This window comes from Sinohyriopsis cumingii, chromosome 11 (assembly GCF_028554795.1).
Source record: "Sinohyriopsis cumingii isolate HCF-2022 chromosome 11, ASM2855479v2, whole genome shotgun sequence".
NCBI classification, from domain to species: Eukaryota; Metazoa; Mollusca; class Bivalvia; order Unionida; family Unionidae; genus Sinohyriopsis; species Sinohyriopsis cumingii.
The window spans coordinates 88,057,246-88,129,334 of NC_142971.1; the positions used below are offsets into that span (position 1 = coordinate 88,057,246).

A 72,089-nucleotide genomic window follows, 5' to 3' on the forward strand; every position below is an offset into this window, starting at 1 on the left:
CCCGGTTATCTTGTTACACATATAAATTATCATATTATTAGCAGATGGAGCAAATTACTCTTTAAATGTGCCATTTAATTTCATTCTTAACAATGCATGGCACAGTTAACTGTGTAGATGTATCTGTATACTTGTATATAAGATATATATGTTCTTTTGTTTACAATGTTTTTACTTTATATCTATATTTTAAATTTAGATGCATAGACTATGTAGTCTGAAATAAAGAATTCTTATCTTATCTTACTGTCTTTCAATAAATCTATTTCCTCGTCAAAATCATCCTGAAAAGCATCTGTCTATTAATAGTTAGTATTTTGACAAGATTAAAATAAAGAATAATAACAAAGAGAACTCGCCATGTTAAATATATTGCATCCAGGTGGTGCTCTATTTTGATGGATGTTGTACATTCCAGAATGACTTATGTTGATATGTTGTTTTGCAGTATGTGTAAAGAATTAAAAGCACACACACCCTCTACCTGCCTCTGTGCTTCACAAAGTAAAACTCTGTCATCCAGTTCTAAAATTTATTTTTGCATGGTTTGGCTTATTTTGCTGATAGCTTGTTGCTTCCTGAATCACCTTAAAGAATGAATCACACTTGAAAACTATTCCAACAACTGAAATAATCATGCTTTGCATTTTACATAAGGAGTAAAATTATTACTTCAAAGAACACTGATGCTATTCACAAACTTGCTAATGAAAATAAACAAGTAAGATCATGTGGGCCCAGAACAAGTATTATGTTCACCATCATTTGTTGTGACAGTGTTCATTTTTTGAAACAATAAACATTATATTATAATGCTTTAATAAACTGCTTGAATTTGAAATGCATTTTGTGGCATGATGATGGAAACCTAATGGGTGCAGACCAACCAGACATAGATGTACCTATATGTAATACACAGAGTACATGTGCCAAATATACAGAATGACCCATAAACATTCAGAAGGGAACAACAATATAATTTTTTAGATGGGGAGTGGTGCCTGGAATTTGTTCTAAAAACTATCCAGCCCACAAAAAAAGCCTGAAAAATATACTTGAAATCAGAGTAAAATAACTACATCTAGCCATACATAATATTAGTTTTTAATGAAAAACTGAGGTAAAGAAAATAAATATTCTAGTTCAAATGAAAGTTTCTGCCTCCCCTGCCCCCAATTAACTGTTCAGTACCAAAATACAAATCCAATCAGATATTTTGAACTGTAACAAACTGGAAATACAATCTTCACTTAACTAGTAAGATGCAGCTTGTACAAATTAAAAATTGTAAATACCATAACAAAGAGGATCTAGCTGTAACTTATTTCTTCAGTTTGTGACAATGAATTTATTTTAAGCTGTTTAATTTAAAGAAATTAAATTAGGATAACTCATAACATGTTTTTGTTTGAGCAGTCTGAAAATTTTTCCAAATTTTTTTTCATTGGAACTGGTATGGGAATTTATTTTTGGAAAGGACATGACCAATGAATGAATGGGGAGAGGCTTGCATTAGTGTGATTGTGTTGTGACAGGTATGACCATATACATATTACATAATGTACAGGTAAGCACAGTCAATAGTGGCATACTGTACTTCACTCTAACATAAATTTATCACAGTCAGTTTTTTGGTGCTAACTGACTATCAAACATCTTGTACACTTTACATGTACTCACATTTCTGACATTGGTCTTAGTGCTCGGTATCTAACCAAGTTAACTGCATTACAACAAAGTTGTATAGTCATGATTACTTTTTCTATCACATATTGAATCAGCCTTATAGCTGTGTCATCTCACTTGCCCTTCTTCGTTGTCTTTGGTAGTGTTGATTTCTTTTGCTGCTGAAGCTTATGAATATTGTACTCAAAATTTTTCAAGTACATCAGCTGCACTCCAATTTTGGCCCAGGTCTCACTTCCTAGGAGTTTAATAAGACTCTCCTGCAATACAGAAGGAAGAAACAAATATTTACTTATTCTTACCTATAATCACTGCTTAAATAGGCAGTGTTGTTCCTTACGTGAGCTAGCAGGGGAATATTTTATGTATCTGTCCCCCTATAATGATCAAGATATGTGGAATTGTTCAGCTTTGGGGGTCACTGGCAGTCTGAAGTGGGGCATTCTCACCTGGGCTCATTTAAAGTGCATCATTGGATAATATATTGTAAAACAAAAATAGTGTTACACTTTTTTCCTGCTAATCCTTTCAGCCTGGGCCTGACAATTTCTTTTCTGACTCACTGGTCCAGGGCCTGTAGGACCCTACACAGTCCAGATCTTCATATGGCAAGCAACATAACAGATTAGGGTCTATGTTGTTTGTTCTATCGATTACTCCTAAGAAATTGCATAGATCCAGGTCTGCCAGTATATTATGCAACAGTAGAGCTGTGTTGGTGCAGTGTGCTTGGGCTCAATTTATAAGTGGTGGTCACATTTTATTCCCAAAATTAGAATATCACAAGCCGAAATAATCCCAAGATTAGAATATCACAGGCTAAATTAATCACAAAATTAGAATATCACAGGATGAATTAAGCCCAAGATTAGAATACCAAAGGCTGAAATAAGCCCAAGATTAGAATATCATAGGCTAAATTAATCACAAAATTAGAATATCACAGGATCAATTAAGCCCAAGATTAGAATATCACAGGCTGAATTAATCACAAGATTAGAATATCACAGGCTGAATTTATGACAAGATTAGAATATCACAGGCTGAATTAATCACAAGATTAGAATATCATAGGCTGAAATAATCCACAATCAATAATTTCATTCTCATATTTTCAGTGGTAAAATTCTAATCAAGATGGTGTTCTTTTTTCATGTGCTGCATCTCTGTCTACCCTGTCATACCATGTGCAGCATCTCTCTATATTTAGGCAGTATACCCTATCCTATCATAACTAAATGTTGAATTTTGTGTCGACAGGAAGGAAATTAAAATCATACAAGGTGTTGATTACAGCCAACTCCAATGCACATCCTTGTGTTAATACTGATTAGACTAAACAAAGCTTTGCATTATACTGAGGGTTTACATGCAATCAAATTAAATTCTAATATATATACATGCATGTAGAGGGTTTTATGGTACCTCAGTACAGTCCTGGCTATTCTGTCCTCATTAAAAACTAAGACCTTAAACTGGAAGGTAAGAAACTACTAAAACATTAGGATGACAAACTCTTTCAAATATATTCCTAAAAGGTAAAAGATTTATGGTAATATGGCAGCATGACAATTGCAGATATTGAATTTGGTGCTATATTTAGGATCATATATCGCCTGTACTTACTTTTAAGTCAAATCAAACTGCATCAACACAGACCCTCATCTGCCATTGCATAATGTGCCAGCAGATCAGGATCAATGTTGTTTTACTTATTACCCTTAACAAACTTTGCAGAGCCAGATCTGCCAGTGCATCATGTGATGGTAGATCTGGGTCTGTGCATTTTGAAGTTGTAGATGAAAGTAATATAAGACTTTAATATAAACTGATGATAGGTGACATTAATATTATATCAAGGTTAGGTACACTACAGTATGAAGTATTTTTCTTAGATTCATCAATGAAGCCACTATGACCAAAAAAAGTCTTGATAAGAGTTCAATTCAAAAATGCATGAGATGGGACAAGAAAAATTTTGGATTGCATTATGGTGACTAATACTTAGTCAGATTTCAATTAAAATGTCCCTCCTTATAATTCCCTTCATTATAATGCTGTCTCTTAAAATTCAGTATTGTCGTGGATCCTATTAAACTGTTTGAATTTGTTGCATTATTAAGCTGAACTTATTTCCACTTGATTTAAGTTCCTGTCCATTGTGAATAAAATATAATACAGGTTTACACCATTACATAACCTATTTTTATGGTTAATTTTGTACTGTAATGACAAGGTCTTTTGGCAACATACCTTAGCATAAGTTATCCCACTTGAAATCTAGGTCGCATTTATGACTCCCACAAACAGCACTGTAGTATGAGAGCACTGTAATTCTATAAGTTTTCATTATATTGCAGTTTCATTTGATTTTGATGAAGTATTCAATAAAAAAACTCTAATCCACAATTTAAAATAAACAAAAACAGAAGAAAGAAACTTGTACTCTCATTGTTAAGCATTATTATTATCCTAAACTTGTACTGACTGTTATGTGTCAGTGGAATGGGCTGGGTATCCAGAGTTCATTACCTCTAGTTTGGAGTCCTGTCTCTCTGTACCAAGAATATCGTATGCTTTCTGGAATTTAGCCTGGTCATTATCCAGTACCTTCACACAGTAACTGAAAAGGAATTGTAATACAGGATTATTTCATAAGATCATCATCAGTGTATAATGGTTCTCTATTCTTATATCGCTATTTATTTTTCTTCTATAATAAGGAGCACGCCAGCACATGAAAGACTATTTCATGCCAAGGCATGAGTAAAATGCCACAAGTATTTGGCGACATAAAGTGTCATGTGACACAGGCTGATATGGACAGCTTTCACATTTATAGCCCAGTGAGTCTGGCGTGCTAATCATTTGCCACCATAGTTCCTATGGAGGTCTAATAAGAATTAGTCTATTTAAAAGAGATTACTTTCGTAATGCTACATACCCATGGTAGTACCTACCATATGTACTGGCTTATAAGTCAATTCCAACTGCAGACTCACAGACCCATATCTGCCATTGAATAAAGACCCAGCAAATATGGATCTCTGCGTTTTGTTAAGAGTATTAAGTAGAACCAACATCACATACCCTGATCTGTCAGTGCATTATGCAATAGCAGAACAGGATCTGTGTTGTCTATAGTTAGACTGGACATATAAATGATTATATATGGTATGCCTTCATTTAAAGCTATATGGAGGAATTATATGTGAAAAATACAGTGGCCCCTTTGTATAAGCCCATCAGTATACCACTGTCCCTCTTATAATTCAGGTATGGTCATTTATCTTATAATTCAGGTATGGTCATGGATCAGGTATGGACATGGATCTTATAATTCAGGTATGGTCACAGATCTTATAATTCAGGTATGGTCATTTATCTTATAATTTAGGTATGGTCATTTATCTTATAATTCAGGCATGGTCATTTATCTTATAATTCAGGCATGGTCATTTATCTTATAATTCAGGTATGGTCATGGATCAGGTATGGACATGGATCTTATAATTCAGGTATGGTCACAGATCTTATAATTCAGGTATGGTCATTTATCTTATAATTTAGGTATGGCCATTTATCTTATAATTCAGGCATGGTCATTTATCTTATAATTCAGGTATGGTCATGGATCAGGTATGGACATGGATCTTATAATTTAAGTATGGTCACAGATCTTATAATTCAGGTATGGTCATAGATCTTATAATTCAGGTATGGTCACAGATCTTGTAATTCAGGTGTGGTCACAGATCTTATAGTTTAAGTATGGTCATAGATCTTATAATTCCGGTATGGTCATAGATTTTATAATTCAGGTATGGTCACAGATCTTATAATTCAGGTGTGGTCATAGATCTTATAATGCAGGTATGGTCACAGATCTTATAATTCAGGTGTGATCATAGATCTTATAATTCAGGTATGGTCACAGATCTTGTAATTCAGGTGTGGTCATAGATCTTATAATTCAGGTATGGTCATAGATCTTATAATTCAGGTGTGGTCATAGATCTTATAATTCAGGTATGGTCATAGATCTTATAATTCAGGTGTGGTCATAGATCTTATAATTCAGGTATGGTCACAGATCTTATAATTCAGGTATGGACATGGATTTTATAATTCAGGTATGGACATGGATTTTATAATTCAGGTATGGACATGGATCTTATAATTCAGGTATGGTCATAGATCTTATGATTCACATATGCTCACAGATCTTATAATTCAGGTGTGGTCACAGATCTTATAATTCAGGTATGGACATGGATTTTATAATTCAGGTATGGACATGGATTTTATAATTCAGGTATGGTCACAGATCTTATAATTCAGGTATTGTCACAGATCTTATAATTCAGGTATGGACATGGATTTTATAATTCAGGTATAGTCATGGATTTTATAATTCAGGTATAGTCATGGATTTTATAATTCAGTTATAGTCATGGATTTTATAATTCAGGTATAGTCATGGATTTTATAATTCAGTTATAGTCATGGATTTTATAATTCAGTTATAGTCATGGATTTTATAATTCAGGTATGGACATGGATTCTATAATTCAGGTATGGTCATAGATCTTATAATTCAGGTATGGTCACAGATCTTATAATTCGGGTGTGGTCAAAGATCTTATAATTCAGGTATGGACATGGATTCTATAATTCAGGTATGGTCACAGATCTTATAATTCAGGCATGGTCACAGATCTTATAATTCGGGTGTGGTCAAAGATCTTATAATTCAGGTATGGTCACAGATCTTATAATTCAGGTATGGTCACAGATCTTGTAATTCAGGTGTGGTCATAGATCTTATAATTCAGGTGTGGTCACAGATCTTATAATTCAGGTATGGTCACAGATCTTATAATTCAGGTATGGTCACAGATCTTATAATTCAGGTGTGGTCATAGATCTTCTAATTCAGGTATGGTCATAGATCTTATAATTCAGGTATGGTCACAGATTTTGTAATTCAGGTATGGTCATGGATTTTATAATTCAGGTATGGTCACAGATCTTATAATTCAGGTATGGTCACTGATCTTATAATTCAGGTATGGTCACTGATCTTATAATTCAGGTATGGACAGGGATTTTATAATTCAGGTATGGACATGGATCTTATAATTCAGGTATGGTCACAGAGCTTATAATTCAGGTATGGTTATAGATCTTATAATTCAGGCATGGTCACAGATCTTGTAATTCAGGTATGGTCACAGATCTTATAATTCGGGTGTGGTCATAGATCTTATAATTCAGGCATGGTCACAGATCTTGTAATTCAGGTATGGTCACAGATCTTGTAATTCAGATGTGGTCATAGATCTTGTAATTCAGGTGTGGTCATAGATCTTGTAATTCAGGTGTGGTCATAGATCTTACAATTCAGGTGTGGTCACAGATCTTATAATTCAGGTGTGGTCACAGATCTTATAATTCAGGTGTGGTCATAGATCTTGTAATTCAGGTGTGGTCATAGATCTTACAATTCAGGTGTGGTCACAGATCTTATAATTCAGGTGTGGTCACAGATCTTATAATTCAGGTATGGTCACAGATCTTGTAATTCAGGTATGGTCATAGATCTTATAATTCAGGTGTGGTCACAGATCTTATAATTCAGGTGTGGTCACAGATCTCTTAATTCAGGTATGGACATGGATTTTATAATTCAGGTATGGACATGGATTTTATAATTCAGGTATGGTCACAGATCTTATAATTCAGGTATTGTCACAGATCTTATAATTCAGGTATGGACATGGATTTTATAATTCAGGTATAGTCATGGATTTTATAATTCAGGTATAGTCATGGATTTTATAATTCAGTTATAGTCATGGATTTTATAATTCAGGTATAGTCATGGATTTTATAATTCAGTTATAGTCATGGATTTTATAATTCAGTTATAGTCATGGATTTTATAATTCAGGTATGGACATGGATTCTATAATTCAGGTATGGTCATAGATCTTATAATTCAGGTATGGTCACAGATCTTATAATTCGGGTGTGGTCAAAGATCTTATAATTCAGGTATGGACATGGATTCTATAATTCAGGTATGGTCACAGATCTTATAATTCAGGCATGGTCACAGAGCTTATAATTCGGGTGTGGTCAAAGATCTTATAATTCAGGTATGGTCACAGATCTTATAATTCAGGTATGGTCACAGATCTTGTAATTCAGGTGTGGTCATAGATCTTATAATTCAGGTGTGGTCACAGATCTTATAATTCAGGTATGGTCACAGATCTTATAATTCAGGTGTGGTCATAGATCTTCTAATTCAGGTATGGTCATAGATCTTATAATTCAGGTATGGTCACAGATTTTGTAATTCAGGTATGGTCATGGATTTTATAATTCAGGTATGGTCACAGATCTTATAATTCAGGTATGGTCACAGATCTTATAATTCAGGTATGGTCACTGATCTTATAATTCAGGTATGGACAGGGATTTTATAATTCAGGTATGGACATGGATCTTATAATTCAGGTATGGTCACAGAGCTTATAATTCAGGTATGGTTATAGATCTTATAATTCAGGCATGGTCACAGATCTTGTAATTCAGGTATGGTCACAGATCTTATAATTCGGGTGTGGTCATAGATCTTATAATTCAGGCATGGTCACAGATCTTGTAATTCAGGTATGGTCACAGATCTTGTAATTCAGATGTGGTCATAGATCTTGTAATTCAGGTGTGGTCATAGATCTTGTAATTCAGGTGTGGTCATAGATCTTACAATTCAGGTGTGGTCACAGATCTTATAATTCAGGTGTGGTCACAGATCTTATAATTCAGGTATGGTCACAGATCTTGTAATTCAGGTATGGTCATAGATCTTATAATTCAGGTGTGGTCACAGATCTTATAATTCAGGTGTGGTCACAGATCTTTTAATTCAGGTATGGACATGGATTTTATAATTCAGGTATGGACATGGATCTTAAAATTCTGGTATGGTCACAGATCTTATAATTCAGGTATGGTTGATGATGATAATTCAGGTATGGTCATTGATCTTATAATTTAGGTATGGTCATGATCTTGTTATATAGGTATGGTCCTGGATCAGGAACAGTCATGGATCTTCTCATTCAGGTATGATCACTGACCTTATTCAGCGGTCAAATATTGTTTTATTTTGACTGTTACTTAATTGATTTAACTTTACTTGTGCATCAGGCTCATGAGAACTAATTATAATGGTCATGGATCAAAATGAATTGGTCAAGGATTGTTTATCATGACTGCTAATTATTTTATTTAACTTTATTTCAGTAGCTGGCTCATGAGAATTAATTATAATGTAATTTCACCTCATCAAATACTCTACATTCTTGGCTTAGTGCATTTTATAATCAGGATGCAACCTTTTTGATGACTCCCTTAATTATAATGCAGATTACCTTTATGTGTGGTTTTATTAACAGACTCATAAAATGGAGCATTATCTAAATGGATACATGCTGATCACTTTGATCTTAATACAGTATAGAGCTATAACTCATTCTAGACATGTCCTAATAAAAGCTAAAACATTCTTCTTATGATATTATTGATGTAGGACATTGCATTGTATTTTAATTTCTCATGACTACCTGTGTTTCTTATTTGTCATAGCCTGCCAATAAATCTAACCAATTTGCTGATGCAACACTGTTCCTCCTAAAATGACATTTTTAACTAGGGAAAGAACACTGTAACTTCTTGGCCATAAACAGTTACCTTATCCATCTATGTCTTTCCATCAGACGTTGACTCTGTTTTGTATTTAGGTCCTTTAATTTACTGTGGTGGGGTTTCTATGTTCCATAAACACATTTCTATTTTTTAAGAACATTTCATCAATGTTGTTCACTATACAGTAGCTAATTTGTCCAACTTTTAAACTGACCTGCTTGAAATTTGCCAAAGTTCCATATTTATAACTTACTCCTGCTGATATTTTCTAATTCTGATGTATTCCATTTGGTTCAGAGTTTCAAATTCCTGCTTTAATTCTTCTGAAGGTCAATATTCGTGCCAGGACTAAAAAGTTTCACAAGAAATATTGGATTCTGCTCACTCTGGCAGAATTTTAGCCAAGCAGAAAACTTTTTTCCAGGCAGGAGTTTCAAAGATTTCCCATGTATGCCTACATTCCTGCAGGAAAATGAAATGTCAAGCAGATTCTGACTACTTTCCTGCCAGTGTCTCTGTCGATTCCTGCTAGAATTTTTGTATGTCTTTGAGGCATTGTATACATCCAGGACCACAGAAAGCGATCATGGGCCCTGGGGTATAAAACACACAGGCCTCTTCTAGTTCTTGTTCAAACAGATTTTCTTGTTATATAAAATTAAAACGTTGTTTGGCCCAGGTCCTGGGGATATATCTACAATTGCCCCTCCCTCTTCTGACAGCCCTTTATACATCTCAAGACTTTGCTTTCCTTAATAGCTTTAGTAATGAATATCACTACAAGTCTGCCATGTATTTTTAAAATTGATTTAAAAAAGAAAGATGAAACATACAGTTTAGATATAGTTTACAAATTGATGGGGAGATATGATATCTCAAAACTAACAACATTAGTTCTGGTTTTATGCATTGGGTGATTTTGATTGGCAAATTTGGATTTATATTTCATTAATTGACCTATTCTTACCTGTATTAAAGAAATAAAAGCAAGACCACATACATTTCTTTGCCTTAATGTGGAATTTGGTACAAAGGGTTAAATTGATGGTTCTTGGTTTTTAATCATACTTCCAACACATTACCTAAGTAACCACAAAGGCAGATGACACTTGCAGGTACTCAACCCATATCCTGTGAAGTCTGATGCTCTACCTGATGAGTTCCCATTGCTAAATTAGGGTTGATTTAAATGTTGTTCTAAACTATATTTTTTAATTTAATTTTATGAGTCTATAAAATGTCTTATTTGTATGCATTCAGGATTTAAAAAAAAACGTATGGTTACATCACTAAAATATGAATCAAACTGCAGTATTTTAAACAAATTAAATCTTTGAGTTAAAATTTCATGTATTTGTTTATCTACCTTTTGAGCTAAAACTCAGTTCAATACTCACTACTGGAGCTGTTCAATGTTTCTTAGCAACATGGCCTCCTTTTCCTGTGGACCTGTAAAAAATTAATGGCAGAAAATTTAGCCTACCCAGCCATAAATATATCTTTCACACATTCAAATAAAATTTAAGAAAAAAAGTTGTTTTTAGTCTTTCTGCAGTACACTATGTCTTCTCTGTACAAGGTTTAAAGATAAATTTTAAAAAGAGATCCAAAATCTGTAACAAGCTTTACCACTTGTAAAGGAAAATGGATGAACATTTTGGAAAAAAAATAGAAATTCTGATGCAAAAGTCTGATTGAAATTATCTGCTTACTATTGCAAGATTTCCAAGTAAAGGTCAATTAAAGTTACCTCCCTTCCATGTTTTAAAGTTACCTCCCTTCCATGTTTTAGTGCTTGTCCTGAAAAGTAATGCATGTACAAGCTGAATGAAAACTATCTTAATTCCATAGATGCTGTATCAGATTATTGCTTTGTTCATAAAGGTACCAGGTTTAATGAGGTCTGAATCATGGGAAGGTTAATACATTTACCATCTCATTATGTAAAATGAAGCATTTTCTTTCAAGATGGGTAGATTCTTAGGCCAACAGCATAACATAATCAGACATTGTCTCTGTATTGCATGTGAACACTAGAGGCAATTTCCTTATTAAATCTGAAATTTCAAAATGGAAGCAAGCAATGAGAAGCTAGGGTTCTGGCTCTAAATAATTCTTCTGTGTAACAGTATTAAAGGTAAAGAGCGGCACAAGCAATATCCATAAACTTCAGGACCTTAATATTTGCACAAGTTTTAGGACACATGTTGTTGATGTGACTGCACTATACTGATACTACAGCATGGTATGACCATACTAAATCACTGTCTTCATAAAATCATCAAGAGCTACCCTTAATGTGTTTTTATGTGCATCAAATTTCATGGTCGGCAGAAAATGGTATTTTCATTGATACTTAAGTTTATGGATATAAATCAGATAGGGCAGTAGGCATTTACATATGGTTATTAACTGGATAGGAGTGAAGAGTCTTTACCAGTGGATATAAACTGAATACAAAAAGAGGGGCCTTTACATATGAATATAAATCAGATAAAAAGTGAGGTGTCTTTACATTTGAATACATGTCAAATCTTTAAGGTCATAGTTTGTAGCATCTGTGAAATCTAAATACATGTACTGGTACCCCATGGACAACAGCATACTATTTGAAATGCATGAAACTTAGAGTAGACAACAAACAAACTAGAGTCCCTCAAACCAACTGAAGCTTTACAGGCCCAAAAGATTTTCCAGTAATCAAAGATTTGTTCTTTTTACCTGCTGAGAGTTGCAACTTGGATGTAAGATTGGCACCATTTTCATTCATTACATAATTAATTTTTTGGTGAAACCCCAGATCATCCATTCAGGAGATCTCAAGTAGCAGAAAGAAGATTTTCAAGATTGCCATCTTAGCACTATTACCAATTATGACCTACTCAATTATCGTATGAGGTCTAGTAATGAAAACCCCATATCAGTTATGACCAGTCCCATTGAGGAAGAGTAGTGATAGCAAGATTTTCAAGATCAATACCACAGTCACCATATTGAATTTCAAATGGGCATTATTTTCATTTAGCACTAGCTAGAAACCATAAGAAATATTTCACTGAAACCCTTTGATGTTATGACTTTCCATTTTGAAGAAGTAGAGCACAATTTTCAATATAACTGGCTGTATTGGATGTCAGAATGGTACCATTTTCATTTAGGACCAACTAGACATCATAAGGAGGCTTTTGTGAAAATCCCATATCAATATGACCATCTGTTTAGGAGTAATAATGGTACTAAGACTTCCAAAATGGCTGCCAGGGTGGCCTTATTTCATGTGTGTGGAGGTTGGACAATTGACAACAGATGAATGGCCATCAAATAAGTTCTGGTCTATGAACTGAAGAGTTAAAAATGGAAGCTGAACACTATAAATTATGACATCTGAACTCATTTTCTGCTAGTTTTTTGTGTTTATCAAATTACATGAGACCTGTTTATCCACAATACTTATATTTTATAAGATAAATCAAACAGTTGGTTGACTGGTTTTGTTGTTGGATTTAACGCCATTTTTCAACACAAGATAGGCTATACATGGCGGCCAGTATAAATGGTGGAGAAGGAACATGGGGAAAACCCCGGAAAGAACAACTGACCCATGAGAAGCTACTGGCAAGCTTTCTCACATACGCACATTGGTCGAACCCGAGACTCAAACCAATGTAGACAGTTGAGACGGCAGTGATCCATAACAGTGGTTTTGTAATGACACTTTTAATGCACACTGTATCATGCTGAAGAAATGGAACCAAGCACCCTTCCCAAAAACAAGCAAGCAGCCAATCTGAGCTGGCCTGGGTCAGGATTGATCCCATGATCATTGAATTAGGAGTCAAATGCTTTAGCAACAGAGATGTATGAATGTCATTTTGAAATAAAAATAAGTGTCATTACCTTTAAATACAATTCTCACTGCAATACATGAAAAACTAAATTTTTAAATAATTACATTTAACCAATATTTGTGTTGATGATATATTTTAATCCCTCTGGTCTTTTGGGTTGCTATATGGATTCTGAAGGTTAAGAAACTATGTGGCAAGACACCCCAGTGGCTCTAAGATTGCAGTCCTGGCTTTTATCCCTTCAAACAATATCAAGGTCATGTAAAAAAAAACATTAAAAAAATCTTTGTTTAAAGTTATGTTTAATGTTTTTCACTATCATCAATAGTTCAAGACATAGGAAGGGTCCCTGAGTGGCCGAGTGGTCTAAAGTGCTCTCCATAACGGATCACTGCCATCTCATTTCTCTCTGCGTGGGTTCGAGTCTCAGATTCAGCCAATGGGGGTATGTGAGAAAGCTTGCCAGTAGCTTCTCATGGGTCGGTGGTTCTTTCCGGGGTTTTCCTAGGTTCTTCCTCCACCATTAATACTGGCCACCATGTATAGCCTATCGTATGCTGAAAAATGGCGTTAAACCCTAAAACAACAAATCAAAACATAGGGAAGGATAGCTGCCATATTTGGTCTGTAGAATTAGGAAAATCAAACCTTTCTTACCCCCTTATCCGTACTCTTTCTCTGACCATCAGACGAGATCAAGGTCATATGAAAATTTGGTTACCCTTTTGGTACAAGGTTTTTTTGTATGGTTCTCAGTGTCAAACCCTGGAAGGTATAGTTATTACACTCAGAATCTAAAATCAGTCTGTCCTTCATATCCATGCAGCCCTACCCGTTTTCTGCGAAATTTATTTGAATAAGTTCCACCATTTCCTCTGATAAATTCTCACTATTTTCAGTATCACTTTGCATCATTTGTGATAAGAAAGCTTTGATGTCAAAATTAAAGCATTTATGTTTTTATAGAAAAAAGTCATTTCAAGTTTTGCCACTCTCAATTATATTTTGACTGTAAGTATTTGTACAAACATTGAGGATGCTAATAGTCAAATCTCATGAAAACTGGCCCAAAAAATCTTTTTAAATTAAAAGGTTCAGCTTTTGTTAGCAACACTAGCATTATTAAATTGATTGGTATCCCTGTACAAATTGGAAAGATTGGATGCCAGAATGCTACAACATACCGTATTTCATCTAATTATATCCATTCTCTAATGTCAATTTTCTTTGGTCTGGTTGAATTTCCTATTCTAAGAGATACCTCTCTTTTAGCAACTTTCAATTCTCCTAGGGCTTTTACTAGAATGAATATGGTAAATCAAAAAAAAGGTCAACAATTATGAATCAGAAAAAAATATATTTTTTAATAGATGAAGGAAAGGTTATGAATGACACAAGCATTACCATACCTTTTGCTCACATGGTCATTTGGTGAGTCAAGTTCAGAGTTTATAAAAATTGAGACTATATGAGGGGAAAGGTAGGGGGAGGAAATTACTGTAATTACTCACTGCTGTGAAGGTAATTTCCAAAATATGCAGCTAGGATTCATCCGAAAGAAAAGATTGGCATAGTTATAATTCACATACATCTCTTTACAATCTTAGACAATCTTTACCAAAATTGTCAAATGTTGACTTTTTACATTATGATAAATAATAATTTTGGAAGAAATAGTAACTGTATGCCCCTAATGAATCTCAAATGTATCTAACATCATTTCATCTGCACTGCTTCAAAAAGAAAAATCATTATTTAAAATAATTATTTGGGTAATGATTTTAATAACATTACATGTGTACAGGAAATGTTTTCTAATTTCAGACTTGCGAAAGTGACAGTTGTCATATAGCACTAAGGGAACCAGTTGTTGAAAATGCAGAGTTGAACTTAATTTAAAAAATGTGCTTAAATGATATGAATTAAATTTCAAAATTCAAATGGTACAAGTTTAAACTTTATTATTTTCTGTACAGCAAACTCAATTATTGCATATTAACTCTCTTGTCAGCACAATTTAGTCTTTTGTCCTGAAGGAAACCAGAGAAACTGAAGAAATAATCAACACTGGATGGACAACCTACTTTACCCCAGCATATGACAGAGCTAGGAATTAAATCAAGGACTGCAGAAATATAAAATATAATTGTTTTGCCACTTGACCATACCAGTTCCATGTGATGTAGTGTCCAGTATATCACCACTTTAACCCATGGCAAAAGTATTGTCCACATTTTATACAGGTATATATAATTCCGATTTTTATAAATTGACTGTGTTTTCTACGCTTTGATTGGATGGAAATGGTCACGTGATAATGATCTGGAATTTTTTACACATCGATAAATTCTGCGGACTACTTTTTGTTCCCTGTTACCAGATCATTTGATGTGAAGTTTTATCTATATCAACGCCTTACACCCTAATAATAATAACAACAAGCTCCCACCCACCCACTCCTGTGATTTCCAATCAAAAATGACAAGCCGCAGCTTAAAATCAATCATTAGAAGTAAAAACAATGTAATTGCACAGACCTTCCTGCATTCCAACACTGACCCCTTTTGCTGAAGAAGGCAAATGGCAGGTTTTAGAAGCCAATCTTCGGAAATTATTGCATTTTACCTCGACAATATGTTACAGCAGGGGTTATTAAAGGTCAGGGTCACATGTCAACCAAGGGGTGTCACTAAAATTGGACATGATTTTGCTTCTGAAAGATTGAAATGCGTAGAAGTAACAATGATGTTGCTATAACAACACGTGCCATACGCAAGCGTAATTTTCAAACAAGAATGGAATATTCCTAGTTTAACCGCAAGTACCTTTTTTTATATATTAAAATAATGATCATAACAGTATATCACTGGTATTTACCCACTATGACATTCTAACCAGTATCACTGTATAAAGAATCGATGAATCTTGGCTAGCAAAGATGGGGCTATGTATTCTATCGCAGTTAAGAGTCTAATGAAAGAAAACTTTGATGTACATAAAAGTGAATGTTTTGTTGGTTAAATCTGCTGATCTGATGTTAGAAAGGAAGTAAATTGGAATTATAAGGATTAAATGATCATGGTTGGGTATTTATTGATATGTAAATTTCACCTAATCACTCACAAAATTTACATAAAGTCCTTTGGACTTTATTTACTTTATGAGTGATTAGGTAAATTTTACACAATGATAAATACCCAACCATGATTATTTAATCCTATAGTAATAATCACAATACTTACGAGATGCATCCATGGGTTGACTACCTGGGTATCTCTACAATGACAAAAATGAAAATCGTCTGTAGGGTTTCATACAGATTTTACTGACAACTTTTTTCATGTATAAAAAAATATAATTAAAGTTCAAAACAAGTAATTATCACATTCTAAGATACCTAAAATTCGCACATTTTTGCAAGGTTTAACAATTTCTTTGTACCAAAATTTGGATCATAATAGAATAATCATAAATTTGTTATGGACTGAATGACAGGTGAGATGGCAGTGATCCGTAACAGTGAATATATAAAAATTACAGGTAGTACAGGGGCCCCAAGTGGCCAAGTGGTCTAAAGCGCTCTCCATTACGGATCACTGCCATCTCACCTCTGTCTGCGAGGGTTCGAGTCTTGGATTTGGCCAATGTGGGTATGTGAGAAAGCTTGCCAGTAGCTCTCGTGGGTCGGTGGTTCTTTCTGAGGTTTTCACGGGTTCTTCCTCCACCATTAATACTGACCGCCATGTATAGCCTATCATGTGCTGAAAAATGGCGTTAAACCCTAAAACAAAACAACAGGTAATACAGTAGTCCTACACTGTACATAATATTTTTCATGCATAATACAAAACCTTACTAATGAAAATCCCAACATTTTGGAAGCCACGTGTGATGAAAGATCAGAGCCTTTTGTGCACAAATTGGCCGTCTATCTATGATGGCTTCTCATAAGAGACCATCCATTTTGAAAGAACTATTTGTTGGTAGAAGTGACCTCTTTAGACAGGTTTCACCATACATTTCCTCATGATTTCAAATTTGTATTTCAGTATAAATTCTGATCTTAATTTAAAGCAGGGTAAGACATTTATTTCAGTACTGTAAATGATACGAAAATGTAAAATTTCCAAAATTTCAGCATATCTGGAAGTTTATATTTTTGTAGTTTCCCTTTCAATATGAGTACTATTAGTATATAACTAAAGCTGCTTCAACATCAATACAAATTTTGGCAAATTTGTATATTTTACTAAATGTATAAAATGTTCATGTTTATGAAATCTGTATGGACTACATAGTTCAATGGTGAACCTAATTTCTTAGACTTGCATGGTAATCCATTAATGAGGAAAGCAGTTTCTGGACAAATTGTTGTAATGCTCCTGCAATTTTTCTAAGAGTTACTGCCTTTTTTGACAGGCAGCTGATGATAGTGTGTATGACAGAATCTTGTGTTTGATTGATTCTTGAGAAACTCCATTTTTTATAATTTTTTACTGAAGCTTAGCATATCAACAAATTGTTTTGCAACCACAAGTTTTGTTCTTGCTTTTTTTGACTTAAAGTTTTGACAGATATTGTGAATGCAGCTAGTGGAAGTTTTCATGGATAAGATGTGTACACTGACAGTTCAATGAACTCTGGCAAAATCTTTTGATAGAGTTATTGCCTTTTTTGTTCTAAAACTAATTTAATGTACTGGTAAGACAGTATCATGTGAATGCAACTTTTCTTGCAGATTTCTATGGATCACTGTAAAACTTGTCAGGTACTACAGTAATCAACTAAAGAAACATATACTGAATAATCATTGTGCTCCCTTGATATTTGTAAGAGTTATTGACATTTTTTAATCACAGCTGCATGCACAAGAGTTTTTAGGGTTTGTGTTGGAGGGGGGGGTAACACCATTTTTCAGCACATTATAGGCTATACATTGCAGCCAGTAAAGTGTAGAAATAACCCAGGAAAAATTACTGATCCACAGAAAGCTTCTGGCATGCTTTCTAACAAACGCATATTGGTCAAGTTGAAGCTTGAACTCACACATATGATGTGATATGCGTGAGAGGCAAAATAGACAGAATTTTGTGAATGGAACTACACCTCTCCTCGATAACTCGCGAATCTGTTTATAATATATGGTCAGGCATGTATCCCATCTTTTTCATAGAAAATACCAAAATAACAGACCCGTATATGTTGAACGTAAAGAAACCATCGTGATCAAAACTTGGTAAATGAAACTCTTTTATATCTCTGATTTTATCATCAAAAATGCCAGTAGAACAGAAATTTGAATAAACATCATGAAATTCACAACTTTTAATATGAAGTCATATATTTTGTTAAATTTTCTTTACAAATAAAATTCTATGCATACCATAAACAACAATATTTAATGAAATTTCTCTCCATTAAATTGTCAATAATGCCTACTGGTGGCAGTACTTTAAGAAATAAGTACCAATTTAAAGAAGTTTTGTGAAGTGAATTTCGGGTTTTAGTTTTATCTTTTATTCAGTTTCAATGCAGTCATTATAAATGTGATATTGCCCTCTTGTATCCAAATAATGCCCTATCGTATCCAAATATTTCTTTCTTGTATTGGGGGCCCTGAGTGGCCGAGTGGTCTAAAGTGCTCTCCATTACAGATCACTGCCATCTCACCTCTCTCTGTGTGGGTTTGAGTCTCGGATTCGGCTAATGTGGGTATGTGAGAAAGCTTATCAGTAGCTTCTCGAGGGTTGGTGGTTCTTTCCAGGGATTTCCTGGGTTCTTCCTCCACCATTAATACTGGCCGCCATGTATAGCCTATCATGTGCTGAAAAATGGCGTTAAACCCTACAACAACAACATCAACAACTTTCTTGTATCCAAAACATGAAAAGTGTTAATCAACCATCACAGCTATGTCTGAGATCATTTCTGTGAGAACCTCATTAAGTCATGACTTTTTAATCTCGACTTTTTAATCTCGCATATGTTTTTGTTGCATTGCTAGAATAATGCATTAACAGTAGACCTTCTTTGTATTATGACATCAAGTGTGTCATTTGCATCAAATCAAATAAAGGTGGTGGAGTTTTAGAATAAGTTACTGGGCAAAGCCTACCAATACAAAATCTAATGGTCAGTGTGCCAGGTCAACTCATTTCAATTGACCTACTGAATGTTGTTTTAACTATTATGCAGGTAACATAATTAAAGTATCTAACATTAATCAACGATTACAACTACTAATTTGGAAATGTTATAAATGATAGCAAAGGAAGTTAGCTAATGGAGTCGTCAGTGCATGGAAAGTTTTTGTTTCACAGATACGTTTCGTTATGGAGAAGCAAGTTCCAAAGTTTGGAGTGAACTTAAAATCCCTAAATTGACTCTCAGAAGTTAGCTCAAGGATGAGCAGAAGTTTCACTATTACTAGCAATGAAATCACACCATCAACATTTAATTAAATCTAACAATTAAATGAAATTTGAGTTTTTGGCTCTGAAGGTTATTGTTTCATGAACTAAATGTCCATAGTTTTTTGAGAAAAGGAAATCTTGTTTTGTTATGAATCACCAATAACCACTTGAATATGTACACAGTCACAGTCAAAAGATGTGATATAATACAGTTTCCACAGGTATATGTGGTGTGTGTTGAAACCTCTTGGCATAATGATTTTAACAATCTTTCAGACAATGGTTATCTCAAAAATAAAGATGATTTACACAGAAAAGTGAACAACTTCATTAAATTTTTTTATTTTATTTACATTCTTCATAATCTTAAATATGTATTAAACAAATAAATAACTCCCCCTTCTAATTGTCAATGTCCAGCTGGGATGGCATTCCCATCTTAACTTTTATGAGGTCCCTAAGCAAATCATACTTCAGCCCATGTTTTTGGACTCCATTGTATGCAAGTTATCAAGGAAGATGTGTACTCTTGCAGCTTTCATTGGACTGCATTGAAACTTATTATAATCAGTAGAAGATGTAAATGCATGTTGACCAATCATTGTTGTCACTTTATTTTCATTTGAGTTAAGCACATTGTAATGTATATTTAATGTATATTTGTTAGGTTTATCCATGTTTATATGTTATGCATAATTGTAATTTGGTCTTCACCTTGTCCAAAATCAAGTTCATTGTATACCTGTAACTTGTATTTTGGTAAACAAATAATACATTTTGGCTAATATTTTCTCCATGTGTGTGGGTTAAATATTAGGATCATTATCTTAGTCTAAATCTGGGACACTGGAATTCCCCCAAAGAATAACCTGTTGTACCTGATGTTTACTACATTCTTTATTATACTTTTAGTAACAGATTTTACCTTGTAAACAACTCAAAATGTTCTAGAATGGAAAATGCAACTAAATAAACATAGTATTTTCAGAAAATACTAATTCTGACATAGGTCAGGTAGAGGGGTTTATATTTATTTACTTGAGAAATTACTCATTCTTGCTTTAACATCTTGTAGCAGATTCAATCTTATTGTTGTGTTCAAAATTTCATCTGGATGGAATTATTTATTCAAATTATTATTCACTGAAAATATACAAAGTGCTCTTCAATAATATTTTTCAATAGAAACACCAGCTTGGAAATACAGTGAATTCAGAAGAGGACATCTTGGATTATATTATTGTGAGTCATCAAAAGACTTGGCAAAGCAACATGTCACAGCCTACTAAAGACACATCAACATTTTCAGTTTTGGACCTTGTTTCAAACACCACTGGAATTTAATTAGAACTTTATTCATTAGAATTGGTGATAAAACTCTCTGAATTATTTGGAATTGATTTTGCATTACTGTAAGTTTTTTTTAATTTTCACTTTATATCTAAGGGAAATAAAAAAAATTAATTTTACAAAACTTGTTCATTTGCATTCTTTTCTCTTACTTAGTTTAAAACCATAGAGTCATAACAACATCTGTAACTATATTCTCGTCTTCATCATTGGGGTATGGAAGTTTGAAAGTGGGGTATCTTTATGTGAGCAAATTATTCAACATTCCTCCAGTTGATTTATTTATTCATTCATTCATTAAATATTGACTGACTGACCTTGGGGAACATTCCTGTAAGGGTTTTTACGACCAGTGCCAGGACATCCATGGCTTGGGCTTCTGTCTGTTGATTGGCTTTTAGAGTTTTCTCCTTATCCTCATCTGTAAAAACCATTTCAACCTGAGATGATGTTAATGTTTTCTTCCAGTCAGTGTTCTTCATAGTCTTATATTTGTCATTTTGTGCAGCTTTATATTTATCTGCTGATATAGTTGCCAGTGCATCATCATCTTCATACTTAGAGATCCTGCGCTTCTCTTCTGACTTAGGTTTGAAGCGTTCTTGGTGTTCTTTTAGAGACAGGGAGACCAACAGATCTGCAACATGAAAGTCTAGATCTAGATCCTTTTCAGCAGATTCCCCCATAATGATGGCTCCCCACTGATTTCTTCCACCACCTTTGGCTCCTACAGTGGCTTGTTTTGGTGGAGCAGTTGGCTACAGAAAAAGAAAAAGAGACCAGGGAATAAAGCATGAACTTATGTTTGTTTTCTTTGAACTAAGTATAAATTAACAATATTCTTGATGTAAGAGCAACATAAGTAATCTACTTGTAATATTTTATCTTGATTTCATCAACTTTTTAAACCAAATTATTAGGAAAAATGCTGATATTTATGTTGATTCTCATGAATTCTTTAATGTTCTAACAACAAACAAGAAAATGTGACAATTGCAAATTTATTTACTCTATTTTATGGTGGCCAGATAAAAGTCTGTCAGGTGAGTGGGTCATAGATACTTTTTAATGTATTACCTGGTAAGTATAATCTTTATAACATTTATATTTTTTAAATTCAAATTTCAGAAAGTTTCAGAACTTAATTAAATGTATTATGTGAATAACCATGATTTTGTTTTCATGGAGAAAAATGCCAAATAAATGGTTATGCTAATTTAGATGGCAAGAATTCTCAAATCTGAGAGAAAAATTCTTTTCCCAGTTTAGGTATGGTAACCCTACATCTGTAAAAAGAAAAGAAAATAAATAAATAACACCACTCAAAGGTGAATATTCACCAGCTAAGGCCCTTAACATTATGGTACCATTTGATTTGACCAAAGTGTGCTTAATTAGTTTATAGCAAATGGGTCACCACCATATTAACTGAGCCACAATATGTTGATACTAATGAACTGGTTGTGAATTATATTTTTACAAACTAAGCAATATTTGCTTTTCTAACCACATTGTTTCTTTGGCTATAACATATACTGATTCCAATCAAGAGTAATCTGATTCTGACAAAAAAAAAATCAAGAGACAATGAATTGTAAGAAGAGAGAGAGAAGACTAATAAATAACGAAGCTAAATGTTTCCCTCACAGACTACTCAAATGTTGTCCAAATCCATTTTTGCAGTTCTAAGAGAATTGGACAGCATGATACCTGGTGTCCCTCCTGTATTTTAAGTATTTGTTTTATATGACAGCTAAGCTAGTGGGGGAGAGGGGATAATTAGTAACTTAAGGATTAGTAACTTATCAAGACACTGATGGCAATGTTTTACAATCATAACTATGGTGATCATTCTTTTAATTCATCTGGTTCCCACAAGTGCTGGCCATCTGATTCCCCATGAATGGTACCATGTTCTTGGAAATGAGAGCAGGGGGATTCATGAGTGATACTGATCCAGGTTGTTGTAACTACACGTAGATGGGTTCACCAATAGTAAATACATTTGCTGATTTTGCCTGCCAATTGCTAAAGCAGTGAGGAGGCATAACTTGTATGAGGTAAACTAATTAAGCCCCTGAGAGCAGTTCAAATGGTGTCTTGTTTAGCCAGGTAAATACCCATAATAAATACCACTTGGGCAAGGATATATCATCATTGGCCATGTGAAATCTAAAGGAACAGAAGATCAGATAGGTCTATGCTTTGTTTGATATAACACAGTGTGCAAGACTGGATTAATTGTCATTGGTGCTAAATGTTTCTCATTGAAGAGCCATAAAAAGTTAGCCATTGAGGTAGGGATGCCTATATTAGTATAAAGTGCTCTGCTGTGCTCCGCTGAGATTATATTACATTGCTTTTGTGCACCTCTAATGTGTTTGGCCATCTAATGTGAGGGATTCTCCACCATTTACTGTGAGAACTGTTTATTCTTAAGGGTGTATTTAATAAGATACTGATGTGCAGGTTCAGCAACTCTGAGCTGGGATGAAACACCTGCCATTGTGGTTACTTAACACAGATGAGGGAATTTTTTCACTTCTTGATGATTCTGATGCAGGATTGATGAGGTTGGTTCAAGATTTTCCATCTGAGTGGAGCAATCAGGATGAGCATACACTCATATTCTTTTGATTCCTGTATGACCTTCAGAACCTGAGGTTCTGGAGAAGTGTATACCTCTGGTGATTCCAATCTACAGAAAGAATTTAGATTATCCAGGCCATTTGGATCCAGGACTAAGACAAAGGTTGGAATTTCAGCATCCCACCTTGTCACTAATCGGTCCATCATAAGTCGATCCTATCAAGTATCTAATCAGTGAAAACTTAAGAATGAAGATGCCAAAATGTTTGCTAGTTCCTTCTTGCAGGACAAAGAGTCTGCCAATACATCAGCCATCCTAGGATAGGTGAAACTAAACTTGGATTTGTCATTGAGGACATCAGTTTAGAAAATAAAATACCAAACAAGAAAACAAAAGATTTGGGAACTTGGTTCCGCTTTGCTGTTTGAGAATCACCACAGTGGAGTTGTTGGACAGAACGAGAACTCCATTACCAGGTTCACCAGCCACCATTCAAAAGCTTTCAAATCAATTTTATTCGAGGATGTTGATACGTCAATAATATCAATTCTGAGGAGGCCACACTCCTCTGGCATCCCAAAATGATAGAAGATGTGCTCCCCCAGTCATCTGTATTCGAGTTCATAGTGATCGTGATCATCGGAGGTTGTACATGCAGAGGTATTTTCAACACGATTCCAGGGTGGTCCACATGTAGGCATGGTAAATCTTCAACATTCGGCAGTGAAAGATTTTGCCTTCACTCTGATGGGATCTGTGATAAGGGGGTGGGGTAGGTAATAGATTATATTATTATCATTTCTCGTGGAATGCTGGCAAACATGATCGACCTCCCTTTGATTCTTCCAATGAGTTTGGGAGAACTGTGATTTTAGATGGTTGTAAATATGATAGGCCTGCTTCCCAGTGAACTGCACTCTAGGGACATCCCTGCGACCATTCTGTTGGTTGCCTTGCAAATCCTTACACTATAGCCAAGACTGTGAGGGATGGGAAGAAGGCATCCTTGGTGACTTATTGCGAATTCTCTCAACCTGATCATTAAAGAAGGGATTAAATGATGAAGGTTGCAAGCCTAGCTTGGCCTATGATGGTCTCTAAGAAAGGTGGAGGTAGAGAGCATTGCATCTTGTTCCACCTGTTGTAAATTCATAGCTGCTTTTATGTTTGGCCTCTATGTTATGAAGAGGACCATTTTGTAAACATGCTTCCTTGTATTCTGCTGAGATTTGGGGTGCTCTGCCTATTGAAGACTGCCATAGATATTATATGCAACATTGATCCCACGGTGATGACATTACAAATCAACTCATGGGTATCCAGATAGAGAACGGAGAAGGCATCTGGGAGAAAAAAATGTTGTAGATTCTTGGAACTTATTATTGATGATGCAAGCATTCCAAAAATGTTAGAAATTTGAAAGTTTGTGGAAGCAACTGAAAGTAGATTCTTCTGTAGACAATATTTGTCCTAAAGAAACTTTGTCGCTGCCACTTTTCTATCTGACTACAAATTTTAAGGTTATTGTCACACAAGTATAAAAAGGCAGTGTCTAAAGAAAAAATTATTTAGACACATGCCCAAGGCAAGTGGTTTTAAATAAATTACTTGCTCAAACACTAGCTCCACTTGCTCCCAATGTGTCCATTCCCATTAATTTACCATGTATTTCGGGATTTGAGTACCAGTAGTTTCACTGTCTGACCATCTACATGAATACCTCAGAAATCTATATATGACACTAATCACCTGATGTCGGAACTGAAGACCTAGCAGGTGATATCAGAAAAGAGGATGACAGAACTCCTATGGGAGTGGGTGTATAATTTCTCCAGTCCAAACCTGCATGGCAGAATTTTACTCATCACAGTAAAAATCTAATAATGATGAGGGAACTAGAGGGCTAGTTTTCGTCGGTTTTTGAATTTGGGATTAAGGTAGTGAAGCTGATGTCTCTTGTGCTACCTGCGAAGTAGTTGGTGAAAATTTTTATGACGGCTGTGCTGCAAACTACATATGCAGCATGTTATAAATTAAATCCCCTTACTTCTAAGGTGTTGCTAAGTAGAGGCTCCCTTTGGGTGGCAGAGGTTTGAAGGCGAGTGAAGAGACATATCTTTGGAACTTATGCATGGACATCATACTCCAGAAGTGACTACAGGTACTATGCTGGTTAGATTGATCCATAAAAGTGCCTACATAAAAGTCCAATTAACTGAGTGTAAGCTTATGTAATTGAACAGATAACATTTTTGAACATCTTAACATTTTCACGGCATCTGAAAACCAAACAACATAGATGATATTGATCCGCCACCACTTACTCTTGTGGGTTCAATGTTTTTGAAAAGGGCACCTTGCACAATTTGAGCTGCAGTTGGTCGATCCTCAGGGTCCTTGCTCAACATTGCGGTGATCAGACCCACCAGACCTTTAGAGTATCCAACTGGCATTTTGGGAAGCTAGATTTAAAAGAAATTTTTTTAGACATTAAGAATTTTATCTCTGAAAAGCAAAGATGATATTTCATGAAAACAGGAACTGGAATTTTTCATAGAAGAGATAAAATGGTTTGTGCACTACTGAAGGAAACTGATGACCTTGAGGTCTCAGCATTGTATGTAAATATTAAAGACACAAATGACAAAAGGTCCAGCTATTACTTATGTGCTCTCGTCCAAATTAAAGCACTTCAGATTGTTCACTTCAGTTAATCAAGTTACAATTGACAAAAGTATTTATTGTTCAACCAGAGCTGCAGTAGACGGCTTAGTGGTTAGAGTGTCAGACAGTGCTTTGAATCCAGCTATTAAATCAGCTGCCATTGCAAGTCCCTGGGCAAGTCACTTTACTACTGCAAATTTAAGCTACAGACTTATGTTTACAACAATTACCAGTAGGCCACAGAAGACTTCAAACTTTAACCAATTTTATGATTTTGCTATTATAGGTTGTATCTCATACCGGATAAGAGTAAGTTATAAATAACTTTGTAAATCAATTGATAAAAAAGTTTAATATTAAAAAAGAAACCAATTTAATGATTCATCCATTATACTTACCAGATCATAATACCATAGAAGTATTACCATTACTTTGCAAATCTAGCCTTTCCAGCTAAATTTTTATCAATGGGAACTAAATGTGACAGTGAGAGAGTGATCTTCCTTTGATACTGGGATTGATGTCAAATCATGTCCATGATTAAGTTACTACTGGAGATGAATGCATGCTCTCCTAGTAGTGTGTAACTGTGGGGAGGGTGTATCCATATTATGAAGGGTAAGTATTATCGATGAAACATACTTTACTAGCAAACTGTTTCTTCTTTAGATATGTTACCCAATCATAATAACTTAAGTCAGTAAGTAAGAGGTGGAGGAAGTTAAATCTCCTTACAATGGATAGAAGACACTCTCTGGTCCCCTAAGGAATGTGTGGCAGCTTCTAAATGAAGAATATGGCTGGAAAATAGTCTCCTTAAACCGAGACACAGCAACTGGAAAAAGGAAAACCTTTCCTCTCTCAAATCCAACAGTAGTCATAATGCATCCTTAAGAATCTGCAGAACGACATGGGAAGGTAGTTTGTTGTACTGCACAGATAGGTTCCACCACCTGGACTAATTGAGTCTTCTGGGGTGGAATATCCCTGAGGATGAACCAAGGGAACATTGACTCGAAACTCCATCCTATGTATAATGTCAGCTAGGGAAAACTTTCACTCAGATATTCACTTGTTGAGACTGCCATAACTTCATGAGCCAAAAAGCGTAACAAGTTTATATGATTTGTCATTAATTCTCCATATGCAGAATGAATAACCCATCTTATTCAGGATGATAGACCAGACCCTGTGCTGAGATATCATCCATTCCCTCTCTCAGAGGTATGAATAGATATCCCTCGTCACACTAGCTCAGTTTTTTCAGTAACCACTTACGAGCTCACACTGGGTAAAGTAGAAAACCTGAGTTGAAGGGTCCAAGCTAGAAGGAGGTTTCACCACAAAAGACTATGCGTGGGAGACTATTCTAGGCAATCAAAGCACAGGATGTCATGAGTGACAATAATCCATCCCACTGAAACTGTTAGTCGTTGTGGTCAAATGTATTCCACAGATGCTGTAGCTAACAGGATTAGGATGCAGGTCTTACAAGAGGTGAATCAGTGAAGTTCTCAAGAGCATTTCAAATGGTGATTTATTCAGTTAGGTTAGCACCCATGATAGATTCCACTAAGGACACAGAGACTGCACCTTTGGGTGTGTGAAATCAAAATCTGACAGAAGATTGGTGAGGTTTTTTTGTTTTGTTCTATATCCTCTGCTATGATGCAGTGTGTCAGAGAATGTGGAACAGTAAACCTTTATTGTGACTGGAAATAACGGGTTCTCTTCAAAGAGTCAAAGTAGGAAGTTAGGTATTTGAGGTATTGATGCCTTAAGTGGAGAAATGTGTTCATGCTCAAAACAGTGTACAAATTTTCCACTTCCCCTTGAAGGCTTTTGTGAGAACTGTTTCTTTTTGAGGACATCAATAATACATCCATACATACAGGTTAAACAGCACTGGATTCAGGTAAAACACCTGTCATCATGGTTGATTGAGCAGATGCATGAATAATTATATTATCCTCTGCATTTTTCACTGCTAGATTTATTAAGTCATTTATAAACAATTTATCCAACCTGAGTGAAGGAATCAGAACAATGCAACACTCTGATTCTCTTGCTGCTTGTAGCAACTTGGAATCCGAGGCGTTGGGGTATAAAAGTACTATCCAAGCCATTCTAATCTGTTATTGATGATAGAAAATTCCAAATAAGAATGGAGAGATCTGGTGATTTGGTCCCCCCTTGCTCTCTGACATAAATCAAAGCAATGGTTTGTCAGGTAAGATGAGAATGATCTTTCCATGTAGCTTCTCTTGCCACCAATGAAATGCTTTCACTATGGCTTTCGTCTATAATGATAGGCAAATAGACAATCATGAATGAGTCACTGTCCTCTTGGAATGATGGAAAGAAATGTGTATCCAAGCCCACTTTGCTTGTGTCCATACAAGTCATCAACTTTTGAGGTTGTACCTGCAAGGGTACACCCAATGTAAGCCAAGTGATGTTTTCCCATTTCCTGACATGGAACATCATTTGCATGGAGACAGGTGTTGTTTGTTACAAGGAGCAAAGTTTTGGCCTTCAGTTGGACAACAGTATTATTTATAATGGCCTCACAAAAAGGCGAACTAGGACAATGAGGTCTACTGCCACACAGAATAACCCAAGCAGATGAAGGAAATTCTCTGAGACTGCTCTGTGTCATTTTTAATGTGCAATTTGGAATTTAGGACCAGGAACATTCTTGAATATAAACTCTGTCTTTTAAGGTGTGAATGATCTCTACCATTTCTGAAGAAGCTCAACATATAGCCTACTGCTGCAACATTCTTGACCAACTGATTTGTGTTATTAAAGAATATCCAGTCCATCCATAATGATGAGTTTTACATTTTTAGGGCTGAAGTTCTCTGTCTACTGCTGTGGTGTCTGTGTGGAACACTGTAATGTTTTATAGAATCTATGAACAAAATGTGATTGCAGGCATTGCTGTGCAAAGACACTAGGGTCCTGCAATTGTCTTTGTAATCAACCCACTAAATCAGCTACTCAGCCAGACTGTGGTATGAATTTGAATGCCACTTCATCTTTCTTGATTTTCAAGTCAACACATGCTGGATTTCTGGGACAAGGTGAAGACAGAGAAACACTAAGACATCAACAAGCAAAAACCTTTCAAAGTCGATGCTCTAAAGACCAAGTCTTTTCTAGATATTGTTAGGTATAGCAAGGACAATGGAGTTTGTGAGCATCATCTCTAGCAGAATGCTGTCAGGCTAACTTCTACTGCACGATCTGAGATGGCACTAATGAAGACTGTCTAAAGTGGCAGATCAGTCTGATTTGGATATGTCAAATTCCAGGTGATCAAAAAGCACACCCTCCCTTAAAGAACACTTTCCATCTCATGTGGGTACTGGGGCACTAAACTGGATATAGACCACATAACCAGTCCTTTCTTGCATGGTGCAAGACAATATCTGAGTTGATTTAATGCCATCTTGTTTCTATGTAGTCGGTAGAGACAACTGGCCATTAAATGCTGTGGTATTAGGCCTATATATTCTGCCAAAAATGGTTTCGTAAGATTGAGGTGGTGAAGGTGGAACTATGGTTGAAGATGTCACAGAAAGTGGTATCTTGGATTGCTTCTTTTCCAACAGGTGCTCTGAAATGTGATACTCATCAAGCAGGAAATCATTCATTGAGGTGACTACAGCGTGAATATTAATGACATCCTTGTCTCGCACTCAGAGAACACTTCTGCGTTTACCCTTTCTGTTTTGATTGTGCTCTTTTTTCCAACAGGTGCTCTGAAATGTGATACTCATCAAGCAGGAAATCATTCATCGAGGTGACTACAGCGTGAATATTAATGACATCCTTGTCTCGCAGTCAGAGTACACTTCCGCGTTTACCCTTTCTGTTTTGATTGTGCTCCAAGTACTAAGGTCCAGCCTGCACATATATTACACATTCCCAGATTGATAACGCCTGCTATACATGTAACGTGGTTGTGATCTGCACATTTCCACTGTTTACATTGTTTGCATTTAGCCCTTTCCAAGGTCAAAATTTGCAACAAGAATTAGAGCAGACAATGACAGTTGAAGCCAGTAGTCCTGCTTTGTGAGCCCAAACAGTGGACTTTACTGGACTTCTGCACTATTTTGTGTGAACCTTCATGTGAAAATGGGTCCATGTGACAGCCTATGCAAGTAATAATAGAGAAGCACTGCTTTGAATAACTATGAAGTGGACCCTATCTACAAAGTATACGGTGTAAACTTTGCAAGAAAGGTCCCAACAGACTGCCTATACAGACAGAGCCACTGAAGCATTGCTTGTAATAACCAAAAAAGGAATGCTTTGTCTATACACTATCTATAGAAAACTGACCTGTATGCATCTCACTGAAGCAGAAATTATACAGTGAAATGCATGCTGTTGTTGTTGTTGTTGTTGTAGGGTTTAACGCCATTTTTGCAGCACACGATAGGCTATACATGGCGGCCAGTATTAACGGTGGAGGAAGAACCTAGGAAAACCTCAGAAAGAACCACCGACTCACGAGAAGCTACTGGCAAGCTTTCTCACATACCCACATTGGCTGAATCTGAGACTCTAACCCACAAAGAGGTGAGATGGCAGTGATCCGTAACGGAGAGCGCTTTAGACCACTCGGCCTCTCAGGGCCCCTGAAATGCATGCACCGTCAACATAAATAATCCCTGCAACCATGAGTTTTCTGAAGCACATAACACAACCCACACAACACAATAAAGTTATTCATTTTATGAATGTGCAAAGCTGAGAGGTTACATTAGCAATCCATGCAGATGAGGAGAGAAGGGTGCCTTTGTTTATGACAAATTTGTATTTTTACAATATATAAAAATACTTTGTGAAAGAAAAGAGCAAGAAAATATTGAATCTACAGATGGAATATAGTTCCCTGAAAAGAAAAACTCCTTCAGCTTGCTCTAAAGTTGAATATCTACCAAAATTTGGGAACACAGTTTACAAGGTATATCAACAGGAAAGAGCATACTGATGTACACATGAAATTTGTTGCCAATCCCTAGTTCAGTGGGAGATTATTCTGGCTGACTGCCACATATATAACCAGACAACATTTACACAGTACTAAATCAGCTCCCATAGTAAACCTATGCAAACACCATGATATTAAAAATTCAATAACTTAAAATTTCTGAGTGTTCAAGATCAAACCTATACTTATCAGTATAGATGAAACCTGGATGTCATCTTCTGTGTTGAGGAAAGTATATGAGTCATGGATTTTATGAACCTGCATGTGTTTGAACCATGTGCTTCCAATTCCATACCAAAGAGTCATGTGCTAATTTTAGTAATGTATGTTCCAATTCAAGACTGTTAAAGGACTGAAATTCCATCAATAAAACAATGTCTCTAAAAAAATTCTGTTACAACTAGGATAAGCTCTCAAAAGATTCTTTTTCCTAAAATATAACTTACATTATTAACCAATCCTGCTCAGCCAAACCCATATATACTCTATTTTAGGTTCAGCCCTTTCCAGGCTGGTTCCCATTTTTCCATATAATTAGTACCATGTGTCCTTTAGTCCCATAGCTAAATGTTTAAGCAAGGAGGGCTGGTTTGGCAAAGAAGTGATAGTCCTCCTATGATCTTATGATCGGGTAACATATTTGAAGAATCTGTTTTTGTTGATGTAGGGTTTGACGCCATTTTTCAGCACATGATAGGCTATACATGGTGGCCAGTATTAATGGTGGAGGAAGAACCTGGGAAAAACCTGAAAAGAACCACCGATGCACGAGAAGCTACTGGCAAGCTTTCTCACATACCCACATTAGCCGAATCAGAGACTCGAACCCACGCAGACAGAGGTGAGATGGCAGTGATCCGTAACGAAGAGTGCTTTAGACCACTCGGCCACTCAGGGCCCCTATTTGAAGAAGCAACAAATGTGTATAGTTAAATAGCAAAACTAATGCTATCAGTAAAATTATGAGTTTGGTGAAAATCTTAAATAAATTTTCAAACCTCCACCATGTTATAAATCATCTTTTCTTTATTTTCTCATTGCTTTTGACCAATAGCAGGACACCTAGCTGAGGCCTACCATGCCTGATTGCACAATGTTGGGGGAAAAAACAGGTCAGCTTGCTGGACCAGAAACTGATATGCCATCGTACAAGCTGTACTAAAATACAAGCTGAGAATACATATTAAAAGATGACCTTCAATACCATAAAACAAACTTAAGACTTAGCTCCAATATGAAGTTATCTTTTTTAAAGCAATACATGTACTGCTAACTTAAAGTCAATAAAATCTTAAAATTGTTGTGCAATAAAAGGAGATATTTTCCTTTGTAAATGAGAATGGCATGGCTAGCAAACAGCAGAACTATCCATTGAATTTATTACAGGTTCCTAACTACATACTTTCAAGAAGAGTTAGAAAAAGAGAGTGGGAAAACAAGACAGACTCACAGAACCATGAACAATTTTGAAGACAAGCTGCTGCATCAACATTGCCTCAAAGGGCCTCTCTAGGGTAGACATCTCATACACAATGACTCCTAGGGACCATATATCACTCTGAAATAGTACAGGATTGTATAAACATAGACATTTCTATCAGATATCAATAATACAGGAAATGTATTAACATAGACAGCTTTAGTCATCAATTGCAGTGGATACTATGAGTGTGGACTGTTTAATCAGATATTTAAAAACCAATGAGGCATCTCCTTGACTACACATTGTATTATACAGATCTCTCTCTCGATCTCTCTCATGTCAGGCTGGTATGGGAGCCAGCAAAATGACGTGTTATAAGTAAAGAAGCCTGTCACAGAGGCATGTTCAACCCACAATTTGCCTAAATTTATATAAAATCACAAATAATGTATTAACAATCATTGGATATCATTCACTTGGCTGGTCCAAACCATAAATTAACAATTACTGGACCACATCCACATGGCTGCTACAAACAACAACCTAACAATTACGTACTACTTCCACATGGCTGCTACAAACAACAACCTAACAATTACGTACTACTTCCACATGGCTGCTACAAACAACAACCTAACAATTATGGAACTACTTCCACATGGCTGCTACAAACAACAACCTAACAATTACTGGACTACTTCCACATGGCTGCTACAAACAACAACCTAACAATTACTGGACTACTTCCACATGGCTGCTACAAACCACAACCTAACAATTACTGGACTACTTCCACATGGCTGCTACAAACAACAACCTAACAATTACTGGACTACTTCCACATGGCTGCTACAAACAACAACCTAACAATTACTGGACTACTTCCACATGGCTGCTACAAACCACAACCTAACAATTACTGGATTACTTCCATATGGTTGCTACAAACAACAACCTAACAATTAGTAGACCACTGTTGATGCACATGGCTACAACAAACCACAAACTAACAACTATGCAAAAACGTCAACATGGTTGCTACAAACCACAACCAAACTATTATGATACCCTTTCCACATGGCTGCTACAAACCACCCTAAGTATAATATAGAAATCCTAAATCATGCTTGTGCAAGCATGTGATAGCTCATGGCAAACTCGGGCTAAACTTATTATGATCTTAATTGTAGCAAGCAGACTATATAGTAAGCTCGAAGAAGCTCGTATAAGAAATTTGGCGACATCGAAGTACAGTTGCTTAAGCGATCTTGATAGCAAACCCTGACAATAATTCATTGAGAAAACTGGATATATAATGATAGTGAGAAATTTGCCACATTTTTTTGTCTAAATATCATTAATTTGCATATAATGCCTTTACACGTTTGGAAAGGTGTTCAAATTACCTGTCTATTATTTTATTTTGGCTTTTTATTGTATTGGTACATTAATCATAGGGAATTATGCAGGAGCACTGTGGATTCTGTGATATATTTGCAAGTTTTCGACAATTTACACCTATGTAACTGCATGTATTTTTTGGTATCTAATGAATATTAATGAATTCATAATCCACAAACTGATCAATGAATAACTTTATGTAATGTAAACATTGATACAATCTCACATTAATAACACGTTATGACTGATTTAAAGTTTAGTAGCATTTTGCTGACAAAAATCAACAATTTAATAAAATGAATTCATATGCCAGTATTTTATTCACAATGTTAACATCCATACAAACATAACAAAGTTTTATGCAATGTCCATAAAATCAATTTTAACAAGCAAAATTGAATTCATATAAATGATATTGAAAAGCTGAATGTATAAAGAACAGCAGTATGTCAACCAACCAAATCAATATCAAATTACATTCTACCGGTAATTGTCATGTATATAGAACAAAACTTATTATTCCTAGTGAAAACATGACTGAAATTTCAGTAAACTCTGAAAAATTTCAATGAAATTTGCTGAAATGTCCTAATTTCTCCAAAAAAATTGTATTTCACCAAATTTCACATCAACACTTCCAGCATTGGATTATTTATTCGGGACTACCTCTAAAGTTTATTCAGAACTTTAATCATTATGACTTGTGTTCAAAATTCTATGATTATTTGGGATTTATTTCGCAATACCATAAGTTCCTTTTTTTACATTTTTACTTTGCATTCTAGGCAAGTATATTATTTGTTGAATTTTAGAAAGCTTGTTGCTTTTCACTCTTTTATAGTACTTATTTTAAGACCATAAAGTCATAATACTGGTTTTAATGTATTAAATCATATTTATATTAGAATTATCATTCTTCACATTGACTATATGCATGTCTGCCAACCACAAGATGGCAAATGTACAGTCTACCAGATTTCTGTCTTAATTATACTAATCTGAAGACCAAGTTAACTTTGATTTTCAACGTCAAACTTTTCACTGTGACGGATCATAAGGTCGACTCAAAAAATCTTGCAATGAGCATGGTAAAAATGTCTGACAAGCTGTGATGCATATGCTGCATATTCTTCTTTACATTTTAGCAGTGTTATTAATCTCTTGTTTGTTTAAAGTGACAGGATTCAGTTCAAAATAATCTCTACTCTAACATCTTCACAGCTACTGAACATTCAAGATCAACATCAACAGAGCTCAAATCACTTGATAATTATGTCAACTTGTTAACTTTTGGCCTGGTTCCAGTGCAACTATTTGACCAAATATATATTGTTGTTGTTTTGGGGTTTAACGATATTTCTGGTGGAGGAAGAACCTGGGAGCAGCTTTCTCAAAGAACCACATTGGCAGAGACAGAAACTTGAATCCACGCAGAGGCAAGCACTTTAGACCACTTGTCCACCAGGGGGCCCCAAATATAATGCATTTGAGTATGAAATCAAAGCAACCAGTCTGTTCTTCAGGAATCCCATAATGATTATGCCAAAAATCATAATGGTTGACAGATATGTATTAAGAGGCTATTATACAGTAATCTGTACAATATAGCTTTTTATTGTAGGAAGTTAATGTTGTTTTGCAAAACCTGTATTGGACATGGCTCTGTAGGCATTGAGTCCAATAGAGATTTTACACTACTGTATAGACAAGTAAAATACAATTCCATACAATGCATTGGCTTCCTTAATTCTAGCCAGACACTAAGATATATCTCAGACATGTCACGATAGTCCAAATAAGTATAAATGCTGGGCTTGAACTTTCATATGGTATCTTGTGTACGATTTTGAATCTGAACAAATAAAGTCAAAGTATAAACATGCTAGAAACTCATACACTGTGAAAGACAAGCTAACCATCATGGCCTATGCAGGAGCACTTGGTAAAGATCCGATGGGAAAATGAGTTCCATGTAGGAGTGTCTTCTCTAAGGGAGTAGAGAAGAATGAAAGATCGATTATTGAAAGTGAGGATAACGAACAGGAATCTGACTGATTTCATTTCATTTCACACCAAACTCCACCAACAAGGCAAATCTTAAAGCAACCATTTAATGGGTCAACTAAAAAAATTGGATATCCTTTCAAATTATCCATTTGTATTTGTGAGGCTACAGTTTTATGTTATTTATTTGCTCACATTACATTTAAAATTCGATTTTAAAAAAATTGTACCTTTGTTATTCACAGGTTTCAACTTAATGGCATTATTGTGTTCCAGTTTAATCAGTTCCAATTTAATCATTGAAAACTTTATTTTTTGAAGCAGTATTATTATGATATATGCGTGCTACCATACAAAAGTTAGGCAAATACTGCAATAAACAGAAAGCTGGTTCAGCTGCCATATCCAGTTTTATTTCCATTTATGGCATTGATTCAGAGAGGTCTTTTTGTAATGGGTAGAGTCCAAATCATAGAAACTTTATAATTTGTAACCATGCAGCAATAACAAAATAAATTTAATAAGTACTGACGACAACATTAAGAACCAAATAATACAGCATTCTGGGTCATTATATCACAAGAACAGAAGTTCATCTTGTCATTATGGTTTGAAAATCTGGGTGCAGGTTGTAAATACCAAAATATATGATATTTTAAAACAGCAAGCATTTCCTTGTTGACTATGGGATGCACTACTTCACTGCAGGAATATATACCTAATTCAACAACTTCCTCTGCGATTTTTAAAGCCTCACTCTATAATATAAATAAGCAGATAAAATGAGGTTGCAGGCTAGATCTAGCCCGCAGGGCATAGGCTGCATGTTCCAGTTAAAGGACATCACATGATATCATATCATGTACTAAAATCTGTTATAGTCCAATAAATCAGACTCCCAAATCTGTGTCGATACTGATAGACTATTTGTGGGTCCAAGAGATCATTCCTCAGTATCAGCACAGATTTGGGGGTCCAATTTATCTGACTAAATCTATTACTGCCAGCTCCCTTGGGAGCCATCCTCCTATAGTGTTTTCTAGTGGAATGTTATATTAGTGCACAAGCACTAACCACCACTTTAGGAGAATGGTTTCCCGGAGAGGAGAAGACGATAATATTGTCGACCATCCTAACTTCATGCCGGTCATTGTTTTGTGCCCCATGTTTTTTGCGACTTTAAGCTTACGCTTTTAGATCCTGACATTATCATCTGGTCTATACCTTTGTTAACAGTGACAGTAAGTGCTGATTAAGAAATATTTAATGAAATAAAATTTAACTACATACTACAATTTAAATGAAAGAAAACAAAATGGAAATATCTAATTTAACTAGCGTCATATTTGCCACAAGTTTCAAGTCAGGGCCACTATTCACATGTCAGTTTTCTTTGCCTTTTTATTAGTGGGGAAAACCCACATATTCTATTTTTGAGACGACAAAGAGAACGCAAAAGCTTGGTTACTATAACATGCACTTCTTATATCATGTTAGAAATAATGAATCTTCAAATACAAATAACTTCGTCTTAAATCACTCTCTCAAAATTACATAACTGGTGAGCGCCCCCATAAGGAAAAAATAGTTAAATGCCTTGAGATATACCTTATACATACCTTGCTATCATAGGGCTTGCAAGAAAATATCTCTGGACTCATATAATATGGACTTCCACAGAATGTTACAGCCTTGGCATTGGGGTTCTCTAGAACTCTGGAATAGCACAAAATGTAATTTTACAGCTCTGTTTACCGTCTATACTCACTTATCAGATGGGTCCAATTGCAAACTGCAGAAAAAAGATCTGGGTCTGTGCAGTTTGTAAGGAGTAATCAGTAGAGCAAATAAGATAGACCCTGATCTGTAGGAACATTATGCTACAGCAAAGCAGGAACTATGTTGTTTGCAGTTGGAAACAAGTACAAATAGTACATATAATTGAGCAGTTGATTTAAATGAAATTTCATAATGTGTATAAGAAGAAAATGAAGAAGGAAGACAAAGTTCAAAAGGTAATATATGGTCACTGTTTGACATAAATTTTCGCTTTTATGTGTCTTATTTTTTAAAGAAGTACTTTTATCTTAATCACACATGAAGTACATGACTAAGTGCATTGTTGTATTATCAGTGTGACTGTACAATTTAGGCCAAGCTAACATGTTCTAACACATACTAGCAAATCTCATTATTTTTCTTTATGGGGGTGTGTGTGATGTTTTTTGTTGTTGTTGTTATTTATTATTTTTACCGAATAGTTTCACTTTAATCCTTCACTTTAATCCTACACAACACACGTGCATCCCTTTTGACTTGTAAATGGATGTTTTACACCAAGCTGATATGTTCTGCAAGAACTAATAACTAGTAAGTAAATCGACACCCTAGGCCTAGCTGATATGTTCTGCAGTAACTTTTGTAACTGCATAAACTATTATGGTGAAGATAGTGTACACTACAAAGAATACAAAATATTAAGCTGTTTAAAGATTTTAATGAACAAGCAAGGCACAAATGACAGGAACTATTTCCGCAGAACATGAATACACGAGTAAATGAGCGTGCAATCATACTAGAAGCTAATTGTATTTAGGACCTAATAACAAAAGTATTGTACATACTTTGTCAAACCCATATCCCCCAGTCTAACATCATAGTTGGCATCAAAGAAAATATTAGGGCTCTTCAAATCTCTGTGGAGAGCATTTAATCCATGCAGATACTGAAAATAGTACAACATAAGAAATTATTGAAATATATTAGAAAATCAGTATTTTTAATATTATATGGAAGTCCCATTCAAGCAACAAAGTACGTTTTGTATATAAAAACTGCTGTGTGCATATTGTTCTAAATATGACTACATGCATCTACGTAGAGACATAAAAGAACACTTATATTAGATATACTCTGTATATATCATTTTTTGGAGCAAATATGGAAGAAAGACATTTCTCACACAAATTGATGAAGCTCACTCCATACGTATATGCAAATTTATGATTATAACCATCCCACTGCTTGTCTCTAGTTCACTAGACTACCTTCAATGTGGATTGCAGAACAAGATACTCTGCTGTAACATCAATGACCATTGGTTGTTGAGTGCATAGTTACCCAATCATGTTGCTCATTTTTTAATATGCTGTCAAGAATGTTTCATGTTAAGTATATGAACATGATGGTTTGTTGATTGTGCAATATAGAAATTGTTTTTAAAATATCATATGCTTACTGGAAGAAGGAATACACTTTGAAACCCTGCTGCAACACACTTCAATATAACATAGATTCAGATATAGCATGCTCATGGTGTGGCTCCTGAAATTCTGCAATAATTTCACCTATTTCTTGAAGTAGTATAATGTTTTAGTTTAAAAATAAATAATTAAAATTATAAAGTAATAATTTGGCAAGATGCATCATATTCTTGAAGAAAACATATCTTCTAGCTTAGTTTTGGAAAGATGCTTTGTAACCTGATGACTTTTAATCTAATTATTATTGAACTGTCACAAGAAAAGATAGTACGACTTCTTTGCATCAGTTTTCAATGCATCCTATGAACAATTTGCATGGTCCAGAGTAAACAACATACAAATGCTTCCTCAATCATCTGACATTCTCAACCAAGCACCAAATTATGTGGAGGTCCTAAAAGTTTTTCACCCTATTTTTTCAAATCAATTAATTTACCCACCTATCTAAGGGAAATAAGAGACCACCATTGCCTGTTCAATTAACCGTCATTTATTGCCTCAATTGTCAGTAGCAATGTTAGAAATTGCTACATCCCACACCCACCCACATCCCAGCTTAATCTTTTTGAATTTTAGAGTCTGAAATGCAAACAGCTGCTTCAAATCAATCATATATACAACCCACTGTAATGGTCAAGTTATATGTGTTTAGCTGGTACTGCTGTGGACGGACCATTGATTAGAACAGAACCATTTAGGTTGTAGAGGTGGAGTAATTTGCTTTTATAATCAAAGATTCAACCCCATGTTTTCATCTACTGTAGTGCAAAGTCCTAGTTATAAATAATATTGTAATCTATGTTTATTTATATATCTATCTTTTAGAAAACGATTCAACTGTTTTAGTGGAGATCACTCATTACCTATCAAATCGAATGATTCACTCCAATACTGGATCCAGGAAGTTATACACAACTGCTCAGGTTTTAATGTAAATTACAATACAATGTTAATACCTTTGACCTCCTGCTTGAATTTTCAGTTAAAGTATTTTTCAAGCCTAAATACAAGTTTCTTGTTAGAAACGTGGACTGTCTGATATTGGCATTTTTTCATTTTAAAAAATCAGAAAATAAGACACTCTGGACATTTCTCATCTGAAATACTTCAATCCTCCCCTATGTTATATACCCAAGAGCAGGATTGGGCAAGTTCCTCCAGGATCCGGGCCAGCAGATAAGTGAATTTTATAGCCACACCCTTTATCCCATAAGTCAAACCCCAAATATTTGTTGATATCGATGAACGATTTGTGGGTATGATATCACTGTTCATTAAAATGTGCAAGCTTCCTGCATGCAAATCTTTCTAGAACACATCTGTGTACAGTTAAGACATACTGGTAATTGGTAACAAACATATCTAGCGCGAAATTCAAAATAGCTACAGGACATAGGATTGTGTGCTATTCCACATGGATTTACAAGTCGTCAAACATAGGACTGGATCAGAAAATATTATGTACATATCGCCAACAGAATCCTCCATGGTCACTCTACAGCCACGAGAATTACCAGTAAGTGTATAAAATGTACACTGATGATTGTGTCTGCAAATATTTCTATGTTTTAACGACTAGATGAGAGCATCCCCTAAAACTTCAGTCAGTATCATTACAGATGTGGGGCTGATACTATCGGCCTACACACCCTATGATGTAAATTTTCAGACAAACCAGATCATGGACTGTACTTTGTCCACCCCAGTCTAGGTGTATACACATGAAACATTCTCATATGCTTACGGACTTTGATCAATTTAGCATACCGGTAGTATGGTAAAAGCACGAGAGCTTTGTGGCCCTCAACCATCATGTTATAGCAGAGTTTTACTGTACAAAGAATGGGTCTCAGTCTAACACTGAGGTTCTGATCTTAAAAAACCTGATGGCTATTGCTCAAAATAAATGATGGTACCATAAATATGACATGTTTGTTATTCTTGGCATAAAATAAGATGGGAATGTTTCAAGGTTTCTAATCAATTGTTAAATTTTATGTATTATCAAGATCATGGTCCATGAGAATAAACAATGAAATAATCAATAATGAAACGAAAATGTCTGATATGAGGTGTTAATTAATTGATTTTGACTTGTGTCATTAATTATACTAATTACATGATGAGTATCACATATAATATCATTGTTTACGATAAACCTAGTTTCTAAACCATGGAACCTCCCATTATATCGATATACCCTAAATCCTGACCATTAGGGGGTCAAGTATCCCCAGTGACAAAAGTGAGTGGAATGCAGATTAAAAATTCCTTTAATTCTGTAATACTAGAATTTGTACATGGATCCAACAAGAGATGATTTTCATTTGATAGAACAACACGTTATATGTTATATTTCTTCATATAACATTATGACATCATTGCCTTTTGATGTCATAATTTTAAGCTCTAGTGCCATAAAATTGAATAATCACATGATTCCTGTGATATTTCATCTTGTTGTAAAGTCTTTATTCATATTTCATGGTCATAACATCATTGACTTTCACATGACATCATAATGTTAAGTTCTTAACATCAAGTAGTTAAAATGGTTACTTACAGGTATTTACATAGTTCTAAAGCAATTAAACTGCATGTTTTTCTGAAAATCATCAGGTTTATGGTTCATAAAACGTTATGTTCACCTCAACAAAGGACCATACTGCTATTATAACATTTGTAAATTTCTAAAGCAAATTAAATAACAACCTTTAAATAATGTGAGACAGCAATTTATGGTAAATATGATGTATGAAACAGATAAACCTATTTTTTTCAACTCCACTTTGCATCCATCAAAATGAGGTTTACATGTGGTTCATACATTTATTAATTTCTTTGACAAAAGGTCAATAAAAATGTATTTTATTTTAAATTAGACAATTACTTACAGACATTTTTTTTAAATCATAACTTTCTATTGTATGAAGGATTATTTTCTTGCATTATGTCTGATTTTCTAATAATGAAAAATCAACTCTGAGTACACGAGATTTTCTAATATTGTTTAATATTAGCATATCAATTCTGAATATTATAAAAATCTTTTTCTGATATTGAGCATTGATTTTCTCCTATGGTAATAGAAAACGATTTTCTAATAATACAAACTACTTATTATTTGCATACAATGGAATGTTATAATAGTGAAACCAGAGTTTAGGAAAACGGCTCAAGACTTATTACACTATAGTTACGAGGTCCTTACAAAAGATGAAACTTAATACAGCTAGTCACGATACTATGAGGGAAAAAAATCAATATCTGATGCAATCATAAAATAGGAACACCGGAAAGAATGATGTTCATTCATATGATGTGCAAAAAATATAAGGAAACAAAGGTGTCATTTCTGCACGTATGAATGCTATTAAAAACAAAACATAATTCATACCAGTCTCAATTTTGGTAAACATCAAAATGATCCAATATTATTTAATATTCATGAATATTATCTACAGTAAATTTTTTCAGGGAGCTAAGAAATGGACTATATCATCTTAAGTCAATGAATACCAATTTCTGTCCCATTTATTGATGTTGTCAATATGAATGCCAATTTCTGTCCCATTTATTGATGTTGTCACTATGAATGCCAATTTCTGTCCCATTTATTGATGTCGTCAATATGAATGCCAATTTCTGTCCCATTTATTGATGTCGTCAATATGAAAGCCAATTTCTGTCCCATTTATTGATGTTGTCAATATGAATGCCAATTTCTGTCCCATTTATTGATGTCGTCACTATGAATGCCAATTTCTGTCCCATTTATTGATGTTGTCAGTATGAATGACACTTTCTGTCCCATTTATTGATGTTGTCACTGTGACAGACATAGTTTGTAATATAATTATTTTGGTCTTTTTTTATTTACCTAAACAATCAAATTATTAATAAAGATATTAATAAATGTAGAACAGAACTTCTGAGAGACTGAAGTCCAGCAGAGAGAGAGAGAGAGGGAGAGAGAGAGAGAGAGAGAGCACCAAACACCTCCAAAGCCTGTGCTGTTTGGAAAAACCATGTTAGGATTTGTTTTTCCTCCAGCTTTGCACCTCTATCCTGCAGAGCTTCTAGGTACTTTGAAAGGTCACCATTAGAACAGTATTCTGTCACAATGCCAAGTCGCCCATCCTTCTCAAAGGAGGTAATGTAGTGAAGCACATGAGGATGGTTGAATTTCCTCAATACATCTGCCTCCCGCAAAGCCAATTCTCTCTCTTCTGGTTTACTTTTGCTGAGATCGATAACTTTCATGGCATACTGCAAAAATATTCAAAATATATTACTGGATATTTTAATGAAATGAATCAAGGTATTAAATGTTGCTGTTGTTGTTGTTGTGGGGTTTAATGCTATTTTTCAGCACACGATAGGCTATACATGGCGGCCAGTATTAATGGTGGAAGAAGAACCCGGGAAAACCCTGGAAAGAACCACCGACCCACGAGAAGCTACTGGCAAGCTTTCTCACATACGGTATTAAATGAAAGTAATGAATTGTAACAAGAGGCACAAGTAGGCCTGAAACCAGTCAACTGAGGATTGCTACTGCAGTTGACAATGTAACTAGCTCAATCCCTATGGAAATTATCTTGCAATCTTTAATCAGTTTAACTGACCTGAATTTGATCAAGAACTCTGGTCTGGGATAAAGGAATTAGGATGGCAATGAGTTCAGTCAATAAAATAGTAATATGTAGGGTAAATAGATCACTATAAAAAAATATTTGTTGCAAACAAAATAGTGGCTATTTTATTCATGAAACTCTCCACTGATATACAGTTTACAGAGTGGCAACAAATCCAGCCAAATCCCCTCATTTATATGTACAGCTGTAACTACATTTTTGTTTGTTAAATATGTAAACCCCCTTCCAACACTGGAGATGAAAAAGTAAAAGTAAAAAATGTTTACAGTTTTTTAATTCAAAAATCCCTTCAATGACATTAAAGCCTAATTAGGTCCTCTACACATACATGCACAAAACCTGTAATCTGTAAATCTGAAGTGGTATTTGCCTAATCAGGCGTACAAGGTTTTGTCATATAATTCTAAGACCCAACATTTAAAAATTGTGTAATATTTTTTAAATATTTGCTCAAATAGTCTCAAGATCTAAGCACGTTTTCTACATATGCCTACAAACACGGCAGCCAAATTTAATTTTTCCACCTTGAGTGGTTTTAGCTTATATTTGCTAAAAATGCCTTTGTCGAAAAGGTAAAAGTTAAAAAATGTGTTAAAGAATTTATCCAGATCATCTACATCTGAATACAAATATGCACATTTAATTGGTTTATCTACATCATATTCTTTTGTTTCATTGTCAAAATAGGTCCAAGTCCATAAATTTCAAAAATGTTTAGAAAGATACTTCAAATTGATTTGTATTCCTTAAATACATATGCCCACATCATAGATATGCAGAGCAAAATGGTTTTGTAAAAAAAAGAAGATATTTATACAAATTGGAAATATTAATATATTTTCATGATAATCTAATCAGGTCATCTACAGGTAAATATAGACATGCATAAAATAATTAAATTGTCTACCTGATGTGGTGTTTGCTAAATCATGCATAAAAGTTTTCATCTTTTAAAAAATGAAGTCCAAAAAGTTAACAAATGTGAAGACAAAAAAAATGGAAACAAGGTTAAAATAATCTTCAAACTGAATTAGATCATCTACATATGATACAAATATTAATTGTGCTAACAAGATTTCTGTGAAAATGGTGCAATACCAAAAATATGAAGAACTGCTATAATGGACTGCAAATCAAATCAAGGAATCTGTCTAAACACAAATATACCAATAAAATTTAATTTGCTTTCTTCACGTGGTGTTTTACTTATGAATGCTTAAAGATGCCTGTGAAAATTGAAAGAAATTCCAAAAAGTTAACAAGTGTGTCATATAAACTTAAATATTGCTTTCTATATATAATGACCTGCCAATCTAATGAGATCATCTAGACAGGGACACAAATATACATATATTGTTTCATTTCTACCTCAAGTGGATTTTGCTTAATGTTCAAAATGTATTTAAAAAAGCAATATAACATTTAAAAAATAAATTTTAAAAAAATGCTGTATTGATTTACATTAGGCTGAGGTGTTTCAGTGGTTAGCATTCTGGAATCATGACCAAAAGGATGCAAGTTGGAATCCAGCCATTGGATCAGCCCAGATCGGCTACTATGGCAAGTCCCTGGGCAAGGACATTGATGTTCTACTTGCACTGATGTGCCGTAAAACATCATACCAAACCTAAAAATCTAATCAAGTCATCTACTGTGGTTTTTGTGCTGTGTTTCTAACAAGTTTCTTAGGATGGCCTGGTCTGATAAATTAGTCCACCAATCTGTAACTATATGTTGGTGGTTTGGATGGCTCTAAACACTGTCAATGAATTCATCCCTGTTGTAATGTTAGCACTACTGAACCATGAGATTAGTCACATGATGAGATATTCATAACATGACAATCACATGACAAATCCATGGAAACCTGAGTCACATGACCACAAGAATCCCAAAATATTTCAAAAGATCCAAAGTTGCATCTGTTTGGTCTCACAACATTGATAGAACAATTGATTATCCACCGAAGTAACCCTTTAATTCAAAATGGACAATGAGCAGTAGGGCTGTGTGATTCCACATGGAATTTTTACATGTCAAACAATGGATTTGATAGTGAAATATGACTTACATATTTCCGAAAGTCCCCTTCAACCGATCATATCTTAACTGAAGAGCTGTGTGAAATTCTGGTTTTATAAAATTGTTGATATGAACACACGTGCTGCAGAAATAGAGCTGCAGTAACAAGCTCATCCAGTCTTAGTCTGATAAATCAGCCCCCAACCTGTTTTGATATTGATGGATGGGTTTTGGGTGTGATGTCATCTGTTCATGAAATAACACAATTAATGCAGACAAATGTGCCATAACAAATCGATATACATTTTAGACACACAATGGTATTTCTCAAGGCTCTTGAGTTATGGTCGGCTGAATGGTCCTTGCGACGATATGTACCAAATATTTCTCGATCAAATCCTATGTTTGACAACTTGTAAATCCCCATGAAACAGCACAACCCACCTGCCTGTGATCATTTATTATACTGCTGTTCCATTAGATACAGTAACTCATTTATGCATTTGAAAGTTTTTTTTGGCAAATTCCGGGGATGTTCAAGTTGAGTCACATGACTCAAGCAATGGAAACTTCAAGCCTGCCCTTTTTAAACCTCAAATGTTGATAAGAGAATTACCTTAATACTTATACTTGAATGTACACAAAACACACCAGAACATCAAAGGTACACAGCCAGAATTACCATATAAAATCTGATACTGAACACTCTAGCTAGCCGATAGTATTTGAACATAAAAAGAAAATTATCTTGTGTTGAATGAATGATGGATAAATTTTAATTCCCAGGTGACATATATATGTTATTCACTTGACACCCACCCACACCATATACCCACCCAACTCATAGATATATATATATATATATATATATATATATATATATATATATATATATATATATATATATAAACAATGCAAATTACAAACTATATTTCAGACTTAAGACGTACATCACCGCAATAAGAGATTTATATTCATTTTCTACAATTGTACACAGTTTATATACTCTTTTTTTTTCTTGTAGTCTCAGTTGGGCTATTCCATCTAACAGTTTCAATATCCAATCAATTCTTATTTGGGCTGTTCCATCTAACAGTTTCAATATCCAATCAATTCTTATTTGGGCTATTCCATCTAACAGTTTCAATATCCAATCAATTCTTATTTGGGCTGTTCCATCTAACAGTTTCAATATCCAATCAATTCTTATTTCAACTGTTCTATCTAACAGTTTCAATATCCAATCAATTCTTATTTGGGCTGTTCCATCTAACAGTTTCAATATCCAATCAATTCTTATTTGGGCTGTTCCATCTAACAGTTTCAATATCCAATCAATTCTTATTTGGGCTGTTCCATCTAACAGTTTCAATATCCAATCAATTCTTATTTGGGCTGTTCCACCTAACAGTTTCAATATCCAATCAATTCTTATTTGGGCTGTTCCATCTAACAGTTTCAATATCCAATCAATTCTTATTTGGGCTATTCCATCTAACAGTTTCAATATCCAATCAATTCTTATTTGGGCTGTTCCATCTAACAGTTTCAATATCCAATCAATTCTTATTTGGGCTATTCCATCAAACAGTTTCAATATCCAATCAATGCTTATTTGGGCAATTCCATCTGACAGTTTCAATATCCAATCAATTCTTATTTGGGCTATTCCATCTAACAGTTTCAGTGGCCATTTTTGTAAGTCTTTGGTATGACTTGGCCAGGGATTGAACCCACGACCTCCCGCATCTGATGCGGACGCTTTAACCACTAGGCCACCGGAGTTGTATAACAGGCACTTGTACATTAATATTTCATTTACACATGCTTTCACACGACCATATATATGAAGAGATATCGACTGCTAAAGCCTTTGGTAACTCATTGCAATCTTAGCATCCTCCACATGATAAATCAGATTTCTTATAGTCAGCCACAGCATCCTCAAACATCTCATCGATTGCATCGTTACGAGAGCAGTGGCTGTACAAAAGATGATCTGAGTGCAGGCTAGGTGTGTATTGTGGTTTATATTACAAAGTACAAGGGCGGGATTATTCGCCCACTTCAAACATAACGCTGTCCCACTGATGCAAATATTTTGAAGCAATATGCTGAAGCTGTATAATCAAATGAATTTTCTTGGATAGACAGCATAACTGTAATTAATGGGAACCACAAGGATGGCACCAATACCCACACCACAGTTCTGAATTATGATGTGTAAAATAAATAGTGTTGCATGTACATACATTCAGCCATCACTTAGGAGTGAAAATACCAATAAATTACAATTTGTACCCATTTATTTAAGATATTTAATATATTATCAAAGAGCAGGTATAATACCATTGTGTTCTCTCTGTGAACAGTAAGGTGTAATGTCATTGGTGTTCTTTCTGTGAACGGTAAGGTGTAATGTCATTGGTGTTCCCTCTTTGAACAGTAACATGTAATATCATTGGTGTTCTCCCTTTGAATAGTAAGGTGTAATGTCATTGGTATTCTCTCTGTGAACAGTAAGGTGTAATTTCATTGATGTTCTCTGCAAACAGTAAGGTGTAATGTCACTGGTGTTCTCTCTTTGAACAGTAAGGTGTAATATTATTGGTGTTCTCTCTTTGAACGGTAAGGTGTAATATTATTGGTGTTCTCTCTTTGAACGGTAAGGTGTAATATTATTGGTGTTCTCTCTTGGAATGGTGTAATGTTATTGGTGTTCCCTCTTTGAACAGTAAGGTGTAATGTTATTGGTGTTCTCTCTGAACGGTAAGGTGTAATATTATTGGTGTTCTCTCTTTGAACGGTAAGGTGTAATATTATTGGTGTTCTCTCTTTGAACGGTAAGGTGTAATGTTATTGGTGTTCTCTCTTGGAATGGTGTAATGTTATTGGTGTTCCCTCTTTGAACAGTAAGGTGTAATGTCATTGGTATTCTCTCTGTGAACAGTAAGGTGTAATTTCATTGATGTTCTCTGCAAACAGTAAGGTGTAATGTCATTGGTATTCTCTGAACAGTAAGGTATAATGTCAATGTTCTCTCTGCGAACAGTAAGGTGTAATGTCATTGGTGTTCCCTCTTTCAGCAGTAAGGTGTAATAGCATTGGTGTCCCTCTTTGAACAGTAAGGTGTAATGTCATTGGTGTTCTCTCTTTGAACAGTAAGGTGTAATGTCATTGGTGTTCTCTCTTTGAACAGTAAGGTATAATGTCATTGGTGTTCTCTTTTGAATGGTAAGGTGTGATGTCATTGCTGTCCTCTCTTTGAACAGCAAGGTGTAATGTCATTGGTATTTTCTCTTTGAACAGTAAGGTATAATGTCATTTTGTTCTCTGTGAACAGTAAGGTGTAATGTCATTGGTGTTTACTTTTTAACTGGTAAGGTGTAATATCATTGGTGATCTCTCTTTGAATGGTAAGGTGTAATGTCATAGGTGTTCTCTTTTTGAACAGTGAGGTGTAATATCACAGATGTTCCCTCTTTGAATGGTAAGGTGTAATGTCATTATTGTTCCCGCTTTAAAAAGTAAGGTGTAATGTCATTGGTATTCTCTCTGTGAACAGTAAAGTGTAATGTCATTGGTATTTTCTCAGTGAACAATAAAGTGTAATATCATTGGTGTTCTCTCTGTGAACAGAAAGGTGTAATGTCATAGGTGTTCTCTTTTTGAACAGTAAGGTGTAATATCACAGATGTTCCCTCTTTGAATGGTAAGGTGTAATGTCATTATTGTTCCCGCTTTAAAAAGTAAGGTGTAATGTCATTGGTATTCTCTCTGTGAACAGTAAAGTGTAATGTCATTGGTATTTTCTCAGTGAACAATAAAGTGTAATATCATTGGTGTTCTCTCTGTGAACAGTAAGGTGTAATGTCATAGGTGTTCTCTCAGTGAACAATAAAGTGTAATATCATTGGTGTTCTCTCTGTGAACAGTAAAGTGTAATGTCATTGGTATTCTCTCAGTGAACAATAAAGTGTAATATCATTGGTGTTCTCTCTGTGAACAGTAAGGTGTAATGTCATTGGTATTCTCTCAGTGAACAATAAAGTGTAATATCATTGGTGTTCTCTCTGTGAATATTCAAGGAATACTATCATTGATATTCTCTCTGCAAATAATGCCCTTGGTGTTATCTCTGTGAACATCCAAGTCCGATAAATCAGCCAAAGACCTGTACTTACACTGATGGACATTATATATAAATTGACTGAATATTTAATTGACTTTATACAATACACTTGATGTGCTCACTAATGTTCAATGGAAAGTCATTTTTAATACAGAAATATATCTGTAATGATTTCATTCGATTTAGACATCTTCAGAACAGACAACACGCATTCATTTACCACATGACAAACTCCACCTATAATTAAAACAATTATACGACAGACTGCACAACTCTGGTAGAAGTGGGCGAACGTTTTAGAATATACCTATGTTTACATTCACATGGAAATGGGCTGTATACAGATTTACTTCATCATGTTGCCACGTGTATCCCATGACATCACTCAATACAACACATTTTATTTATTGTGTTTGACATTGCTTTAGTAACTAATTTATGGGGAAAATGAACAAGGTCCCTCTTACAAACAAGCACGAAACAATTGGAACATTTCCAACAGTAAGTTTTCTTTACAGACTGCTAAAATTATGCAGAGGAAACACATAAGATGCAGAAGCTAACAAGGATTTATTCTCCTGGTTGCCCACCAGGAGTTCCATCCGACATACTTTTTTCCTGCATACTTGTTTATGTTCCCACTACCCCAATGATTCCTGGAACTGCCCCACACTTGCAAGATTACTGAAAGGTCACTTTGAGAAATTGTTTCTTTTTTTACATGTACCTGTTTATCTCTAAGATGTAATAAGGGTGCAAGAATATGGATGTTGTAACTTTAAGTATGTTTCCAATTATAATAAAAGAATCTTGATATAATACCCATTACTGTATATACTCGCTTATAAGTAAGGGTCAACTGTGAAAAGCACAATGCACTGACATATATGTGTCTATGCAGTTTGTTATGAGTAATCAGAAGAAAAAACAACATTGACCATGATCTTCTGGCACATTGTGATATGCAGATGAGGGTTTACATTGTCTGCTGTTAGACCAGACTGAGAAGCAATAACATTAGTACATACAGAAACTGCCAAACACAATACTTAGTATGGCTGTATAAATGCATCATTAATTCCATATTATATCATTTTTATTTTTGATTTTCGATTATCAAGTAGCAATCATGCACATATTTTGATCTCAAATTTAATTCACTCACAGAAGTGTTTTGTATGGCAAATTACCTGGTGAGGGATGATTATATCACATTTGGATAAGTCATATCTATATTCTCTCTCTCTCTCTCTCTCTCTCTCTCTCTCTCTCTCTATGATACTAGAACATTTTCTTGCAACTTTATACTTCATTGTATTTCTTTGCATGTATTTTGCTACAAAAATGCACGATTAAGTAACTTTTATATTTTTTTAAAGTTTAAAAGAAACCATTGAATTCATTAATTTGATGACTGTTATTTGACCATCATAATTTTACATGAACAGTATAATACTAGTGCTATGAGCTCATGTCTGTTATACCAACACCGTGATTTCACAAATTCGCTATTCTATATTTATCATGTGAAAGATATACACAAATTTTATAAACATGGCAATATCATAGTGTTGGATAAGCAAAGGACAGACATTCTACTATAAAAACTGATAAATATAGCAGTAGTGTAACGAGTGTTTTTCAACGTCACGACATTGTGCACACTGATGTCGGAAACTGCTAAAGATAGAATAGATTCGTGTTCATCATTTTCAATTTTATGTCTGCAAAAAAATCTATTTCTTTAAGGCTGTATAACCAGTCTTTGTCCCTTTTACTGATCTTTTTGAAGGATATATAACCAGTCTATGTCCCTTTTACTGACCTAGTATCTACTTGGTCCATATAATTTGTCACCATATGCTTCGTTACATGATCACATTGTCTATATTTGTCTACTGAACAAAAGTGTAAATAATCAAGATTTGTAAGGAAATTACTTTTACCTACTGACCATACTGTACAAACCGAGGTTATTTTTTTTAATTTATGTCTTCCTTTATCAATTTTTTTGAGATTTTAGTAGGGATAGATGGGTAGGGAAATTATGCCAGATACTGGGTCTGGGTACCTGGCCTGGTCAGTTTTACCTGGTCTGGTTTCCCCACTCCCATTTTGTCCAGTTTGCCCACCCACCCCTCTCTCACCATCAGTTTTGAAAACCATACAACAATGGTTTCTTTTGCTGTTGTTGTTTTGTTTTTTCTCAATTGTATTACCTCTGATGTTCAACTGGTGAGGTAGTGATATCAACCTGACCCTCCCTAATCTATCTATAACAGAGACATATGTGATAAAATACAAATACAAATTACTAATGGTGATGTTATGGCAGTTAAAGAAGGTAGATCAGAGAACTGGAGATATTATGACAAATAGTTTGGATATACACGCCAAAGTTAAATAAAAATAGAATAGATCTAACAATGAGTTTACATGGGAACAGAAAGATTATATCATCAGCTTTATAAAATTACTTAATCTATGAAGTATGTTAATATGTTTTTGATGTTCAGATTTGGGGTAATCATTATTATAGAGATATGGTGGTTCTAGTTCAGGCTGTGACTGATAACTACACCAAGTTTATTTACTTGGTTTAAACCGTATGACATAAACAGAAGTCATCATTAAAAGTATATAAAAATGAACCAAACAGATTAGGACTGAGTAACAAGTATAAGCGTACTTTGAGCTCTCACCTCATTAATGATAATAATAATTACTTTTGTAATGTGAATGATATGATATATAAACAGTATCATGTATTCTCCACTATTCAAGTACACATGGTCATAATTAAAACAATACAACCCAATTTGTTACTTTTTATTTCATACTTAAGTCCATACAATAAAATTATATATTATTTATAATTCTAATGTTCATTTGTCAATTACTGTAATCTCTTTTACATTACGATATTTTCATCTACATTATAGTGTTGAGGGACACCCAGTTCTAATTGCTTGTTTCGTTATATCATTTCTGTGTTTATGATCCACATATTTGACAAAGGACTTCACATGTACTGTGGAGTTATTTATACATCAAGCAAACTTGTCATAATACACCCTACAATAGTTGCGGTCAATACAGAATAATTGTTTAACGGTTGTTCAGATGTAATAGCAATGTATTGTGTTTTGTGTATTGATTGATTATAAACCAATGTACATGTACATAAGTTAATACCTTGTCGCCGTTATCCTGGGATTTCGACACCAAATACACCTTGCCGAATGCCCCCTCACCGAGAGTCTTTTCAAGCAAGAATTCTTCCTCTTTATCATCTGCCATTGTTTTCCACCAATTAATTATTCCTGCATAACAACTGTAAGTTCGTGTAAATCTTTTAACACGGGATTGTTTCTTCCCGTTGGGATACTATTTTTAGCTTGGCACACATTCGGGAGAAATCGTTGTACTACAGTTAGCTATATAAAACAAAATCGTCACATCTTACGATTTCAACATAAGGATCAAAAATAGACGAATACAGTCTACTTTAAAACATGAAGAAAAAAATTGTAATGCACTGATCACAAGAGATTTAATGTCAAAAACTTAATAAAGAATACATAGTATCATTTGCATTAGATTTTCGACTATATTTTTTTAAATTAATCATTTAAATCTTATCTTCGAAATTCATCAGATAGCACCAGAAAGTTATCCATTTGACTAAATATTTAGGTCAAGATAAATGAAGATGGATTTACTGTGTGATTTAAATGTCTTAAATATATATTGTCGTACAAGTTTCATGTGTCATTGAAAAAATTAGTCTCACTCCCCCTCCCCCCTCCCCTCCCCCTCAGTTTTTTTTACAAATCTGAGATCTGTGTGGGAATTTTAGGTTAACAAGGATTCTTTTGAGGAGTGTCGTTGACTTGTACATGTTTGTTTGAGCCAGGATATGATGTATGTATGTTTAGGCGTTTAAAGTTCTCATTAATGCACACATTAATTATTTAGGACTAGGTCGATTATCCGAAACCATTGTTATGACATATTCATCTTAGTGAGACATCATGGCAACTATGTATTCCTCTCCCCAATCTCCTAGCTTAATGGAACACTTACCTATAAAATGTGACCTTTGATACCCTCCTCCACCTCTTCCTCATAAGGACTGCATCCAGGTATCCAAACCTTCGCTATTATCTAGTAGTGAAACAGCATGCACATGAGCAGCAGAGAGGGTGAACAGACCATAGAATTCCGACAAAACAAAATAAAACAAACAAAATAAAATCATCTCGTGGAAAGGTCCAGACTTTTACAAATGAACCTTTCCTTGAGATGTTTTATTTCTGTAATGGCCGATTATACTAATAAAACCTTAATTCGAAATAGTAGCTGAAAAAATAAAGTACTCTACGTGTTTATTTATTTTTTTTTGTTTATTTTTTTGACGAGCAACGTTGGTAGGTACCCTCTCTGCTGCTATTAATTTATGTAAATTTACCACCGTACCAAGTTTGATGAATATTTCTCAACGCGTTCTCGCTGTCGTTTCTCCTCATCTGTTTCATCTTTATGTGTTTCATCTTTATTTGTTCTATGCTTCAAGTAATATTCAAGTTCTGATGGTGGTTTTTCTATTTTTGGATTTATGTTCTTTCTGTGTTTATAATATATCATCAAACTTCTGTATCGATCTCCACCGCAATTTTTGCAAATCTGATATAATCCTCTAACGCCGTTGTTACATCCAACACAACTTCGTGGACCAGCATGAGGATTTTTCTTTATAAGATAATTATGTTTTTTGCAATATTCTCCACGGCATTTTTTATCACATTTGTTAGTGGTTCCTTGACGCAGCCGCGCACAGTTGTTCATTATATGAATGATATCTTTTTAATTAAATTTACACCTCTTCTGCTGATATTAATTAAATCATTATGTTATAATAAAATGGTACATCCAGAATCTCATACTGCAAGAATAGCACGAGAACGATTAGAAGCAATTTAAAAATTTCTTCCTGTCAGAGACTCATTCAGAAAAAATCTACAAGCGCAGCAAGAAGCTCAAGTTGAGTACGAAGAAGAAACTAAAAAACTGTTTAAACCCGTCAATGCAGCTACTGAGAAAGTTACAACTGTCATCAAAGAAGATCTTCTTCCGGTATCAAAACAAACTGTAGCGCAGACTGAAAGAATAGCAAGAAGAACTAAACAGGCAAAGGAGATTTTACGAGATCTTCCAACTAATATAGCTGCGGCACAGCCTCCATCTGTTGGTGAGGAAATACTTGAAGAAATTGGAAAACTTCGTACTGAAGTCGCCGACGTGCAAAAAAAACATGTATCTAAACCCGAACTAGTAGAAGTAAACGCAAAATTGATTGCAAAATTTAGCGAAGGGGTTGTTGATGATATTAGAAAAATTGAAGGAAAAAAATTACCTGAGATGATATTAAATAATATATTTGATAAATCTAGTATTTTAAAACCCGGTCATGAAAAAACAAATGATGATAATTTCATTAAATGGATATATCGCGTATATCACTGCAAAAAACAAGCTTAAGGTCAAAAATATGAAAGTCTTGATAGAGAAGTAAAAAGACTTTATAGAGAGAGACTGGAACACCTAGAACAAGAACAACTCTCCCAGCGGAAACTTCCTCCACCCTTGCAACAAACAGAACAAAAACAATTTTCTTATTCACCGCTGATGTCGAAAATTAAAGAAATGTTTGGAGAGACACCACCTAAAAAATCAGAAAAAGAAAAAGAAGTATGGGGGAGTAGTCTGGGAGATGATTTTGTTTGTCCTGATAATATCATTAATGATGTGTCACGGTTAGAAGTTCTCATAGGAGGAAAACGTGCCGGAAATAATTCACCAGAATTAATTAATGAAGCATCTGATATTTGTCGGCGATTATTTCAAGGCGGTATCATGGATATCGGCGTTTATCGAGAACTTATCGATGAACTTGCTGATGACTAGTTGTTAGATAAATGGTAAATAAAAATAAGATGATCATACATAATAATCATCGCAAACCTGTACAGGTCAGAGCGGTAAACTCACGATTTCCAATCCATAGGGTTATTTACGGAGATGGACTTGGTGATGTTATTCAGGGTCTATTTAGAAGGATGGCTCCAAAAGCAATACCGATTGCAAAACAATTAGGTATGAAGGCTATTGAGGCTGTTCGTGATAAAGCTCCTGGTGCAATTGTCAATGTTGCTGGTAAGGCGTTCTCGGCGATCAAAGAAAGACTAGCACGACTACTGCGACGAAAACAACAACCACCGGTGAAACTAGCAAGTACTGAGGTTATGCCAGCAAATGTCAGTAAAATAATAAATCAGGCAGCAAATCAAAAACTAGCGGAATTATCTGAAGAAGCAGAAAAAAATATAACAGCAAATTTAATAGCAGGAAGCGGTCTTCGTCGACGATTATCACCATTTGGAAAAATGATAATTACAATAAAATGTTTAAACGCATATCCGACCCAGCATTTGACATGGATACACCGGTCCTCAAAGATGAATCGGTACGTGATTATCAATTTTATTCCTATGACGCAAAACAACCAGATCAGCGGGGGAGAATCGAATTACAGGTTCATGATACAAGTAGATATTTTTTACCCGCTGAGGCGTTTATTGAAGTAGAAGGTGAACTTGTAAAGGGGGATAATACGGCATATGCTGCCAATGCACGAGTTGGTTTTGTCAACAACGGAATTATGGCACTGTTTGATAGCGCCACATACATGATTGATGGAAAAAATATTGAATCAATTCAGAAGGATGTTGATGTTGCTACAACAATAATTGGTCTAGCGAGATATTCTGACGACTTTATAAGATCGGCCGGTCCAACAATGATGTTTGCTAAGGATACCACCGACAACGCCAACCATAATCAGTATATCAAGTTACTCACACCATGGGATACTTCTGTTGCTGATCAGGCAGAAGCTGCCAACCCCGATCGTGAAACTAGACCAGGGGGTGATTTTGAAATTATAAAAGGTATTGCCCCGACTTTCAACCTAGGATTTGCAACACGCCGAGCAGCGTTGTCGGGAGATAGTAGAAATTTCTCATGTGCAATTCCATTATCTCACATCTTTGGATTTTGCAGAAATGTTAGAAAGGTAATCTTTGGAACTAAACACACAAGTGTGCTCGCAAGAAAAAGTTATGATAATGATGCAATCTGGCGAGGTGCTGGTGTTGCTGCTGATGCTGATGCTGGTAAAATAAATATAACAAAACTTTCATTGTGGATGCCAGTAATGACACCATCAATTACTGAAGAACAAAAATTACTATCTTTTATGGATCAAGGCGGTAAATCATTGATATCATGGTTAACAGTAACCACAGATGCTGCTCAAAGCAATGTTAATGGTTTATTTACATGGCATATAGCATCACAACAGGGTGTTTCTTCACCACGACATATTTTTATTGCGCTGCAAGATAATGCTCGGATGAATAATCAAAGACATTCACATATGATATTTGATAACCTTGGAGTTAATGAAGTTTCCTTGCGGATAAATGGACATCAAGAACAGGCTGAGGATATATTGTTAAATTTTAATCAAAATCATGTAGCGCGTGCATATCATCGTTTGATGTCATTCATGGGACGTGATCAAAATGTAGATACTGGTTTGCAAATAACACAATTAGATTTTACAGGTTTATATCCGATTTATTATTTTTCGCTGGAGCATCTTGATTTATCCAAGCAATCTGTCGTTGATATACACTTTCGAGCTCGTGTTACTAGACCTCCTCCTGATATAGCTGGTCCACCACTTGTTCGCGGCTTCTACAGAGCAATCGCGGTCATACTTAGCGATAAAGCCATGTTACTTGAAGGTGGTAGTGGTCGAATGAGAGTCGTTGATGCACCAGTGGAAAATCTTTAATTATTCAGAAAAATATTATTTATATAAAAATGTCGTATAGTCATGTTAATGTTACTCTGACTCCTGGTCAGGTGAAAAAACTTCAATCAAAAACCGCCAACAAATGCGGAACTAAAATATCACTAAAACGAGATCAGATTAGTGGTGGTCCAAACAAATTATCGTTGACAAATAATCAGATTAAACATTTCAATAAAGCCCTGGAATCAAAAACTGGAGTTCAATTTCATCTTTCTCCGAGCGCCATCAAAGACATGGTTAAAATAGGTGGTATATTTCCACTTCTTGCAGCTATTCCAGCGTTAATAGCTGCTGCTGCTCCAGCCGTAGCAAAAGCAGCCGCGTTAGGTGCTGTTGGAACAGCTGCTGGAATGGCTCTAAAGAAAGCAACAGGAAATGGATACAAAAAAAGGGACGCTGCTTAAGATTGCCAGGATCTTGTTGTGGGAGAGGTCTAAGGCTTCCACGTTAGACGTTCCAGCATCAAATTTTGATTTACTTGATGCTGCTAAAAAATTAAAAATAAAAGCCTTTAGAGGTGTTTTTATGCGAGATCAATTACCGAAACAACCAAACAAACTCGAAACAGGTATTATTAATCTAGACTCGAATTCAGGACTCGGTACTCATTGGGTATCATACGCGGTTGATCCACGTGGAATTGTTTATTTTGATTCGTACGGGTTAGCTCCACCCGTTGAATTTATCAAGTATGTTGCACCACTTCACGAAAGAACCTCTGGTTATAAAGTTTGGTATTCAACGCTACCCACACAAATAATGACAGATCCGCCAATATGCGGCCGTGAAGTAATTAATGTACTCGACGCTATATCAAAATCATCCAAACCACCACATAAAGTTGTGCATGATTATACAAGTAACCGATTCGTTGCGCGTAAAGCGTTTTAAACAACAGGTCTTATTATAATGGTTGATATTTACGGAAGAAGATCCTTACGCGTTAAGAAAAAGTTCGATGACGTTGATCTGTCGAAGTATGCGACTAAAGATGACCTCGCTGACATCATGAACCTGGCTGGAGTTGACCCAGATGAAGTTGTTATTTTTCAAGATCGATATGGTAAACTAAAAACGAGCAATATCAGATGGAATGATATAGTTCGACGAGTACTTGGTGCAGTTACAGATAATATTCCCGTGTTTACTGACAGCGGCAAAATCAGAGATTCAAGTGTATCATTAGCAACAATTAGAAATGAAATTGCAAGAAGCGTTGCTAATCGCGTGAAAAACACCGGCGACACAATGACGGGTGAACTCAGCATGAACGGAAATAAAATAGTAGTTTTAAGAGATCCAACATCTGACGAAGACGCAGCAACAAAAAAATACGTCGACAACGTGGATGGAAAACTATCCACGCTGCGGGCCGAGTATGATGTTCACGTGGGCGCTTTTACAAGATTTCGAAGAAATTTTCAAAAAACCGACGAATCCATAGATAAATTCTTTGGCACTCCGCACACCATTGACATAAAACTCGTTGATATCAAAACTAACCTAGACACGATCAAACAAACACAGCAAGACATTGTAACGGGGATTCCTGAGATCGTCAACAAAACCAATTTGATTAAATTCCAGCTGGAATAACTCCCGGACATATCACAAACATCGTATACACGATATCATCGGGATTTGCAACATGGTCGCAGCAAAATAAAACTATCAAATATACCGCAACAGTAACTGGCGTGTACAGGTTGTCCGTGTTCAGTGCTGCAAAATTTGAAATATTTACAACGTTTCCATGGCGTCATTCAACCGATAGGTTTTCCGGGGTTGTATCTGTTATATTAAATAGCGGAACCGAAGAAATATTTATTCTGGAAGCAGCTGATGAGAAATTAACCGCAAACATCTTACTGGTGGTGTTTGGAATTTGTAGCTGAAACACCTCAATTGGTTACTGCATAAAAATATATGGACGGTGCACAATACAGGTACAATCAAGCGCGTGAATGGCAGGCGGCGCTAAAAGATCAAGTCGATCAATATACAGCAAAAGTAAAAAGATATCGACGACGATTGGTTATCGTTGATGTGATTGTTTATTCAGTATCCGCTGTTGTTGCTAGAACCGGTGTCATATTATCAGCGGTGACAATGATGGCACCAGCAGCTGTAACTATTTGTATTTCAGCAGCAACAACTATTGCAGGTGTGCTTAATATCATCGCAAAAAAAAATATGTACTTGCACGAACGAAAAATTATCCGATTACATAATAAAATTACACACAGCGACGGTAGCATACTCGAAATTATCCTCGTTGTTATCAGCGAGTCCCAGTGATGGAATTATATCTGATTTCGAGTTTTCAATGATGACTAAAATATACGACCAAGGTATCGGTATTAAAGATACAAGTATTAATAATGACAGAATTACTCCAGCAGATCGTGACCAACACAACTCCGCCAAAGATAACGATGATCTCGGTAAGTTCGTCTAATCCTGAATTTAGTGTTAATTTTCCTACTGCAATTCCAGTAAAAGAAATAGCACTAGCGCAATTACGGGTATATTACAGCTGGCCAAATATCAGATCAAAATCATTTCATGGTACACCAGCAAATAATTCGCTTGTATTTGCTAGTAAAAATAAACCCGATGGAACACCTGACTGGGTTGTTGTTGGAATACCAACTGGCAGTTATGAGGTCGAACAAATCAATGAGGAATTTCAGCGTAGAATAAAATCAATAACCGGAAAAGAAGCAAAAATATCAATTAATGTTCATGAACCGACCCTGTCCTCGACGGTTGAAATACATTCTCCCGATTACGTCGTTGATATTTATCAATCTTCAATCAGATCCGTACTAGGCTGGCCTGAAATTCCCCCGGTGTATGAAGGACTACCAGAACCAACGAGGGGTGATTTTACATCATCGAAAAGTTTTCATCATAATATTAAAATGAATTATACAAGTTTCTGGTGGAACATAGAAAAACGTGTATGGGATAAACGGGATCAATTTCGTGTCGAGAAAACTGGTGAGTACTACTGGCTCTTACACAACGTTGATGGCGGTAATTCATTTTACGATTTGAATATCAATAATGTCATTCATATCGTAAATTCAGATCATGAAGAACAAATGGTTGATTTACGTATTCTTTTTCATGAATATTTGTCCGATTTGACATCTACGCGTGAAGAAATTATTAAACGAGTAGAAATTTTAAATAATATAGCTGATACTATTGAATATTTTCATAATAGAATCATAAACCTGGTTTTTGAATCATCGGGTTATAATAGAAGGTTTTTCGCAACCAAGTACAAAATATCCGAAGCTGACATTGTAACGTTTAAGTTTCCTGATTATAATCCAGATAAATTTAAGAAAATCTGTCAATGATGTCATTGATGAGTTTTTTCCTAAAAAACTCGATGCGTGGAAAAAACTAGCACCACAGCCAACCGTTCTTAGATATGATAATGATCCACATGACGGCGGCAGACACGTATCTCCGGGAATCGTTAATATAACATCGACATTCGTGGTCAGTCTTGTTTGTGACGTAATCGAAGGCAGTTATCAAATAGATCTCGGAAGATCAAATCAGGCTCAACAAGGATATATTTTATACACATTTACACCACAAGTTCCCCCTGGAAGTTTAATCGTGCAGGAACCAACTAATCCTGTGTATCGGCGGTGTCACAATAATATGTTAACACGAATAAATTTTAAGCTCACAGACCACCTTAATCGCTTAATTGACATACGTGGAGAAGAACTTGTGATAAATCTGTATGTGAAATCTTAAATATTATGTAATGTACCAGCACTTGAGTGTTTTTATACATGCCAAAGAAGTACTTGAAAACGCCATCATAACAGTGTTTTCACAAAACACAGAGCAATTTAACGTTAATTTAGTTATTGATGAACACGGACACGAGGATTTCTTAACAGTTAGATGAGCTCCGTCAAGAACATTTGTAACAGAGATCAGACTCACTGCTGTATTAAATTCGATAAACTTAAAAAAAAAATATTTCAAAATAAATAAAATATTTTTTTTTATTACTGATATGGTGATTGGTACAAAATAATCAGATTGTGTGTTTGGTACAAATTAATCAGCCTTGCAAAAAAAATTATTCTGAAATATGTTTTTATTCAGAAATATTTTTTTTTCTGAAAATTTGATCATTTTACATAATTCTAGCCCATCAATTTCTGATCAAAGATCTGCACGTGGTCAGCGTTGACAGGGACCCCAGTTACCAAACCTTTCATTTTCATTTTCACCAGAGTTATTACTTTGGATCGTTTCACCAGTAACGGGGTTACTCGCTAACATAATTTTTCTTAATAGTCTTATGCGAGTACTAATTGTTTTCTTTTCCTCGTACTCATGGGATAACAGCGATCTAATTCTTTCTACTGCGGCAGAGAGAGGAACGAATTCCTTCACCTGATTATCTTCTACGGTAGCTAGCGACTGAAACATTGCCGCCTGAATCCGTTTCATGAGCTTGTATTCAGATGATAGTGTGTGTGTTCCTTGGTTTTTACGTTCTTGTAAAATCTCAAAATCAGAAACTATTTTTTCAGGATTTAGTTCATCGGATATATTAATTCCATCTTTTTTCAATTTTTTAATAGCATTCATTATGTAATATATAAATCTTTAAAATAAAAAAAATTATCCCTATAGAACCCCTATCGAGTCTTTAGCGAGTTCGTCGGGATGTTTCAAGGACAGTACAACATATACAATGAATGAAGAGCCCCTATCGAGTGTATTAGCGAGCTCAGATTATGAATGACGAGCCCCTATCGAGTGTATTAGCGAGCTCAGATAATGCATTGGACGGCACAAACATATAACTTAATTAAGGAAATGTATATATACAATGAAATGGGTATGTACAATGAAATGAATATATGCAAGGACAGTACAAACATATACGCTCAGCAAAATCCAACCCACAATAATCAATCCCGTGGGTGATACGAAAATATGTATCAACCACCGGTCGATATGATGGTTGAATTTTGATGAGCGGGGGTTTTGCGGTTCCCCAATTATTATAAAAATCGCAATTATGCGCACCACCGACAAGTTGTCAGCCATGGGGATTCGATCCTGGACCGCGAGCGTCACAGTCCAATACGATACTGATTGAGCCATCGAATCTTGTTACAAACATATGTTTCGGAAGTTAATATATAGCTAAGGGACTAATTTCAAATATACTTGCTCAAAATACAATTCTGAATTCAAGAAATACGTTTTCACCAAACAAGTTAGATTTATAAAAGCTGGATTAAGGAATTTCCTATTTACTATACCACGCCATCTATGATAGATCATCTAATTGTTAGATGTTTTCATCCTTCCTATCATAACTGCTAGATTTCTTCATCCTTCCTATGACTATTACGAGATTTTCAGTCCTCTCTATATCTGTTCTATGGAGAAATATATATTACGAGATTTCCCACTCGTAAATCTGATCCATGAACATGGTCAAGGGAGTATTTAGTTGTTAATATTACTCGATAAAAAAAAGTAACCACACATACGCACACAAATACATAATCACACATACGTATACAAATATATATCATGTATATTTTGCTCTGAACAAGGAAAATGCAACTGATTTTTAATTCCAAACACTATATACACGTATTTCTGTAATCGAGTAAATACATGCAGGATCCCTTTACTGTAGATCTAAAATTAACCCGCCACGATCGATACAGACTAGACGCTGGATTCTACACTCAGTAAGCTGGAATATAAATGTCGGTTTTCTGTAGTTTAGATGTAATGTATATGTTGTCTATGTGTTGTATTGTTCTAAATGTTTCACGAATAGAACAGAAAAATACACGAACTGCATATTTTTGTAAGTTAGAAACCGTAGATAATTATGACAATATACCGAGGATCATAAAATTACCTCCCTTTCATGAGTCAAAAAATAAGTAGTGTATGGGGGAAGTTCTGTGACATAAATTTAAAAAAATAATTCGAGGTGGTAATGATAATTATTGATATCGGAAGGTGATTCTCTGTTTATATTTTTTCGAGAAAGCGGTTTTATATATATTTTCTGCTACTTTTTGTACTGAATGCGGGTTAATATCAAAATATTTCGCAGCTGAATGCATCGAACGAAATATAATTACTTCGCCAGTTTCTCTGTTTGTGGAATTTACCGCCCTTCTAGAAACTGTCTTACATCTTCCTGTATTACCACATGCAGAGTTCACGCTTTGCGTGACAACACGAAGGTTGGATAAATTATTGTTTTGAGGATCCCCATCAATATGATCAATAACAAGACCGTCATTGATCATCCCATTATGACATTCATACGTGAATCGATGACACAGATAATGTTTCTTTCCTCCCTCGTATGTGAACATTAGATAACCATGATTATTAATATAACCAACTGGTTTTTTTTAACCTGCAGTGTCTGATGACACCATTAATATCTGATTCATAGTTTGTTATTGTGGGATGTGGGACAAATTTATTTTGCTCCATATATACAATAATATTATTTGTTTAAATCATTGTTTGTCTGAAATCTTGATATATAATCCTCCACGGATTTTATAGCGTTTTCACCATTATTATTTTTTTTTTGTCATAATATCTTTTAAGTTCTCTGAACCGTTTTCCACCGCACTTTCCACATAATCCTGTTTTTCCTCGCACTCCAATACCACATCGCAGACATGGTATTGGTCTAGACTTCCTCGTCGTATGCTTTGTGAGTGCATCCAACAAAATTCCTTTCTGAAGGATTTGTTGCATCGATTTACTGAGCCGATCATCAACCATTTGCATTGAGACATTGTATATATATATATAATTTTCTTTATTTAAATATTTGTTTTAATTATATGAATGAGTTTGAGAGATTATCCCAAACTAGGCCTGTTAAATATAAATTCAACCTCGACAGATTATCTCCAGACTTGCCAGTGCGAGATTTGGTTGATCCGAAAAATAAAAGTCTGATCTCGAAAATTCATGACGCCAAGAAAGAATTTTACACGGATGGTGCATCTCATACATGGTCAACGTTCAAGATTATACGCAATACTGTCAAGGACGCCACAATGAATGACAAGCGAGCGGCAACTATCATTAACTACATCGCTGAATACGAGGGCAATCAAAAATATTTCTTCAGAGTAAAATTTATTGTATTAACAGAAACAGATAGTTGGATTATCCGTGACAAATATGATCCTGTCCTTGGCAATAATAAAACTGTCATATTAAGTAAAAATTCCAGACCAGGTCTACTGACGGGTATTGACAAACCGTATTATGAGCGAGCGTATCCTGTAACAGCGGTTATTTATGGAATCTATGAGATAAATAAAAAACCCAACGTTGATAAACTGGCACCAATGAAATTTTCAAGGTTAAATTGTGTAGCCGAACGAGCAATAGAACACTTTACAAACACGATGCGTGGAAATGGATTAACTGATTTAAGGCGTGAAAAAATAAACTCGTGGGCTGATTCAGTTAAGGATACCGGTGCTACAATAAAAGATGTTGCTGAACTTGGAAAACTATTAAAATTTCCAATAACCGTAGCGACAATAACGGGAGAGGTACTGTACGAATCGAAATATAAATCGAAAGGAGCTCCAATAAATATTATTGATCATAACGCGCACGCAAGGACTAGCGCAGTAACAATATTTCCACGTGATCGAACTGTTAGATTTTACCCCTCAGATATGAGTATGTTTGATTTTATTAACGAAATAAGTAAAAACGATCCTGTATCAGTATGGTTATTTAAAAGTAATGAGGAAGGTGGATTTGATCAGTTTGTCAGACCAAATGGTGAAATATATCGAACAGAATCCCTCCATGACGAGATGAAAAATCTCGCGGAGAAGTTTTTAGAGTGCAAGCACGCGGAAAATACTGACAAATTACTAACTAATTGTTTTACCGTTCCATCTGTTGCGGCTCATTTTGCTAGAGAAAAAAGTTCATGGAAACCAACACGATTTGATTTACTCGAGGACGTACGCGCAAGTTGCGTCGAATACGAAAACGGTGGATTATGGAATACCAAATATAATTATAATGATGTTATTTCGGTTGATATGGTTGCATGTTATCCAGGAAGTTTTCTAGGATACGGAGATTGTTCTGTGTACTTTAAAAGATTTGGTCACCCTACAAACGAGATGACGCGAGTGGCAATTAATGGACCATTACCTGATTTTGATCTGACTGGATTCGCCTGTATTGAATCATTCGAGTTTAACGAAAATCTTCACAAGATTTGTTATGTTTGGTTTGGTAGACATTTTTGTGAAAAACGTTGGGCACCTATAGTTTTATTACGATATATGCTAGATTGTGCGATGCTGACATCGTAGGTGGTCAGTGAGGCGATTATATCATATCATGCACAGACCAAAGTTTGGTTGCCCATGTCAGATTCTATCAATCTCAATGAAGTTATTAAGGAGTTTAAGGAAAAATATCCTGATGTTTCCGAAGATGATATTCCTAAAATTCTCGAGATTAAACTCAAAACCGCAAAAGATCTCGGTAGAAAAATTATAGGTAAATTTACTCAAGGTGGTGCATATGATCATAGAAGACATCACGCACGATTAATTTTAGATGATGCCGAGTACGATTTTATAATTGCTGATACAACAGCGAGAAATATATTTGTAAATCGAGAAAGTGTTTATTTATCCGACGGAACAAAATTGGGTACGATCGTTAGTTACATAAATGACGTCTCCCCACAGTATTCTCATCTAAGATCTTCCATGTTGGCTTATGTTTCCATAAATTTATTATCGATGATTAATAGATTTCCTGAGACCGCAGTCAGAGTCGCAACAGATTCGTTTTATATTTCAAGTAAATATTTAGAATCTGTTTTGAAATTTACATGTAATGATGAACGATGGGGTTCGTGGAGAATAAAAAAAGAATTATTACACAATTATACAGAATCAGCAGATGTTCCAATGAGAGATTTTTATCGTAAGGGTAATAAAATATCAGAAATGTCGAAAGCGCCATCATTGAGTGATCCAATAACTAGATATAAGACAGTATATCTCAATGGACCTGGTGGATGCGGCAAAACGACTCGAGCAATTAATGTTTTTAGAAATTCAGATATGATCGTGCTGACACCCACACATAGACTTGCACGCGAGATGAAACAGCGGCAAGTACAATCGTGCACGTATCATAGTTTCGTTCGGTGGCGCGGGGATACATGGACTCCTGAACGAATGGGAGAAAAATATATACCTAAAATAATTATTTGGGACGAGATATGTACGGTGTCATTGGATACATTAAAAACGTTTCTTGATTGGTTGTTGACGAAAAATACCGCTATAATAATGTATGGCGATCATGATCAACCGCCGCCTTTTGTTGGACCATCTCCACATGATTGGTTAAAAAATTTCGTTGATTATTACGAAGAAATAGATGATGATCATAGAGCTCTCGATGCAAATTTAAAGGAGTTTAAAAAATTAATCTGATTACAATCAAACAAAATTCAGTGTGAAATAATACGTGGAGTGATCTCAGAGACCTCAATGAGTGATTTTTTAAATTTATGGAGACCCACCGATTTGATCGTAGCAAGCAGAAAAATAATCAGAGACGATTTACAACAGCAGTTATTTCAACTACATAAAGAAAAATACTCAGAATTACCCATACCGTTGTGTTATAGACCATCAGATACACGAAAACAGAATATTAATGTTGATATTCCAGGACAGACTGAAAAACAGAATCTCGTATTAAATGATATTGTCGCCGTTGATATCAGTGTGGTCGAAGATGCATTACGCGCTGACAAATCTCCATGGGTGTTGGGATACGCTATGACGATCCACTCGTCTCAGGGATTAACTATTTCTGACACACGAGTCTGGATTGTAGACGATCGCATCGAGTGGTCAAATTTAGTTTATTTAGCGGTATCGAGGGTCAGAAAAATATCTCAATTACGGAGAATTATAATTCCTGAAATCGTTGATAAATTTAACATCATCGATGATGATATAATAAGAACAAATTAATCGGATACAAACAATCTGATAAAAAAATTAAACGTGACTTTGATCTTGATGTTGAATTTATTATTGAGTTAAAACAGCAGCAGAATAATCATTGCGTAAGTTGCAATTGTATAATGCTGTGGAGGTATTCGAGTAATGATTCAAGATAATTTACCGTAGATAGAAAAGATAATAGTCGCGGTCATACACGAGAAAATACCATGTTGACCTGTCTTGAGTGTAATCGACGTAGAGGCGCCAGCGCCTTGGGTGCTGGCACTAGTGCTAGTTAAGTGATTGCGGTGGTAGTTGTGTATCCTCGGGAATTATTTGTAGTTGTTCACGTACAAATCCACGTTGAGGAGCAGCCGAATCTAATCTGTAGATTGCAGGTCTACCTGAGGATCTTGTCACGGTGGATATTTTGTGTGTGGTAACACTCCAAATAGGATCAGTCGCTCTCGCTTTACCACCTTCAAATTCACCAGGCTCATATAAATATCTGACTGTAACATCACCCAATATTTATTGTTTTTCAACATCTTTTCGTTGTATTGGTATATTTTTTTTGTAATTGCATTAATGGGTTTCATGTTGGTTGTTCGTGTAATCTCATTATTTAATGCAGCTATCACGCTTGGTAATCTTGCAACCCACTCGCGAGATCTTTTATCCTGAATAAATTCCCTCGCGTATTGATATCCAAATAACCGCTCAGCGAGTGTTCGATTAAATCGCTCAACAATTGCCTGATCACGGTGAATTGCAGTATGACCTCGTCGTATTTTGGTATTATGTTGTTTCATCGGCGATGATACTGGACCAAGAAATTTCTTACCAGGATCAACCTGTAGTAGCTGTGGCCATCGTAATGGTCCTCGTTGATAAATTCGTTCAAACGCATCGGCTACTTCAGATGATGTTTTCGCTGATAGCGGCTCTGCTTCTTTATATCTACTTGCAACATCAACTACGGTTAACGCGTATTTGTATGTTTTTCTACGCACAGTATCATGCGGTAAAAACAGAATATCAGCTTGATGAATTTCATTAGGAACACTGACATCGTAATACGCGTACTGAATTCGTTTCGGTGGTGGTAGATAAATTTGCCATATTGCTTGTTTGGATAACCACGTTTTAGCAGTAGAATGTTTAACCGCTGCTGCATCAGCAAGTTTACCAATTGCTGCTTTGCCTCTCCAGTATCCTCTTGGTGAATAATAAATCGATTCCATTATTAATTACCAGCCCCAAGCGCTAATTTACCTTTCATCGCGGATCTTACTAACCAATTAGCTAATGATTCTCTAATATTTTTATTTTTTTATGGAATTTAACGCGTGAATTAATTTCACATCTGCAATATGTCTATCTGGTAGATTTTTACTTTTATAAGCTACATCATGAGCGTGACAAGCTCGGTCAATAGCGTTTATTGGTTCCTCGCCTGGTTTTGGTTGATCTTGATTATCGAGCCTGATATCAAGTCTGGTACCAGGACCGCAATAATTATATCCTGGTAGATGTTTTTCTCCGCTGTATTTAGCCCATGGAGCACCTGGAAAGTTTTACATCATTTTAGCAATATCACCACCGCGCTTATTAGGTAAAAACGAAAATTTCTTTCTACCGCATACAGAACATTTTCCACCATACGCTATTTTTTTATTTTTTGTTGTAACCGTAGCTAAATCAGTAGTTGGAGTTTTAACTCTACAGCGTAAGCAATATAAATTCATGACATAATATATATGGATATAATTGATTTCTCAGCAACAAGAAAACGAGAGCCAGTTAAACACCACCCTGCGTTACCAAATTCCATCAGAATGATTATCATAGGACCATCTGGATCGGGTAAGACGCAGTTATTACTTAATCTGATAATGAGATGGTTGAAATGGGATAAATTGTATTTAGTAGCACCATCCGCTGATGATCAACGATGTTATGATGTACTTAAAGATTTTAATGAAAACGCGCGATTACTGGATGAAGGTAATGATGTTATAGAGTTTATAACCGATATTGATGAAGCACCATCCGTAGATGTTTTAGACGGATTTATTAATAATTTAGTTGTATACGACGATGTGATGCTAGATAAACAATCAAATCCAGCCAGAATATTTTCCCGAGGTAGACATAAAAATACAGACGTGATCTATGTTACTCAACGATACACACAAATTCCGAAGGTGATTATAGACAACTGCAACATTTTAGTTGTGTTTAATGGCGTAGACACACACACACTTAGAAATATTCATCAAACTTGGTGTGGTGGTGACATGGATATAATTAAATTCAAAAATTTCTTTTCACGAGCGCAAACTACTCCACATGGATTTATAAGAATAAATTTACATGATCCAAGAACAAGATATCGTGTGGGTCTTGATAAAATATTTGGATAAATTAATAAATTTAATTAAAAAGATATCATTCATATAATGAACAACTGTGCGTGGCTGCGTCAAGGAACCACTAACAAATGTGATAAAAAAATGCCGTGGAGAATATTGCAAAAAACATAATTATCTTATAAAGAAAAATCCTCATGCTGGTCCACGAAGTTGTGTTGGATGTAACAACGGCGTTAGAGGATTATATCAGATTTGCAAAAATTGCGGTGGAGATCGATACAGAAGTTTGATGATATATTATAAACACAGAAAGAACATAAATCCAAAAATAGAAAAACCACCATCAGAACTTGAATATTACTTGAAACATAGAACAAATAAAGATGAAACAAATAAAGATGAAACAGATGAGGAGAAACGACAGCGAGAACGCGTTGAGAAATATTCATCAAACTTGGTATGGTGGTAAATTTACATAAATTAATAGCAGCAGAGAGGGTACCTACCAACGTTGGTCGTCAAAAAAATAAACAAAAAAAATAAATAAACACGTAGAGTACTTTATTTTTTCAGCTACTATTTCGAATTAAGGTTTTATTAGTATAATCGGCCATTACAGAAATAAAACATCTCAAGGAAAGGTTCATTTGTAAAAATCTGGACCTTTCTACGAGATGATTTTATTTTGTTTGTTTTATTTTGTTTTGTCGGAATTCTATCGTCTGTTCACCCTCTTTGCTGCTACATGTGACCACCCACGAATGGCATAGCTGGAGTTCAGGATACAAGAAGAGTGCATATTACCTACGAAAACGTGACCTTTGACATCCACCTCCCCTCGACCAAATGGGTGCATCAAGTTTCCTAAACCTTCGTTGTCATCTATTAACCCTTGTAAAACCTAATACCAGATATGATAACCATGTCTCAATCAGTGTTGATGAAGTTCAGTTTACACGGAAAACAGTGACGGATGGACAGACACAGAGACACATAAACGTACATGATCAATCACAATACATCTCAAAAGAGCAGATAACCAAGAAAATAAAAATAAAAAATTGAATCTTTCTTCACACTTCCTTCAAATTTTGGAGGTTCTTGACATGAGTTACTGAAACATTTTTTTTTTTAAGGTCCGTTCAATTTATCAGTCAGCTTACAAGAGACAAATCGGTTCTGAATCGGGGAATGCGATTTAATTTCCATGCAAGCTGTAAAACTGATTTACCGTGCACGCAAATAATCACATCTGGTCAAAAGTATGTGTTGTTACATTCTCACAATAATATATTATTTTAGATATTTTAACTTCGACATCTTTCGCCCAGTTTTCATAACATTTTTATCATCTACTTAAAAGACACTTGTCAATCACTAAAATTTCTTTATAAAAAATTAAACAAAGAAACTCTTATGCGCATGAGTAGACGGGCCATTCTCCGTTTGTAAGAGAGGTCAGTAACACATATATAACCAAACGGTTGTACGCATTTATTGATTTAATCATGCACTAATGTGTGA

The 72,089-nt window shown here is 35.1% G+C and overlaps 1 protein-coding gene across 2 annotated transcripts; it reads right to left on the minus strand.

The window, feature by feature from the left end:
• Positions 1-518: 518 nt before the first annotated feature.
• LOC149788930 (uncharacterized) lies at positions 519-53,571 on the minus strand. 2 transcript variants are annotated; one of them, XM_089975068.1, is made up of 12 exons: positions 53,377-53,571; positions 43,369-43,638; positions 38,731-38,831; positions 37,726-37,822; positions 32,729-32,836; positions 25,931-26,068; positions 21,334-21,774; positions 16,496-16,529; positions 14,765-14,794; positions 10,803-10,854; positions 4,219-4,309; positions 519-1,946 (listed from the first exon to the last, which is right to left on the minus strand). In XM_089975068.1, exons 1-12 carry the CDS (start codon positions 53,479-53,481, stop codon positions 1,800-1,802), a joined length of 1,614 nt encoding a protein of 537 aa, XP_089831194.1. In that variant the 5' UTR covers positions 53,482-53,571; the 3' UTR covers positions 519-1,799. The 2 variants fall into 2 exon arrangements, with proteins under 2 accessions (XP_089831194.1, XP_089831195.1); XM_089975069.1 differs by lacking the exon at positions 14,765-14,794.
• Between the last annotated feature and the right edge of the window lie 18,518 nt (positions 53,572-72,089).

What these genes read in the sequence shown, in the direction of transcription:
- LOC149788930 (XM_089975068.1), bottom strand. Translation starts at nt 53,481, where the DNA reads ATGGCAGATGATAAAGAGGAAGAATTCTTGCTTGAAAAGACTCTCGGT. An exon ending in AACATTGAACAGCTCCAGTA is followed by an intron (nt 4,310 to 10,802) that starts GTGAGTATTGAA and finishes ATTCCTTTTCAG; the next exon opens with TTACTGTGTGAAGGTACTGG. An exon ending in GACAGGACTCCAAACTAGAG is followed by an intron (nt 1,947 to 4,218) that starts GTAATGAACTCT and finishes TCTGTATTGCAG; the next exon opens with GAGAGTCTTATTAAACTCCT.